Raw genomic sequence first — 72,089 nt, 5'->3', positions numbered from 1 at the left:
AAATAAAATCCTTTTCAGACAAGCAAATGCCGAGGGAATTCATCACCACCAGGCCCGCCTTGCAAAAGCTCCTGAAGGAAGTACTAAATATGAAAAGGAAAAAATGTTACCAGCCACTACAAAAACACACTGAAGTTCACAGACCAATAACACTATGAAGCAACTACATAAACAAGTCTGCAAAATAACCAGCTAGAATCATGATGACAGGATCAAATTCACACATTACAATATTAGCCTTAAATGGAAATGGGCTAAATGCCCCAATTAAAAGACACATAATGGCAGGCTGGATAAAGAGTCAAGACCCATCAGCGTGCTGTATTCAAGAGACCCATCTCACATGCAAGGACACACATAGTCTCAAAATAAAGGGATTAAGGAAAATTTACCAAGAAAATGGAAAACAGAAAAAAGCAGGGGTTGCAATCCTAGTTTCTTACAAAACAGACTTTAAACCAACAAAGATCAAAAAAGACAAAGAAGGACATTACATAATGGTAAAGGGTTCAATTCAACAAGAGCTAACTATCCTGAATATACATGCACCCAATACAGGAGCACCCAGATTCATAAAACAAGTTATTAGAAACTGACAAAGAGGCTTAGACTCCCACACAATAGTAGCTGGAGACTTCAACACCCCACTGTCAATATTAGATCATCAAGACAGAAAATTGACAAAAATACTCAGGACCTGAACTCAGCTCTGGATCAAGTGGACTGATAGATACTTACAGAACTCTCCACCCCGAAACAACAGAGTATACATTCTCCTCAGTGCCACGTGGCACTTACTCTAAAATTGATCACATAATGAGAAGTAAAACACTCCTCAGCAAATGCAAAAAAAAAAAAACACTGAAATTATAACAAACAGTCTCTCAGACCACAGAGCAAACTAAGTAGAACTCAAGATCCCAGCACTTTGGGAGGCCAAGGCAGGCGGATCACAAGGTCACGAGTTTGAGACCATCCTGGCTAACATGGTGAAACCCCGTCTCTACTAAAAATACAAAAAATTAGCCGGGTGTGGTGGCGTGCACCTGTAGTCCCAGCTACTCGGGAGGCTGAGGCAGGAGAATGGCGTGAGCCCAGAAGGCAGAGCTTGAGTGAGTTGAGATTGCGCCACTGCACTCCAGCCTGGGCGACAGAGCAAGACTCCATCTCAAAAATAAAAGATTAAGAAACTCACTCAAAACTATACAACTGGATGGAAATTGAACAACCTGCTCCTGGGTAAATAATGAAATTAAGGCAGACATCAAGAAGTTCTTTGAAACTAATGAGAACAAAGAGACAATGCACCAGAATCTCTGGGATGTAGCTAAAGCAGTGTTAAAAGGCAAACTTACAGCATTAAATGCCCACATCAAAAAGCTAGAAAGATCTCAAATTAACATCTAACATCAGAACTAAAACAACTAGAGAACTAAGAGCAAACAAATCCCAAAGCTAGCAGATGATGGGAAATAACGAAGATCAGGGTGGAACTGAAGGAGATAGAGACATGAAAAACCCTTCAAAAAATACATAAATTTAGGATCTGGCCTTTTGAAAAAAAATAGTAAAATAGACTGTGCATTAGGGTTTTCTCTAGGGAGAAAACTAATAGGATTTGTGTATATATGAAAGGGAGTTTATTAAGGAGAACTGACTCACACAATCACAAGGTAAAGTCCCACAATAGGTCGTCTGCAAGTTGAGGAGCAAGGAAGCCAGTGGTGGATTAGTCAAAGTCCCAAAACCTCAAAAGTAGGGAAGCCAACAGTGCAGCCCTCAGTCTGTGGCCCAAGACCTGAGAGCCCCTAGCAAACCACTGGTATAAGTCTAAGTGTCCAAAAGCTGAAGAACTTGGAGTCTAATGTTCAAGGGCAGGAAGCATCCAGCATGGAAGAAAGATGAAGGCCTGAAGACTCAGCAAGTCTGCCCTTCCATCTTCTCTTGCCTGCTTTATTCTAGCCACACTGGCAGCTAATTAGATGGTGCCCACCCAGATTGAGGGTGGGTCTACCTCTCTCAGTCCACTGACTCAAATGTTAATCTCTTTGGCAGCACCCACACAGACACACCCAGGAACAATACTTTGCATTCTTTAATCTAATCAAGTTGACACTCAATACTAACCCACAGACCACTAGCTAGACTAACAAAAAAGGAAATGGAGAAGAATCAAATAGACACAATCAGAAATGATAAAGGGGATGTCATCACTGACCCCACAGAAATACAAACAACCATCAGAGAATACTGTAAACACCTCTATGCACATAAACTAGAAAATATGGAAGAAATGGATACATTTCTGGACGCGAACACTCTCCCAAGACTGAACCAGGAAGAAGTTGAATCCCTTAATAGAGCAATAATGAGTTCTGAAATTGAGGCAGTAATAAATAGCCTACCAACCAAAAAAAGCACAGAACCAGACAGATTTACAGCTGAATTCTACCAGAGGTAGAAAGAGAAGCTGGAACCATTTCTTCTGAAACTATTCCAAACAATTGAAAAGGAGGGATTCCTCAATTCATTTTATGAGGCCAGTGTCATCCTGATACCAAAACCTGGCAGAGATACAACAACAAAAGAAAACTTCAGGCCACTCTCCCTGATGTCAGTGCAAAAATCCTCAATAAAATACTGGCAAACAAAATCCAGAAGCACATCAAAAAGCTTATCCACCACTATCAAGCTGACTTCATCCCCAGGATGCAAGGTTGGTTCAACATCCACAGATCAATAAATGTGATTTATCACATAAACATAACTAAAGACAAAAATCACATGATTATCTCAATAGACATAGAAAAGGCCTTCGATAAAATTCAACATCCCTTCATGTTAAAAACTCTCAATAAACTAGGTGTTGAAGGAACGTACCTCAAAATAATAAGAGCCATTTATGACAAACTCACAGCCAATATCATACTGAATGGGCAAAGATGGAAGCATTTCCCTTGAAAAGTGGTCCAAGACAAGGATGCCCTCTCACATCACTCTTCTTCAACATAGTATTGGAAGTGCTGGCCAGGGCAATCAGCAAGAGAAAGAAATAAAGGATACTTAAATAGGAAGAGAGGAAGTCAAATTATCTTTGTTTGCAGATGACATGATTCTACATCTAGAAAACCCATTGTCTCAGCCCAGAAGCTTCTTAAGCTAATAAGCAACTTCAGCAAAGTCTCAGGATACAAAATCAATGTGCAGATATCACAAGCATTCCTATTCACCAACAATAGACAAGCAGAGAGCCAAATCATGAATGAACTCCCATTCACAATTGTTACAAAGAGAATAAAACACATAGGAATACAGCTAATAAGGGAAGTGAAGGACCTCTTCAAGGAGAACTGCAAACCACTGCTCAAGGAAATCAGAGAAGACACAAACAAATGGAAAAACATTCCATGCTCCAAGATAGGAAGAATCAATATTGGGAAAATGGCCATACTGCACAAAGTAATTTACAGAGTCAATGCTATTCCCATTAAACTACCATTGACATACTTCACAGAATTAGAAGAAACTATTTAAAAATTCATATGGAACCAAAAAAAGAGCCCTAATAGCCAAGACAATCCTAAGCAAAAAGAAAAAAGCTGGAGGCATCACACTGCCTGACTTCAAACTATACTACAAGGCTCCAGTAACCAAAACAGTATGGTACTTGTACAAAACAGATACATAGACCAATGGAACAGAATAGAGAATGCAGAAATAAGACTGCACATCTACAACCATCTGATCTTCGACAAACCTGACAAAAACAAGCAATGGAGAAAGGATTCCCTATTTAATAAATGGTGCTAGGAGAACTGGCTTGCCATATGCAGAAAATTGAAACTGGACCCCTTCCTTACACCTTACACAAAAATTAACTGAAGTTGAATTCAAGACTTAAATGCAAAACTATAAAAACCCTAGAAGAAAATCTAGGCAATACCATTCAGAACATAGGCATAGGCAAAAATTTCATAACAAAAATGCCAAAAGCAATTGCAACACAAGCAAAAATTGACAAATGGGATCTAATTAAACTAAAGAACTTCTGCACAGCAAAGGAAACTATTATCAGAGCAAACAAACAACCTATAGAATGGGAGAAAAAGTTTGCAATCTATCCATCTGAAAAAGATCTGATATCCAGTCTACAAATAACTTAAACAAATGTACAAGAAAGAAACAAAACATTAAAAAGTGGGCAAAGGACATGAACAGACACTTCTCAAAAGAAAACATACATGCGGCCAAAAAACATATGGAAAAAAAGCTCAATATCACTGATCATCAGAGAAATGCAAATCAAAACCACAATGAGATACCACCTCACACCAGTCAGAATGGCAATTATTAAAAAATCAAGAAACAACAGTTGCTGGTGAGGCTGTGGAGAGACAGAAACACTTTTACACTGTTATTGGGAATGTAAATTAGTTCAACCGTTGTGGAAGACAGTGTGGTGATTCCTTAAAGATCTAGAACCAGAAATACCATCTGACCCAGCAATTCTATTACTGGATATATACCCAAAAGAATATAAATCATACTATTATAAAGATACATGCATGCCTATGTTCATTACAGCACTATTCACAATAGCAAAGACGTAGAATCAACCCAAATGCCCATCAATGATAGACTGGATAAAGAAAATGTGGTCCATATACACCATGGAAAACTATGCAGCAATAAAAAGGAATGAGATCATGTCTTCTGTGGGGACAAGGATGGAGCTGGAAGCCATTATCCTCAGCAAACTAACTCAGGAACAGAAAACCAAACACCGCATGTTCTCACTTATAAGTGGGAGCTGAACGATGAGAACACATGGACACAGGAGGGGAAGAACACACACTGGAGCATGGCAGGGAGGGGTGGGGGGAGGGAGAGCCTCAGGAAAGATAGCTAATGCATGCTGGGCTTAATACCTACGTGGTGAGTTGACAGGTGTAGCAAAGCACCATGGCACATGTTTACCTACATAACAAACCTGCACATCCTGCACATGTGCCCCTGAACTTAAAATTTTTAAAAAAAGAAAAAAAATCAGAATTTCAAATAAAATATCTAGTCTCTTAATTGTCAACCAACAAGCCTTGCAGTAATAAATTGGGACTCTGAGAGGCCCCTGTCCAGCCCTGGATTGCTTCTTTCTTTAGTGCAAGTAATACCACTGGGCTTGGCGTAAGGCTTTACAAGTCTACATTATCAAATCTCATTCTCCCACAACCACATTTTACTGATAATGAAATCAGTGCTAAGCTGTTAAGAGATTTGCCTAACATCCCATGACCAATCACTGTTAGATCGAAAGCTGGAATCCAGATCCTTTGATGGTAGATGTGGAGTAGAAAGAAATGGACTTTGGAGTCCACCTGACCTGGGTTCAAATCCCAGTTTTGCCCTTAAACTGTGTAATTTTCTAAAGTTAATCTCGCCAAGCTTTGGTTTTCCCCTTTGTAGAAAGAAGACAAGGGTCTTCCATACAATTATGGAAAAAGGATTGAGAGCCTGTGTGCCAAGTGCCTGGCGCTCAGTGAGTTCTGCTGAAAAGACAGATACCCTCCCCACCTTGCAGTTCTTTTCAAGGTCACCTGCAGCCCATCACAGAAGGATCACGTAGACGGATCACTTGGAGAAACCTTCAGACTGGGAAGAGACGTTCATTTCATCTGGCAGTTGTAAGTGGTCAAAAAGCAAGACCATATGCCTCTCCACCTGTCCCTACTGGCCTTTCTCCTAAGGGACGAAATCGAAGAGAACTCTGGGTTTTGGCTTCCTGGATGGTTTATTAGGGCCGTAGAAGGACTTCAAGATGATTCTCATAAAAGCTGTTTTCCTTGTGATTAAGTTGTATTTGCCTGTTAACTATGTGGTAAACAAACCTTCCACTCCCCCTTTATGGTTATAGCGTAGCCGCCTGTTAATTGGGACTTGGAGGGTAGCGGCCTGGCAAGGCTGCCCGGGACAGGAAGCCAAGAAGCCCAATTTGGTTATCAGTTCTGTTGACATGAGCTGAGCCGTATGTGGTTGTGTGGTGTGTCCAGCAGGTCTAGCTTGGGGTTTTCCCAGCTATGAAAGACCTGCTGTTTGAAAAACTTGGCCTGGAGTCAAACAAGGGCTTCGGATCAGGGCTCTCGCTGCCGTCAGCCCCATCAGCTCTGTGAGCATGGTTTCCCTTTTGGGCAGGGGGAAAGGCAAGCCAAACATGTCTGATCCTATACTTGGTTCAGGGCTGAGGGGAGAAGGAAAGGCAAGGAATGAAACAGGCTGCACCTGGAGCTAATCTGCCCTTCTTAACACCCCCCCACAACCTCATCAGAGACAGAAAAAATCAAAAATCCCTTTCCCTGCAAAAGGCATGAGAAGTACTGAAACCCTCTCCCTCTGTGTCACTTATCAGAACTGAACTCAGACAGACTTAATCCCTGAAATAAGACTGCCAGAGGATCAAATGGGTGGGAGAGGCTTGCTGGGAAATTCCTCCCAGCCCGTGGATACATGAGTTGGGAAGAAATTGGGGCAGTTCCCAGTGTAACTTGCTACCCCTCCCCCAGGAGCAATCACTGTCAAAAATGATTTATCTTAAACATTTTTTAATTATTTTAGCCAATGGGGTGTGTATGTGTGTGTATGTTACAGAGAGAGAGAGAAGAGTATGTGTGTGTTTTTAATCATTTGCGGTTAAGTCTGAGTTCACAAGAGCCTGAGTTCAGTAGCGTCCAACCGCCAAACCCACACCCAAATATTTTGTAGATAACAGAAGAGCCATTGCCGGGTTATGCTCATGTGTACACAGACAAGCTTTGTGGCAGTGTGGCGAGGACCCTGAAGTGGGAGTCGGGATGTGAAGTTTCTGCAACAAGGACTGCCACACGCCATTCAGCTGCATCTCAAGAAACAAGGTTCTGAGGAAATTCCATGAAAACCATTCCCTCTTCTTCCTAGTAATTGAGTATAATGAAGCAACTAATGGGTACTGTTATGGAGTTAAGTGCTGATGAACAGGGGTAGCATTTATTATTAGGGTTGTTGGGGTTTTTTGTTTTTGCTTTTTGAGACAGGGTGTCAGTCTGTCAACCAGGCGGGATGCAGTGGTGTGATCATGGCTCACAGCAGTCTCTACTCCCTGGCTCAAGTGATCCTTTCATCTCAGCCTCCCAAATAACTGGGACTGCAGGCACACACCACTATGCCCAGTTAATTTTTGTATTTTTTTTTTTTTTTTTTTTTTTTTTTTTTTGGAGAGACAGGGTTTCACCATGTTGCTCAGGCTGGTCTCAAACTTCTGGGCTCAAGCGATCCACCCGCCTTGGCCTCCCAAAGTGCTGGGATTACAGGCGTGAGCCACCGAGCTTCGCCTACGGTTATTCTTACACCTCCACATGAAGTTCTCACAAGACTGGAAGCAATTATGCCAAGATGTTAGCTGTGGTTAATTCCAGATGGTGGGAACAAGAGTGCATGTTATTTTCTCCTTGAACTTTTCTACAGTTTAGACCTTTCTACAAATACGTAATTTTAAATGCTTGCTAAATGAATGAATAAATGAACCCAGGTAGGGATGGAAATAGGTCTAGCTCCTGACTTCAGAATTGCTCTTATTCCTGAAGAGAATAAGAGAATAATTACAAGCATCCGTTTATGTGGGATTTGTGTGTGTGTGTGTGTGTGTGTGTATTTACTTTCTACTTTTTTCTTTAAGGATAGTTGAAGAATGAAAAACAAAAGGCAGTGTACGCATTGGGAACAGCAGAGAGTGAGGAAAAGAGATGGAAAATTTGTGGAGAGAGGAGGTGAAAGCCAGATAAGAACCACTTGTCCTTAGTGACTTCTTTTGAGAAACATGGAAGGTTCCAGATGGGCAACAGAAGAGGCTGGCTGGTCACGTTCACATGTAAAAAGGTTTCCACATGTAAGATAACACTTGCCAGAATGTAAACAACACAAATAGGGTAGGGACCCTATTGGTTCACTGCTCAATCATCTGTGTCTAGAGTAGTGTCTGGTACATGATACATGTTTCAATAAATAATTTTTAGATGATGAGTGAATCCATTGTCTTTGCATCTAAAGAGAAGAGGAGGCCAGGCTCATGCCTGTAATCCCAGCACTTTGGGAAGCCAAGACAGGTGGATCACCTGAGGTCACAAGTTCCAGACCAGTCTGGCCAACACAAGAAACCCCATCTCTACTAAAAATACAAAAATTAGTCAGGCGTGGTGGTGCATGCCTGTAGTCCCAGCTACTCAGAAGAGGCTGAGGCAGGAAAATCGCTTGAACCTGAGAGGTGGAGGTTGCAGTGAGCCAAGATCGCACCACTGCACTCCAGCCTGGGTGACGGAGCAAGAGTCTGTCTCAAAATAAAATAAAATAGATAGAAGAGGAAACGACTTTCAAGTAACAAATTGTAAGATTTAGATAACAGATGGATAGAAGATATTTCTGACTGTGAAGAATTTGAAACATTTTTAAGGGTATCAATGCCAGTGGTGGGATTTCTAACCCCTGGAACTTTGTAAGAAAAGAGATCATCAAAAATATGCGTTATGGTAGTAGTAATAATGTTAAAAAGTCCTATACACAAGCCCAAGAGGTTCCTATATTCCCTTATGTGCTCTTATTTTGGTTTAAAAGATGTGCTAAGGCTGTCTTGACCATTTTCCAAAAACTAACGCAACTAACGAGTGGTTCATTGCAAACTGTTTCTCCCCTCAACCCACAGTTGGCAAATGACTCCAGGTTAAACCTTTATTTTAATGAACGTGACATAATTATTTAAGCTCTACACAAACTAGATAGGACCACATAAGGCTTCATGATCTCTTTAGTCAGTAGAATGTGGTCAGTTATGAGCAAAGGTAAAACCATACAAAAGCTAAGCTGTCAAAAATATGATTGAGAGATTGAAAATAAATGCACCTGGTCACATGGCTTCCTAGACCATGGGATATACAAGGACACTCTGTAGTGACCCTCTAGTGTATTTATTCTTACTTGAAAGGTCTTGCCTGAGCAGTTCAAGTTCAAGGGGCTGTCTACGACACGCAGGATGCCTGCTGTTATGTCTTTAGTTAAAGTCCCCAGGCCCTCACTTTGAAGTGATGACTCACAAAGAATATTTTGTCAGGCTGACTGGGTCATAAAAATATTAAGTGTGGTTTTAAGCAGTAAAGGTTTTTATTATCATGCTCACTTCCTGTCATGAAGCCTTGCATTAAATTGTACTTTAAAAGGGATTAATGACCTGCCTATGTTTCACAAGAAATTTATTATTATAAACATTCTAGAAGCATTGATAGTAACACTAGGGTTAGTTTTTTTAAAAATGGAGGTGCTCAAAAGATGTTCACTGAACTGAATTTGCAGCATATTAAACAAAAAAGCATGATAGTGTATCGGGGTGAAAATTCAAGAATTTGTTTTAATCCAGAAGTTGTCGGACTTTATCCATCATCATGGAATTGTTGACGCTGTCATCAGAATGGGACACATTCCTTGCTTAGACCTCTCATACCTCAGCAAGGCAAGGTACCTTGTTTCAGCTGGTTGTAGCCCAAGATGATTATCCCCCTTCTTCTAGGACACTCATCTGACAAGACTGACTAAATCCCCTTTCAGTGTCATTGTCTTTTAAAAATCTAACCAGAAAAAACATCGCTTCCTATCTTGGTTGTAATTCTGTAAGACTTAAAATTTGCCAACTGTATAATCTCCCCAGCCATCAATCCGCTTTTGTTCTTTGCTGAATTTGGTTTACCACTTTCAGGCCACGTTATCTTAAGCAATTTCTGGCTTCTTAGAAGCAGGGCTTAGGGCCCCACTTTCAGATCCAATGGTAATAAACTGAAGTCATTTTAGCGCCTGCCTCATTCAATCTTTCTTTAGTTTCAATACTTGTCTCTCATATTCTCTAGCTTGTTCAGCTTCCTCTTCTGCAAAATGAGGATGATACTATAGATTGCTTAAGCTAACGAAGATAAATACCGCTTCACATAAGTTGCTAAATGCCAGGTCTTTTGAAAATAGCTAAAATAGTCTGCATGTATTATAATTCTCAGGCCCTAATTTTGGCAGCATTTCAAAGGTGACATTTCCATTTCTACTGCAACTAGAAAGGACTAAACATGTACATTTGATTGGCAGGGTTTAGAAAAAGACCTGGTACAGATATGTTCCTCATTAAATTCATATTGCATTATTATACCTCTGCAGAAAAGTTATGTAAAAGGCCTTCCAGAAGAGGGCAATGTTTCTGAGGTTAATTTGGCTAATAAATTTTCCAAACACCAAATATTCACACTAACTCCACATTATTTATTCAAAAGCCCTCTCATGCTGAAGTCTGAGAACTGATGACTTTAGGAAAACATTGGATTTGTACCGATTCCCCTTATAAATATTACTGTAATTTTCCTTTTCTTGAGAAATCTGAAACTATTCTATCTGATGTTTGACATAAGTCTTCTTTGGGGCCTAAAGTTTCTGGGAAATGTCTTTGTGCCATGCCAGAGTCTTGGTTTAATTGTGCTGACAGTTCACAAACTTTTAAGACTGGCTTGCCTCTTGAGACTGAAATATTGATGTTATTTTAGATGGGTGCTTGGCTACAAAGATTACCATTTGATCTGCAAAGAGAAGGACTTAGAAAACACACTTGAGGCAGGGTGCGGTGGCTCACGCCTGTAATCCTAGCACTTTGGGAGGCTGAGGTGGGTGGATTATTAGAGCTCAGGAGTTCAAGACCAGCCTGGGCAACATGAAGCAACCCTTTCTCTACTAAAAATACAAAAATTAGCTGGGCATGGTGGCAGGTGCCTGTAGTCCCAGCTGCTCAGGAGGCTGAGGCAAGAGAATCTCTTGAACCCCAGAGGCGGAGATTGCAGTGAGCCGAGACTATGCCACTGCACCACAGCCTGGGCAACAGAGCAAGACTCTGTCTCAAAAAAAGAAAGAAAGAAAGAAAGAAAGAAAGAAAGAAAGAAAGAAAGAAAGAAAGAAAGAAAGAAAGAAAGAAAGAAAGAAAACAAAACAAAACATACTTGTTCATTCTTCCCTTTCTCAAATGCCAAGTCAAGCTGATCCTGAAGCTATGGTTCATAAATCACTATGGTGACTACCCTGCAGTGTGAGAGAGAGGACCCTGAGTCCTCACAGGAACCTGCAGTGAAGAACTAAACTTTTTCCCTACTGAAAACAGCACAGTTATCTCAGGGCTCTTCCTAGAAAGATGCTGTTCTAACTTGAGTTTTAAAAAGTAAAAGCACTTTCTTCCTAGAAAGATTTCGTAATTCTGCTCCAAAGAATCCTAGCCCAAAATATCCTATGGAAACCATTTCAAGAGAGTCCTGCTTAAGAGAATTCAGATGAGTTTATGGTGGCAAGTGCACCGTGCTTCTCCAAGTGTGTACAGCCTGTACCAGCCAGGCACATTATAATAAAAAGTGACTTGCCAATAGCACTGGCACGTCCCAAGGAGAATTTTGCCTGAAAGATCTCAAAAAAGCAAACTTAGCTTCCATTAACCTCTCCAACCCTATAAAATTATCACCTGCGTGGACATCTATTTATTTGTTTGTTTTGTTTTGCCTGCCAACATCACTTCCCCTTTATTTTGGCTAAGAATGCTTGAGCAATGGACATGTGATCCTAGTCTGGACAATCAGATTTTCTCTTCTTGCAATTCGACTCTTCAGTGAAGTGACAAAAGAACAGGAATTGTTGGGTGCAATCCTTTTAAAACAGCCCAGTGAAGAAACAGCTGGTTAGTTCCTGCTACTGAGATCCTTGTAGTTGTGGTTCTCCTGGCCTCTGCCCCTTTTGAGACCTGGACACTCAGCTAGTCCTTGGATTTTGTGAGCTTAAGTTAATCAGCGTTGGTTTCCTTCATTTGCTACCAAAGAGCCCTAACCAAAGCATCTCCTGAATATAAAGGAATTCTGAAAACCCCTATGGGCCAAAGACCACGTGGACTGTCACACCATTTACTGTTAGCCAGAAAACAAAAACAAAGCCTTTTTAAAAAGTCTATAAAAGGCATCCTGTTCCAAGTTGGAAGAGCAAAGACATTTCCAATCCCTTCTGAAAAGTCATCTGAAAACAAGGAAAATAGGAAACAGAAACAGGACTCTATGTTTCTGATGAAACTAAAATCACCTACAATCCTGAATCAGAATGCTAAAAGTAAATAGGAGAACTGTGGATTGCTTAACTGATGGAGGAAAGTCAAAACCAGTGCCGAAATGGTGGGATGCAGGGAGTAGGGGCAAGCTATGGTTTGAGAAGCAAATCCAGGAACACTCAGAATCCAAGGTACCTGTTAGGAATGAGGCCAAGGCGCTGAAAAGAAAAGGCCTGTCTCAAAGTCTACATAAGGAAAGTCTATCTGAGACCCTAGGCCCACCCCCATGCTACACCGTCAGGAGCTCTCTGTCTCCAGTCCCACCACAAGATACAAGGGCTTTGCTCCCTAGCAACGTTTCCCCAGAGAAACTGCAGTCATGAAGCACAGGGAAGGGTGGGAGTGAGATTCTGCGGAGCAAACAGATAACGCCTTCAGATCTTTCCCTTCCCTGAAGGGGAGGTGAGGGGAAGGGAAGTAAGAAAATGTCCAGGACTTAAATTGTGCAGGCAAATGTATTCATAAGCTTTGTAACAAGCCGTTGAAAGGTATAGGAAGACGTCATCACATAATCCTAGAAAAACAGATGAAGAATTGAAGTCACTATAATAATATTACCTCCAGGAAGAAGAAAAAGTTTTATAACAGGAAAAGTAATCCCTCCTTGGCTTAGTGGGGAAACATTAACACAGTCATAACGATGGAAAGACTGAATACTGTAGTTGAGCAGAAACCGAGGACTGGATAGGAAGAAGTCAATATGTAATGTATAAAACTGATAAACCAAAAGATTGAAATGCAGGGTTAATGTGGCCAGAGGCAATGGCTCATGCCTATAATCCCAGCACTTTGGGAGGCCGAGGCAGGCGGGTCACCTGACGTGAGGAGTTCGAGACCAGCCTGGCCAACATGGTGAAACCCCGTCTCTACCAAAAATACAAAAATTAGCTGAGTGTGGTGGCACACCCCTGTAATCCCAGCTACTCGAGAGGCTGAGACTGGAGAATTGCTTGAACCTGGAAGGCAGAGGTTGCAGTGAGCCGAGATTGCACCATTGCACTCCAGCCTGGGCAACAACAATGAAACTCTGTCTCAAGAAAAAGAAAACAAAAAAGAAATACAGGGCTAATGCCAAAAGATACATATTGAAGAGTTCAAAATTGTTGTTTCTGGGGATGGGGACAGGAGTAAAAATGGAAGACAAGCAAACACTGTTTTCTATCATAAGCCATGTAACACTGTCTAACTTTTTAAGCTACTTGTAAATAATACTTTGATAAAAATGTAGGCCAGCACAGTGGTTCATGCCTGTAATCCCAGCACTTTGGAAGGCCAAGGTGGGTGGATTGCTTAAGGCCAGAAGTTTTAGACCAACCTAGGTAAAAAAGCAAGACTCTATCTACAAAGAAATGAAAAACATTACAGGCATGATGGCACATGCCTCTAGTCCCAACTAATCAGGAGGCTGAGGTGGGAGGATTGCTTGAGCCCAGGAGTTGGAGGCTACAGTGAGCATTAATTGAACCATTGCTCTCCAGCCTGGGTGACAGAATGACAACCTGTCCCTGTCTCTAAGAAAAAAAACTTTTTAATCTAAATTAACTTTTTCAATTCACCAGAATGACCTTGATGATTTTTTATGCAACAGCAACTGTAGATTGTTAGAATCACAGCTGTGTCCCAGAGCTCTCGGTTTCCTTATCTGTAATATTGTGATGATAAAGATTATTTGAACAAATTATATTGAAAGATTGATTCCTTTTTAAACATTTTGAATTTGCAGCATTTGTGAAATGGGTTATACACGAAATAATTTTCAAATTCAAGCCCTTTTAAACATTAAAATTAGCATATTTCTAAGATAAGTAGAAACCTGATTGATTGTATTTTGAGGACAAAATGGCTATACAATATTTGTATTTATTTTATGTAATACTAGGGTTTGTTTTTTGGTTTTTGTTTGTCTTTGTTTTTTGAGACAGAGTCTCACTCTGTTGCCCAGGTTGGAGTACAGTAGCATAACCACGGCTCATGGCAGCCTTGGCTTCATGGGCCAAAGCAATCATCCAACCTCAGCCTCCCGAGTAGCTGGGACCACAGGCATGTGCCACCACAGCCAGCTGATTTTTGTATTTTTTATAGAGACAGGGTTTTGCCATGTTGCCCAGGCTGGTCTTGAACTTCTAGGCTCAAGCAATCCTCCTGCCTCAGCATCCCAAAGTGCTAGGATTACAGGTGTGGCCACCATGCCTAGCCAACACTAGAGTTTTAAATTTAAATTATTTCATTAAAAGTGTCAGTGAAACTATGAATGTCTACATTAAAATACAACATTGATAAACTAAAATAATTTCCAGTAAAATTTATATAAATGTAACCATTAAATACACATTGTCATTCCAAAAATTAAACACTAGAAAATCATATTCATAAAAATAAATTTATGCTTAAAAACAAAGTCACTAACATGAAAATGAAAGCATATAATGAATAGTAAAATGTTAATAAGGAATTAACATTAATTTTTTCAAGTGTTGTGTTTTTTTAAAAAAAAAAAAAGCAAAGTGTGTCATCTTTAAATAATACATAAATTTTCATACAAATAATCCAGCCACTGGAAAAAAATGTATGACTATGATAGTCTGGGGACTAGTGGAGAGATAATTATGATCCAACTGCAAACATTTTCCTTTGGTTCTTACATCTTCAAATAATACCATTTCTTATTTAATAATTTTCAGATCTTTTTAAACATCTTTTTTTCTTGCAAAAGCTGTCTTTTACTGAGAGCAACCTGTAACTTTTGTTCCAAAGCATGCATCTATAGTTTATTTCATCTTTGTTTTATCATGCTTAAAGTTCAATATTCTCGTGTCCATATTCCACTAGATTTAAAACACTTTGACTGTCTAGACTTGTAGACTGTTCATCAGATTGTCTTTTTATTTTGATATATTAAATGAGTCATTGTTCTTCATCTTAAGGCATACAGGCATACCTCAACAGTATTGCAGGTTTTTCCAGACCATCACAATAAAGCGAATCATACAAATTTTTTGGTTTTCCAGTGTGTATAAAAGTTATGTTTACACCATACTGTAGTGGGTTATACATGAAATAATTTTCAAATTCAAGTGCGATAAGTGTGCATAGCATTATGTCTAAAAAAAAGTATGTCTCTTAACTTAAAAATAACTTATTACTAAAAAATGCTATCATCTGAGCCTTCAGCAAGTTGTAATCAAGTTTTCCTCATAAGATTGCAGCAATTGAGTCACATCTTCAGGTTCCATTGCTAATTCTAGTTCTCTTGCTCTTTCCACCACATCTCTAATTACTTCCTTCTCTGAAGTCTTGAACTCCTCAAAGTTATCCATGAGGGGTGGAATCGACTTCTTCAAAACTCCTGTTAATGTTGATATTTTGACCTCCCCCCAAGAATCATAAATGTTCTTAATAGCATCTAATATGGTGAGTCCTTTCCAGAAGGTTTTCCATTTACTTTTCCAGATTCTTCAGAGGAATCACTATCTATAGCAGCTATAACCTTACAAAACGTATTTCTTAAATAATAAGACTGTAAAGTCAAAGTTCCTCCTTGATTCATGAATTACAGAATGGATCTTGTGTTAGCAGGCACAAAGACAACATTAACTCATTGTATTTCTCCTTGTACATCATCAAAACTCTTGGATGATCAGATGCATGGTCAATGAGCTGCAATATTTTGAAAGAAATCTTTTTTGCTGAGCAGTAGGTCTCAACAGTGGGCTTAAAATATTCAGTAAACAATGCTGTAAATGGATGTGCTGTCATTCAGGCTTTGTTTGTCTATTTGTAGAGTAGAGGCAGAGTAGATTTAGCAACATTCTTAAGGCCCCTAAGATTTCTGAAATGGTGAATGAGCATTGCCTTCTATTTAAAGTCACCCAGCTGCATTTGCCCCTAACAAGAAAGTCAGCCTGTCCTTTGAGGCTCTGAAACCAAGTATTGATGTCTGCTCTGTGGCTGTGCAAGTCTTAAATGGAATCATCTTCCAATACAAGGATGTTTCATGTACATTGAAAATCTATTTTGTTTGGTGTAGTCACCTTTATCAAGGATCTCAGCTAGATCTTCTGGATCACTTGCTGAAGCTTCTACATCAGCACTTGCTGCTTCACTTTGCACTTTTATGTTGTGGAGAGAGCTTCTTTCCTTAAAACTAATGAACTAACCTCCGCTAGCTCTGAAGTTTTCATCTGCATCTTTCTCACCTCTCTCAGCCTTCACAGAATTGAAGAAAGTTGGGGTCTTGTTCTAGATTAGGCTTTGACTTAAGGGAATGTTGTGACCAGTTTGATCTTCTATCCAGACCACTAAAACTTTTCTCCATACCAGCAATAAGGTTGTTTTGATTTCTTATCATTCATGTGTTCATATGTAGCACTTTTAATTTCCTTCAAGAGCTTTTCCTTTGCAGTCACAACTTGGCTAACCATTTGGCACAAAAGGCCTAGCTTTTGGCCTGTCTTGGCTTTAGCATGTCTTCCTCACTAAGCTTCATCACTTCTAGCTTTTGATTTAAAATGAGACACAGGTGACTCTTTCCTTCACTTGAACACTCAGAGGCCCTGTAGTGTTATTTATCGTCCTAATTTCAATATCGTATCTCAAGGAATAGGGAGGTCAAGGAGAGGGAGAGAGAGGAAGGAACACCTGGTCCAGTGGAGCAGTCAGAGAATACAACATTTGTGAATTAAGTTTGCCATCTTTATGGACATGGTTGACAACTCCCCAAAACATTTATAATAGTAACATCAAAGATCACTGATCACAGATCACCGTAACAGATAAAATAATAATGAAAAATCTGAAATATTGCAGGAGTTACCAGTATGTGACACAGAGACACAAAGTGAACACATGCTGTTGGAAAAATGGTACCAACAAACTTGCTCAACTCAGGGTTGCCACAAATGTTCAATTTGCAAAAAAAAAAAAAAACAATATCTGTGAAACAAAGCAAAGCAGAATAAAATGAGGTATGCCTGTAGCTGATTGGGACTTCATCTTTTTATTTTTATTTTTTTTTATTTTTTTTTTATTTTTTTTTTGAGACAGAGTCTTGCTTTGCCACCCAGGCTGGAGTGCAATGGCACAATCTTGGCTCACTGCAAACTCCACCTCCCAGGTTCAAGTGATTCTCCGGCCACAACCTCCTGAGTAGCTGGGATTACAGGTGCCCGCCACTATGCCTGGCTAAATTTTTATTTTTAGTAGAGATGGGGTTTCACTATGTTGGTCAGGCTGGTCTCGAATTCCTGACCTCAGGAGATCCGCCCACCTCGGCCTCCCAAAGTGCTGGGATTACAGGCATGAACCACTGTGCCCGCCCAGGACTTCATCTTTTAACAATAAAAAATAACAGTATCATATCATCAAGTAATATGTGATTATTTGATACTTAAAAATAGTACAGTATACCAGATTACTGGAATACTGAAAGTTAATAATGCAATCCCTAGTAGAAAGCAAGTTAAAAAGAGTTCTGTATACTGGCTTTCAGTAGATTTAAACATATACATATTTAAACAATTCACCTTTATCCCTAATACAATAACTTTTCAAAAGCTAATTTATAAATGTCAGTTTGTAGAGATACAAACTGTATAATATCCAATATAATCAGATATTCTCAGAATATACAGATTAAATATACAGAAGTAAATGTATGGTTATTGGCTGATTATAATTACTTAGGGAAGGGAAAAATTCACAATTTATGTAACCATACTGGCAGTGTAGAGAAGTGGTTTTGCCAGTGATTACTTAATACTAAGTTGCCAACACATTACTAAAAACCTTCATTTATGACAGTCTAAGAGATCTCCTTCCTGGAAATTATCAAGTATTCGTTGAGGCTACACAACAGAAAGAAATTAGCTTTTCAAAGCAATGATGCAGGCTGGTTGCAGTGGCTCACGCCTGTAATCCCAGCACTTTGGGAGGCCCAAGCAGGTGGATCACCTGAGGTCAGGAGTTTGAGACCAGCCTGACTAACATGGTGAAACCCCATCTCCACTAAAAATACAAAAATTAGCAGGGCATAGTGGCAGGTGCCTGTAATCCCAGCTACTTGGGAGGCTGAGGCAGGAGAATCGCATGAACCCGGGAGGCAGAGATTGCAGTGACACAAGATCACACCATTGCACTCAGGCCTTGGCAACAAGAGCAAAACTTTTTCTCAAAAAAAAAAAAAAAAGGCAATGATGCAAAGAAGACAACAGACACTGGGGTCTATTGAGGGTGAAGGGCAGGAGGAGGGAGAGGAGCAGAAAAGATAACTATGGGCTTGGGTGATATGAGCTGGGTGATAAAATCATCTGTACGACAAGCCCCTGTAACACATGTTTACCCATGTAACAAACGTTCACATGTACTCCTGAGCCTAAAATAAAAGTTTAAAAGAAAAAGCAGTGATGGTTTCTAGTCTCTTAACCTCTCTGCTTTTCAATTTCTAATGGGTTAAATAGTGGGAAAACTGTCAACCTGTCGTCTACCTTTATGTCACACTGAAAAACAGAATATGTGACACTATCTGGGGGGGGGGAAATTCCCCAGTTGACTGTAGGGGTCACTATAAAGTCTGCCCCCTTCAAAGCACCTGTGTCAATTAAATGTTACAGGAATCCAGGTTCATTATTAGACATTTGCTTTTGGAGTTAAGCATCATCCTCCATCCTCAATACTCTTTACACCTATGGACTCCCTGGGAAGGAAGGCATATTCCAGTCACTGTTATCTTATCATGGACTTCATTACAGAGGACAGCAGGACTGGCAGCATGAGAATACTGGGCAGAAGCCCAGCCCTGCACGCAGTGGGAGAGAAAGAGTGTGAAAAGGTGGGGTGAAGAGTTCAGAGAGCATCCCTCCCAGCTTTCAGATCTTTCCCTGAGCCCAGCTTTATCTCCTCCTTAGTTCAATGCTTCTGCCTACATTAAACCTCAACCCCATTTATACCAGGTTAATCTCCACTCTAACTCTATTTCGAAGGCCAACTGCCCACTCCTTACTTTGAACCAACACAGCCGTGAAGTTAACGAAGCTGCTTCACTAATCACAACAGGAAAGAAAAGCCAAATTAGAACACTGTGAATGAATGTGCAGAGCAGTGAATTAATGGTTTGGCACTACACATTTCAAGTCTGGGAAGTTAAAAATGCTTCTCATGGATGTGCCCAAAGCTTCCAGGCTGTGTCAGTGCTTTCTGTTTTATACATTTGGGCTTTGGCATCCAACGGCAGTGGACTTCTTGAGGAGGTGAGGAAAGTGGGAAATATTCCCTTTTAGCTTTCTCCAGATTAAATATCCAGGACGGCCTAATGACTGATACCATAACACAGAGAACACTTCTGTATGCCAGCCTTAAAGATAAAAAGGAGCCTCAAGAACTGGTCCTGATTTCCATAAGGTCAAGAAGGGTGGCCCCAAAATTATAAATATAATTAATTTTTGAAAAGGTAATTCTTGCACAACAGACAAATCCATGAGGTACAACATTTCCAACTATGGTGTATTCTATGCAGCACTATGCATAGATCTCCCTAAGGATCCTCGTTCTGTTATTCATGATACACACATACAGTCATAGAACTTGAGTTTGAAATGCTCAAACAGAACTCAGCAAGGTAAGTATGGTCTTGACATATTTCATTCCCTTTCATTGTGTGATTCCAATTCTAGCAATAATCAGCAGAGCGTTTTACTAGGAGTTTCCTAAGGAACTCGAGGAAGGGGGATGGGAGGGAGACCATGACAAGCTGAAGTATCAGGGAAGGCTTTGACCCAAGAGGTTGGTCAGAAAGTACTGAGAGCTACTACAGACCCCTCTCGCCACCCCAGTGAGATGGTGTAATCTTACCTAAAGCCAGATCAAATTCAGAGACAAAAAATTATTTTTATGTCAATTCTCTGGGAGAAAAAAATGAACAAATCCAAACAGAAATGCTAGGTAAGTGTTTAGCTATTCAGTGGGTAGTCCAGCCCCTTCACCCTATGCCACGAGAGACTCTATAGACACCAGAAGGGCTGCCAGGGGGAAGGACACTGAACAGACCCAGACCACCTTTCAGAGTGAAGAAATCAAAGCGACAGGAAGGTGGCCCAACCTTCCATATATCATATGTGGGGCATATACCCTAAGCTAAATTAGGACAGGAGCTCCTTGTCACCAGACCTAGCAACATGTATGACTCACACAGTTAAGCCATACTTCATGATGGCAAACCAGTTTGCACCCTGCTGCCATTCTGATTATCTCTCATCCTTTTTTTCCGAAATCTTTAAAAAAAAATTTATTTTACTTTAAGAATAATCAAAGCAAAATGAAAACTGGGTGGTCGTGAGACATTTAAACTCCCTGCTCCCAGGTCTCCACTGGTGCCTTTTTGACAGCTTTCAAGGCTGCGCCCCAAATGTTGCATTTCATCAACATCACTCCTTCCAGACCCAAGCTCTGAATTTACACACCAGGCAGAAGTGTTTCTTCGCCTGGGGATTCTCAGGATGCCAGGCTCGGCCAAATGGGAACAACTTTCCTTCTAGACCACAGTCTTGTGGCCCACCTTGGAGGCTGAAATAAAGCTACTGTACTCAGCCTCCCAACCTCACCCAATGCCCACTAATAACATCTGCTTTATAGCCATCATTCCTGCAACCTGCTCGCTCCTTGGCTCTCTCGCCCTCTCCAAGAGGATGTGCTCTACTATGCGGCAGGTCTGGTGGAAAGTTGACAGTCTCCAAGCCAAGAGCGAAAGCAGCCAGCGCTGGATAAACGACTTGAAGTGCTTTCTCCAGGGACCCCTTCCAGGCACAGGAGCCCTTCTTAACCAGATTTGGCCTGTGCTGGCAGGCAGCCTTGTTCAGGAGCACATTAAAAATCAAAATACAGACACCGTTTGGAAAGCATAGAAAGCTTGACTCTAACATCTTATGTATTAAAACATTGTTACATAAAAATGACCACAAAGCTCCAAATTCATACTTTCCTACCTTGTGAGACCCGTTGCCACCAAGAATAAACCTGTGAAAGTGTGAGGCCAACTGTGGAACCTCAAGAGGCCTGGGGATAAGGCTGGAGCCACATTCCAAGCCTTGGGGGCAAGATCAATGCCCTGGCCCTTGAGAGTAGCCCAGCCTGAAGCGAAGTGGGTGAGCGGATGCTCTCATCTCACCACATGAGTCTGGGGGCAAACAGCAGCCTGAGCCAGGGTGGAGCCGATAGTCTCTTCTGAGGCCCCCTTTCATGTACCCTATAAAGCCCCAGACAGATTGGCACAGCTCACAGTTTTTAATGAAGCGTGGGCTCCTGACTGGAGCCAAAGGGGCATTACAGACTCAGAATGAGGCTCTTTCATACCCTCCGAGATGGTGATATAGAAGCTCCAGGCTTCTGGAACAACTTTCTGCTGAGGAACTCAATGCTTGTCATGGAACTCGTTTCATTTTTTCTCATCAGATCTTGGTGACATCCAGGATGGATAATTTTCATCTTTGTTTTGATGCAGGTCTGAAGCAGGGCCTTGAATAATTCAGGTAACTAGCCAGGGCTAGAGCTAGAATACAAATCTCCTACACACTGACTATGTGAGGACATTTATAGGAAGCTTATCAGAGGCCAGGCACTGCTAAACTTTACATGCATTGCCTCATTCAATCGTGACAACAGCCCTATGAGAAACCTGCCTTATCTCTTTTATACACATGAGGAACGCTGAGTACAGAGAATTTACGGCCATAAGTTTGCCCCATTCTCTCCCTCCTCAGTAAACATAATGCCTTTTACATCCATGCAAATGTCAATGAATAAGATGTGCTGTGTGTGCCTGAACACTTGGAAGATGAAAGTATTTTGGAGTCAGTTGAACTTGTTTAAATCCTGACTTTAACACTTGCTAGCTGTGTGATCCTGAGAAATCTCAATTTCTTTATTTATAAAATGGGGGCATCTAAAGACTCAGGACCTCTGCACCAGACAATACAAAACAATAGAATACAACGTAAATGGTGTCATCTGGAATTGCATTGATTGAATGTTGTTGCTGAGACTTCAGCAATTCCAAACTGTGAATAGATTCCATTTGCCTTTACCCCTCCAGAGACAGCATGGTAGGTATCTTGAAAAGAAGAGGCCCTTTGAGTCCAGCATTCTTAGATTTGAGTCATCATTCTTCCATATAGTGACTGCGTGACCCTGAGTCACAAGCCTTCTGCACCTCCATTATCCTATCTGGAACTGGGAATAAATTGGTAATAAACATGTTCATCTGGAGGAATTGTAAAGATTTTGGTTCTTGTAAGTGGCATACGATAACAAAAACCTAAAATGTGGGAATAGCTTTAGAACTGAGCTCTGAGCAGAAACTAGACAAGCTGTAAGGATTTTAAGAGTATTAGTGAAATATTAAATGCATTTGAACACACTTCTTACACAATTCTGGACTTCGGCTGTTGGAGGGGATTTAAAGGAAATTGAGGAAAATCTTATTGGAAATTGGAAGAAAGGGGATCCTGATTATGAAGTGGAAGAAAGTTTAGCAACACTGTCACCTGCAGTTATGTGGAGAGCAGAAAGCCTACCCAGCAAACTGGGTGATCTGGCTGAGGACAATTCCAGCCAGAGTGGTAAAGCCCCCTGGTTTCTTCTTACTGTTTGTAAGAGATAAGATTGATATATAAGGCCTGGTGCAGTGGCTCATGCCTGTAATCCCAGCATTTTGGAAGACTGAGGAAGGCAGATCACTTAAGGTCAGGAGTTCGAGACCAGCTTGGCCAACATGATGAAACCCCATCTCCACTAAAAATACAAAAATTAGCCAGGCATGGTGGCGGGTGCTTGTAATCTCAGCTACTCAGGAGATTGAGGCAGGAGAATCACTTGAACCCAGGAGGCGGAGGTTGCAGTGAGCCGAGATTGTGCCACTACACTCCAGCCTGGGCAAGCGAGACTGTCTCAAAACAAACAAACAAATATAAAAGACTGTTAAACTGAACAAGCCTTAAAACCATTAAAACCACTAAACACAATGGCTTTGAAAATTCTCAGCTCTTTCAGATGACAAATGCTGATAAATTTTAGAAAGAGCTTGTAAGCAAAAATCAAACCGGGACACTGAAAGGAAGACATGCTTCACACCAAAGACCCACTAAAGATTTAAAGGGTTTGAGTCACAGATTGATTCATTTAAACAATAGAACTTTTAAGAAGTGGAGGACATTGTCCCTCCAAAGAAATTTATAGTTTTTAAATTAAAAAAAAAAAGTGGGGGGGGGCTTCTCTTGAAGAGATCTATGCCTTTTTATCTACTGGAGTAAACTCCAGTAGGATTCACAGAAGACTTATGAAATTTTTAAAAGAATGATATCAGGCCAGGTGTGGTGGCTCACGCCTACAATTCCAACACTTTGGGAGGCCAAGGCAGATGGATCACTTGAGCCCAGGAGTTCAAGACCAGCCTGGGCAACATGGCAAAACCCCATCTCTACCAAAAATACAAAAAAAAAAAAAAACTAGCCGGGCATGGTGGCATGTGTCTGTAGTCCCAACTACTCGAGAGGCTGAGGTGTGAGGATCACTTAAATCCAGAAGTCCAGGCTGCAGTGAGCCATGATCACACCACTGCACTCCAGCCTGGATGACAGAGCAAGACCCTGTCTCAAAAAAAAAAAAAAAGGCCGGGCACGGTGGCTCACACCTGTAATCCCAGCACTTTGGGAAGCCAAGGCAGGTGGATCACGAGGTCAAGAGATTGAGACCATCCTGGCCAACATGATGAAACCCCATCTCTACCAAAAATAGAAAAATAGTTGGGCATGGTGGCGTGCACCTGTAGTCCCAGCTACTGAGGAGGCTGAGGCAGGAGAATCACTTGAACCTGGGACGCAGAGGCTGTAGTGAGCTGAGACTGCACCATTGCACTCCAGCCTGGTGACAGAGTGAGACTCGGTTTCAAAAAAAAAAAAAAAGAATGATATTGATATCAGCAGAACCACCCTCAACTTTGAGAGGCACAGAGAAAAGGACAAAATGAAAAGAGGCTGTTGAACCCCAAAATGTATATAGATAAGAAACAGGTTGAGAAAACTACTCGGTCACAAACACATGATGTTTTCATGAAAAAAGGATGACTCAGAGAGAATCAAGAGTCCAGAAGGCAGAGCCAGGAGTGAATAGAATAACTGCTACTCAGGAGTGTGACTGAGACCCAATCAAGGAGTTTCTGTGTTTGCCCAACTGGATTTCAGACCTGCTAGCGATCGTTGTGTGCCTCCCACTCTGCCCATTTTTGGGCAGGAGCATCAGTAGTGGTTATCCAATGTCTAGCTAAGCCTGTATGTTGAGTGTGGGGGACAAATAACTTGTCTTTGCAGCCCACAGGTGTATGGATAGAAAGAAATGGTACTCAAGGAACTGTCCATATGGAATTACACCTGACAAGCCTCATCTGCACCCAGGCCTGAATATATGACAATTGTCTAGACTTCAAGTTTATGCTCTAATGGGATGAGACTTTTGGGGAACTTATGAGGAGTTAAGAGTATTTTGCCTATGGAAGGGATGTAAATCATAAGAACCCAAAAGATGGACTGTGAACGCCAACCTCCAAGGTGGCACCTAAGATTTACACCCTCAGACAGTCGTCTTCTACTTTGTACCAGAATTGGTCTATGTGACCAATAGAATGCGGTGGAAGTTGTGTTCTGTCACTGTGGCTTCTGTCTTGTCCTCACTCTTGGGTCACTCATTCTGGAGGGAGCCAACTGCCATGTCGTGAGCAGCCCTGTAAAAAGGCCCACAGGGAGGAAAACTGAAGCCCCCAGCCAACAGCCATGTGAATGAGCTCAGAGGCGGACTCTCCAGCCCAGCCAAGTTTTCAGACAACTGCAGCCCCAGCCAAAATCTTGACTGAACCCACACAAGCGACAGAGCCAAAATCACCCAGTGAAGTTGCTCCTGGATTCCTGACCCTCAGAAAGTATATTAATAATAAATATGTTTATTAAACTGATAAGTTTTGGGGTGATTTGTTACATAAAAATAGATAACAAATACAGATAACTAATACGGAAAAATTTTAAAGTGTGGCATTAATATGATTAAAAACAACAAATATGTGGTCAAAAGTACATATATTTATTATCTTAAGGCAAATTTTAGTAACAGACCTGGAGTATGATAATGAAGACTTGTTTGCCACATGTCACCCTATATATGTAAAGGACATCAACGTACAGCAAATGTTTTCAAGAGTCAAGGTGTCATCCCTAGAGAAAGGAACACAAATCTATAACCTATTAGTGATCAGGGAGGTAAATCTTTTGCTTTTCACAGCATGCCAAGAATGTCTTTTGTGTGATCTCCTATTGATATATGTCTGGTGCCAGAACAGCTCTGTAACTGGGGGAAAAGCTAGAGTTTATTGTTTTGCATGCTCCCACCTGGGAGTAAGGCTGGGAGTGGATTTTAACCCACTTCAAAGAGCCTAAAAAGGCATAGGATTCAGTGAAAACTGAGATGGGCCTTCGAGTGACCATAGCTCAACTACTGGATCCCCAACTTAGGAAAGAGTTTTCAAGCCCAGTACGGCAGTCAGGGTGGAGACCGGGATAGCAGGGACAGAGGGCTGGAAGAACCTAAAAAGAGTGAATTCTGTGAACCAAAGTTTCCACGATATTGAGGATAACTGAGGCATCTCCCTCTGACTGTGACAAAACAAGCTGGAACTGACTGGAACTAAATAAAGCGACAGGAAAGGGAGGACGTTCTTGTCAGCAACCCTCCGTTTCAGCGGGTTGTTTTGACTACGGAGTGAGTAGCACTCATCATACCGAGAATTGACAAGAACTAATCTCCATGGTCAAAATACATCTCCTCGGCTTCTTGTATTTCAGAAGTCATCGTCTCCTGCCTCATTCTGACCACATTAGAACCTGGGGTTGTTGGACCACATATTTTTTTTTTTTTTTTGACCCTACCCAAGGAGCAGTTTAGATGTCTCTCTTTTTCATTACTCTCTTTTTCTTTTCAATGTGACTTTAGTGCCAGTGCAGGGAGCCAGATGGAAACTAAAGCCCTCTGTTTATGACTGAACAGGTACACCACAAACAGCAGTGCAAATGTTCCACCCCACTGCCTCCCACACACCCAGACTGCCCCAAGCCCCACCTGGAAGGACCAGTTTCTAGCAGGGGGGATGATGGTTCCATTTCTATGCTTATTGAACCTGGTAATATTTGCTTAAGAACATTTGAATAGAGGCCCCTCAGAAAATTCACATTTCCATATTTACTGGGGGATTTTTGTTTATTACAAATGAGGTTAAGAAACCATTCTGTATACTTGCTAAGCGAAAAGAAGCAGGCTGCTAAAGAACATGCCAGTAATCTTAATTTAATAAGCATTTTTTTAAGCATTGACTATACCTCAGGACCTGTGCCGGGCATATAAGGTCAGTATAGATGAGGCTATGCGAGGAGTATTATAATCCCCCATCTTTCAGTTGAGAGAAGGAGGAGCAAAGAGGTAAAATAACCAACCTAATAGGAGATAATTACTTCTGGGGAGTAGAGGATGGGTGCAGTGGGCAGCAGCTTGGACCTTTTTACACTGTTAGAATTTTTACCATAAGCATATATTATTTGGATGCATTTGACAAGATGTGACAAGGAAATAGTTGTATCTTTTTAAGAAAATCATTTGCTTAGTCACAGAGCTAGTAAGTGACCCAACCAAACTCTAGAACCTGGTTTATGGGGCTCCCCATTGCAGGAGCTTCCTATGATCTTATTGTTGGAAAATGGATTCTATAACCATTGGCCAACACGTGCATGGCAGTTACCTCTGTGAGGCGGTCTAGGGACACTATGGTAGCAGAGTGACTACATAAGCTATCGCTCAAACTGGGACACTCTTGAGAGTGAAAGGGGGCACTACTTGGACTGAGACTCTCCTAGGGACATTAGGACGTATAGCCTGATTGTGAGTGACTGTTTTCATTATGCCATGAACAGACAGTCCCCGACTTAGGATGGTTCGACTTACGATTTTTCTTCTTTACAATGGTTTGAAAGCCATACACATTCAATAGAAACTGTTATTTCAAGTACTGTATTTTGATCTTTTCCGGGCTTAGTGATATGTGGCACCACACTCTTTCAGGAGGCAGGGCAGGCGCGGTGAGCTGCAGCTCCCAGTCAGCCACGCCACCATGAGGGTCAAAAGCTGAGTCTCTGTAGGGCACTGTATTGCCAGCATTTTCTGGACACCATGTTTTGTGTTTTGTGTTTTCGTATTCCGTCTTGTCCACAAAATGGCCATCTATGTCTCCTGCTTCTGGTACGGAATTTAATAAATTACATGAGATATATTCAACACTTCATTATAAAATAGGCTTTGTGTTAGGTGATTTTGCCCAACTGTAGGCTGGTGTAAGTGTTCTGAGCATATTTAAGGCAGGTCAGGCTAAGCTATGAAGCTCAGTAGGTGAGGTGTGTTAAATGTGTTTTTGATTTACAATATTTTCAACTTATGATGAGTTTATTGGGACATAACCTTGTTGTAACTTGAAGAGCATCTGTATATTAAATGTTCTGCCTTAAGCATGTATCATTTAATGAGTAGAGGGACAGTATTGTGTACCTTTGAAAAAAAGAAGAAACCAGTCATTCTAACTCTTATGCTTTTCATTCAAATCATAAAACTAAATTCACATAATTCAAATTATTTACCACCATAGTCATATAGTGCTAACAGTCATAAATGTGGCAATCACTGTGACTGAAATGCTAATGTTTCGTAAGAGTGCATGGAAACCACTCTGTCAGTTACCCCTCACCAGGAGCAGGGCAGCAACCCTCAATTCATGGGTTTCGCAGTACAGGTGGCAAACCCAGAGGTTATGTAACCCTCCCCAGAGGTTACCCTGCAAGTTAGTCAGCTTCCACTCCACCTATTGCCGACTTCCGCTGTTCCACCAAGCTGAAAGACAGTTTCCAGTTCTCTGCGGCTATTCATAACTTTCTCCAAAAAAATGAAAGCCAGCTTCGGGAGAACATATGTGTTACCTTGGCCACATCGTGTACCAATACACAAACACCATTTACGTCCAGGCAAGACTATCAGTAAATACTGTAACCTGACTCAAAACAGAACATGCACATTTCTCAGTAGGGGCAGCCTCGTCTGGACCAGTTCAGATGACTAAGGAACCTCAGGAAGTGGAACCATGAATCAGAAAGAGACCTCCTTTCCTCTGACTCAATGCTGAGCTCATGAGCCCAGGTGGTGTTGGAGGATACTGTGTTCCTGGAGGTGCCGGACGCCTCACAAATACACAGAAACTAAGGAAAAACTTATGACTTTTGCGCCTACTCTGTAAACCAGGCTCTGTGATCACGTGGTATTAATTACTTTTCATATATTATTTAATCTCATGATAGTATGTGTTCCAAGTTATTGCCCCGTTTTAAAGGTAAAGAAACCGAGGCTCAGAGGGCTTCCCAAAGCCCCACCACAAAGTCTGTGCATTGCCGGTGCTTTCCCATTACATTACACTGCCTCCCAAGGGGAAGCAATAGGTAAGAAATTAAACAGTGTAAAACATTCTCGGAGCCTCCTCCTAGTCACCATTTTCACTAGGGTCTTTGTCACTTCAATTTAGGTAAGCTCTATCAGTAGTGACAGGCCTTTTAAATACTTATTTCATTTCTTCCATTCTAGTCACAAACTTGAGAACATATCTACTACACAATTTTGAATATAGTCATAATAATTGGAGTATTAGCTAGTTTTCTCCCACATACAGACAGGTCTAACATGTATTCATGAATTAAGAAGAGAGTGAAGAGTGTGCTTTTTCAGGAATGCATTAACTCCAGCCTCAAAAGCAGTGCATGAGCAGCCCATGTGTCTCTGGGTCCACTGAACCCCCCAAAGGAATGAGAGCCGCAGATGACCACACGTGGCCCCTGTGGTTAGGTAGGCTGGAATCTGGCGAACTCCTCAAACGCGGTTTGGAGCCTCTCAACTTAGACTCAATGCTTGCAATTTGGATTTTTACCACTAGGTGGACGGTAGTGCTTTGTATAGTAATGGTTTTGCTGAATCCTAGTAAGCTTTCCCCAGGAACTGATAAACATTTACATTTACAAAGTAAGTTCTACCAGCTTTAATTAAAGACTATAAACTCCACTGAAAAACAAGACTTTACAACTCAAACGGGATGAGAGAACAATAAAATCGTGGTACAAAAATTTAGTTTGTAATACACAATCTCAATTATGCTGTTTTGTAAAAATAACCTCTTTCTTTATTAAAAAAAAAAATAGAATTAACAAATCTGATTTTGGACGAAGAGTGCTTTTTCATATTGCTATAATTCACTGCCTTTCTCCCTAAAATTCAGTTACTGCTGATTATTGCTAAACCTAATGCCGGTCTTACTTTTTCTATTTTTAAGAGGGAAATTTAACTTTTTTTTCCTGTGTTCCTTTTGTTTTGTTTTTGTTTTTCCAGTGGTCAGGAGAGTCTCAGGCTGCAAATGTGACTGAGGTGAGAAGCACTGGCAACCTCTGATGCTGCCGCTATTCCATAACCTGCACACTTCTGGAAAGGTGATCCTTACAGTCCCTCCTCCAGCTGGTATGGCTATTGTGTGGTAAAAGACATGGGTAGTTCTTGATTTGTTCCACTTCCTGGTGACTATCTCTGCGACTGTCCTTTTCCAATCATGAACAATTTCTTTCTCCAAGGAACACCTTCCTATTCTAATTCCTCGAACTTTGAATCCTAGAAGCAGCATAAAACTATAATAATAATAAACATAAGTAACACATTGTACTTAAACCCATCACAGCACTAGGCATTTTATATATATTAACTCATTTTAAGCAACAGCACACCAAATATTTAAGATTATCTATAAAACATTCAAATAGCTTCATACCTCTGTTTTCTTTTTGTTGTTTTTTTGTTTGTTTTTTGTTTTTTTTTTTTTTTGAGACAAAGTCTTGCTCTGTCACCCAGGCTGGAGTGTAGAGGTACGATCTCAGCTCACTACAACCTCTGTCTCCCAGGTTCAAGCAATTCTCCTGCCTCAGCCTCCCGAGTAGCTGGGATTACAGGCACATACCATCACACCCAGCTAATTTTTGTATTTTTAGTAGAGATGGGGTTTCACCATGTTGGCCAGGCTGGTCTCAAACTCCTGACCTCAAGTGATTTGCCCTATGACAGCAGCAGCACTGTCATCTCAGAAAAACACTGACACTTCAAGTTCCAGCTCCCTTTCTAGCCTCATGCATTTCAAGGAAATCACTTCTCTTCTAACTATAAGCAGCCAGAGAGAGCAGACAGTAAAACACAGATAAGACAGCTCAGGCACAAAGGGAGGTGGGGGGAAAGTTCCTTGGGTAACTGCCAATCTTCACCCTTATACAATGGGCCCCAGTAAAACAGTGGGCCTTAATAAGCACATTCCTTTCCCTTCAGGTGCACTGAAATAGGGAATCTAAAAGCAGACTCGGGGGTATGCCTGCAGCTGCAAAAAGATTTCTGGGAACGAATATACAACTCTCTCTCTCAGATAAGCACAACAAAGAGTTACAGAAGCAGTCCAAGCCTCTGATAAACTCTCCCACCCTAAATCCTTAACAACTCAGTCTATAAGAGAGTGTGGCTCTGACCTAACTGGGCCAGAAGTCCCTCTCAGGTTTGTTTCCTAAAATAAACCTTTCCTTGTGAACCGGCAAGCCACCCTTCATATATCTCTCCTCTTTTTTTTAATTCTTACACCCGCCTCGGCCTCCCAAAGTGCTGGGATTACAGGTGTGAGCCACAGTGCCTAGCAATACTGCCTTTTAAAATGTTTTTTGTAAAACATCTATTGAAGAATGCCATTTTTAAGCAGAGATAGTTCATATGTTCACACATATACATTATATGAATAAATACATCATCATGTATACACACTTCTTCTCACCTCTTCGTGGTATATTATTTTCCCAGGTGGTTTGTGGCTCTCTGAACAGTAATCTTCCCTCTTACTGCTGCCTGTCATTCCTCCACTATACCTTGCTACTCAAGAGCATGGTTCTGTGACCAGCAGTAACTGCATTAACTAGGAGCTTGTTAGAAAAGAGGAACCATGGGCTCTATCCCGACCGACTGAATCAAAATCTGCAGGTGACAAGATGCCATTAATGTGAACTGCATGCACATTACCATCTGAGATGTGCTGCCCTTCCCAATATGTCTGATTGGGAAGATGATCACATCATTAAGGAGTTAGGCATTAGCAGCAACTGCAGTGGCAAGGCCAGAAAAAGTTGATAAGTAACACAGCAGTGCCAACTGAGCATTCCAAAAGAGGCCACTAATTAAATGTTCATAGTACACAAAAGAACTATACTTCTCCATGATGAGTAGTAAGTAATTAAGGTAGGGCCATTCTCTTTTGATCTTGGGGGTAAATATCCTTGCTCTGATGCAAAGGAAAACCTGGCACTAATATCAGAAAACAAGAAGTATTTTCCTTAAATATTTGATCCTATGGACAAAATACGGCACCTTAACAATCCACCTTTTTTTGAACATGCCTACTCAAGGTTAGTCAATTGTCTCCCCTTTTCAGGTTAATTGATAATTGTAAGAAACATGGCTGTGCTTTGGTCAAGGATAGGCCGCAGTAAACATCCTGAGTGACTCAGCGAGTTTACAGCACAGGCGTATAACTCCACTTGTTATCACAGCCATGTAGCCATAACATGGGAAGGCCATTCCTTGGTCCTAAGCCACTGTTGTCTGTAAAATGTATAATTGCCCTGTTGACACTGTGCAGGCATGCTGGCACCAGAGAAAGAGAGAGTGTCAAAGCTGTTCATCTTTGGAGATGGACAGAGGAGAACCAGGACACAGCTTGGCTCACTTGTGCCCAGAGAGAGTTAAGCTGCTGACCCTGAAGGCAAAGGAGAGCCAGCTGCACAGCTGTATGCGGGAGCTGGGCTAAGCAGCCCAGCGAGGGCAGACAGTGTGAGAATGCTATTGATGAGAGCTGCTGCTGAATAAAACCATCTTTCACCTGCCTACAGCTCCCGAGTGTTCTTTCTGTTCATCCACCCCTCCCCTCCAGACTGCAGCATGGGCTGGTACCTGACCCTGAACATAACAATTGGCGTAGTCGGGAACCTGACAATAACAAAATTAAGCAGGACAGATTCAGAAATGGTCACGTATCCAGAATAGCATGCGTTTCTGTGAAGGTCTTACCCTTGTACCCAATGCATTCTTCTACAACTGTAAAAATGCTTCAGCAAACTCAGCAACGTGCTTTAATATTTGAGATAGTTAATTAAAATTGAGGAGTCCTGAAATGCCTTCTTTAGATGCCAAGAAGCAATGAGTGTTTTTAGCAACTGTTGAACTATGTGTTTGTGAAATTTACACTCAGAGAAGGAGGTGATTTGTAAGAAGTTACAGCTGCTGCACCCTGGCTGCTGTTGCCCTGTCTCCCGAGTTGCTGCCAAGTTGGGGCTGGCAGTTTTGAACTTTAGGAGAGGGAGAGAATTCACTGGCAATAAGAGGGTGAGAGAGGAGTGAAGTGCATGGGAATTGCGTGGCCTCTCCTCTACACTATGGATAGTAATTTGGGGTTCTCGAATACCTATTCCAGATCGTGCCTTCCTGGAATCCCTGTTTGATGCTCCATCTTAACATTTAAAAGCAAATGTAAGAAAGTTCATCATGGCCAAGCATGGTGGCTCATACCTATAATCCCAGCACTTTGGAAGGCTGAGGTGGATCACTTAAGTCCAGGAGTTCGAAACCAGCCTGAGGAACGTAGCAAGACACACCCGCCAACCCCCATCTCTACAAAAAATTTTAAAATTAGCCAAGCATAGTAGTACACACCTATAGTCCCATCTACTCAAGAGGATGAGGTGGGAGGATCGCTTGAGCCTGGAAGTTTGAGGCTGCAGTGAGCTATGATTGTACCACTACCTTCCAGCCTGGGTGACAGAGCAAGACAAAATGAAGGGAGGGAAGAATAAGGAGGGGAGGGGAGGGGAGAGGAGGGGAGGGGAGGGGAGGGGGAGGGAAGAATAAGGAGGGGAGGTGAGGGGAGAGGAGGGGAGGGGAGGGGAGGGGAGAGGAGGGGAGGGGAGGGGAGGGGAGAGGAGGGGAGGGGAGAGGAGGAGGAGGGGAGGAGAGGAAAGGTAGCTGATTTCAAGTCTATACTCCAGGTCTGACTGGTCTGAGCATCAAACACAGGCTTCAATTTCTTTTTTTGGACAAGCCACATGCATATCATGTTATACCCCCAAATTCATGTAGCAAATCACATATATCATCTTTTCCCCAAAACCTAGTCTCCTGGTGTTTCCACTGAGTGACATCTTCATCCTGCAAGTTACTCAGAGTTAAAATCTCAGATAAGAAACTTCAGAACCATCTTTAAGAGCTTTTTAATCGCAGACCCACCCCATCCAATCATCAAGGCCTATCGGTTTTGTCCAAATGTCTCTTTCTGAAATCTTTCTCAGTGGTGTACCGGTCAAACAGTTTCCCATAAAATGAATTTCTTTAAAGCTTTCATTTGCAGTGTTTGCCAATTTCTGTGGTGTAAATATTCCCACTGTGGCCAATTTCAAGCTACCAAAGGTTTAACATCCCGCTCACAATATACTTAAAAATTTAACAATATGTTCGTGAGAGCCAGGGCTCCTTTCTAATTCTACTGCTGCCTCCTTACTGTAGTCACTTGTTTTTTATTTCCTGAACTGTTTAGAAGCCGCCCACTTCTGGCACCATTACATCTGTGAATAAAATACTTTGATTTATGTGTTGTTTATAAAACAAATGTCAAGAACCCTCACCCAGTGTGCAAAGCCTCGCACAGTAGGGTCTCGTTTGCCTTTTTCATCTCATCTCCACTACACTCCCCACCCACCGCCCCTGCTCCACACTCACATGCATACACACAGACTCCTATGCCCCAGCCCCAGAGAGACACTTGGCATTCTCTCAGCAATGCACGGTTCAGTTCAAAAGACTTTTAACAAATACCTACTAATACAGTTTGGATATTTGCCCCACCCAAATCTCAAGTTGAAATCTAATCCCCAGTATTGGAGGTGGGGCCTGGTGGGAGCTGATTGGCTCATGGAGGTGGATTTCTCATAGATAATTTAGCACTGCTCCTCTGATGCTGTCCTTGCAATAGTAAGTTCTCTCTAGATCTGGTTAAAAGTGTGTGGCACCTCCCCCACCTTTATGTTCCTGCTTTTGCCATGTGATGTGCCAGCTCCCACTTCACCTTGCACCACGATCGGAAACTTCCAGAGGCCTCCCCAGAAGCAGATGCCGCTATGCTTCCTGTACAGCCTGCAGGAACATGAGCCAATAAAACCTCTTTTCTTGGCCAGGTATGGTGGCTCACACCTGTAATCCCAGCAATTTGGGGGGCCAAGGGAAGCAGATTGCTTGAGCTCAGGAGTTCAAGACCAGCCTGGGAAACATGGCAAAACCTCATTCTACCTAAAATATTTAAAAAATAATTAGCTGGCCATGGTGGCTCACACCTGTGGTCCCAGCTACTCAGGAGGCTGAGGTAGGAGGATCACTTGAGCATGGGCAGAGGTTACAGTGAGCCAAGATCATGCCACTGCACTCCAGCCTGGGCGAAAACTCTGTCTCCAAAAAGAAGAGAAAAAAGACAACCTCTTTTTTTTTTTTATAAATTACCTGGCCTCAGGTATTTCTTTATAGCAATGCAAGAACAGCTTAATATACCTACCATGTGTCAAATATTGCGCTAGGCTAATAAGACATGGTCCCTGCCCTTCAGAAACATAGAATCCCATGTACTTTCATTCTCTGTGGTTATGTTTATACTATTACTTCAGTCAGAAACTCCCACCTCTGTCTTTATTCATTCAAAAAGCATTTGTTGAGTGCCTACGAGGTGCCAGACTTTGTGCTGGGTTCTGGAAAGACAAAAATGAAAAAGACACAGTGTCTACCTGTGCCTATTAAATGAGACAGTAGTAGGGGGAGATGTGCAGGTGTAGGGAGGGAACTCCAGCTCTCTTGTCCTGTTGGGATCAAGGAAGACTTTGCTGAGAAAATAGGGCTGTAACTGAAGATGAGTACAGAATTTGTTGCTGAAGGAAGACAAAGGTCAGATCATAAAGGGCTCTGCAAATGCCATGTTTCCTAGTTGATACTCCTTACAACAAAATCTACCTTGATTAAACAAGCAAAAAACTGACTATGAAGATATAGATGCCTCTGATGCAATCTAGTGAAAAACTGAACAGCCAGGCCCCGGGAAGGGCTGAAACTTAGCTCCAGAACCAGAAGTAAAAGTACAAGCTTTTACTTCAAAGCTCTGGAATTAATGTGACTGAGCCCCCAACAGCCTGTTCTTGTGTCTCTCAGTTTAAATGCAAAAGAGAATCTGATTGGCCCAACTTTGGTAAAGATCTCTGAGTTTGAATGCCAAAGAGAACCTGATTGGAACGCATCCTGCTTCAACCAGCTGTGAAAAGGGCAAGGTCACATGCAAAAAAATGATCACTCAGAGAACAGAGATCCCTGGCTCAGCAGACCTCCTCAAAATTGCCTACTCTTGTCAGAAATATAATTCCCCAAGGATGGAGGCTGAAAAATCACAGCCAATTTTATTCATTAGGAATGCTTTTGACTGCAAATAATACAGACCTTGTTATAATGGCTTAAGCACAGAAAAATTATTCTTATACACCAGAAAATCCAGCTGTAGGGATTACAAGTGTTCATTCAGTAGATCACCGGTCCTAATGCTGATATCTCTGTAATTCTTTTGATCATGTGCTGTTGTAGTTTCAGTTATGACTCACACATTCAAAGCTTTAAAAAGAAGAAAGAAGAAAGAATGGTACGAACTGTGTTTCTTCCCTTTGATCAGGAGAGCCCAAAAGATTTCCTAGAAACCTCCCAGGGTACTTCTGCTTAGTTATCATTGCCACACCTAGGTCACATGACCACTCCTCACAAGGGGGATTGGGGAAACAGGAAATGAAGTCTCATAGTTGGCTGAGATTAATCATGAACATGAGAAAAATAATTGAGGTTTGTGAGTGTCCAGCAGCAGACAACTGGATAAAATAAGCACAGTATATATACACAATGGAATACTATTTAGTCATAAAAAAGGAGATCCTGTCTTCCTTCTCTGTGGGTGAGCCTGGAAGACATCATGTCAAGTGAAACAAGCCAGGCACAGAAAGATACCACACATTCTCACTCCCATATGGAAGCTAAAAAAGTTGACCCTCTAGAAATTGAGTAGAATTGTGGTTACCAGAGGCTGGAATGGGTAAGAGGGAAAGGTAAATAAGGAGAAGTTTGTTAAAGGATAGAAAATTATAGCTAGATAGGAGGAGTAAGTTCTGGTATTTTATTGCACTAAAGGACGACAACAGTTAACAATAACGTGTTTGTTTTCAAATAACTAGAAGAAAGGGTTTTGAATGTCTCCAACACAAAGAAATGATAAATGTTTAAGGGGATGAATATGCTAATTACCCTGATTTGATCATTACACATTGTATACATGCATTGAAATATCACTCTGTATCCCATAAATATGTATTAATATAATTATTATGTGTCAACTAAAAACAATTATATATATATATATATAAAAATTACAGTCTGTGTGGCAGACAGACTCTAGGTGACTCCCAATGATGGCATTTATACCCTTGTATAATTTCTTTCCATTGAGTGTGAGTGGGACCTATGATTTTCTTCTGACCAATAGAAATGACAGAAGTGATGGGACGTCACTTCTGATTATGTTACATTATATAAGGTTCTGTCTGGCTAACATTCCTGCTAGAGACTCTCCATAGCTGACTATGTTGGGAGCCCCATGTGGCAAGGGGCCAAGGATGGCTTCTCACAGCTAAAGCAACAGGAAGCCAGGATTTTCAGTCCTACAACCATAAGGAAATAAATTCTGCCAACAACCTGCCTAACCTTAGAAGTAGGTTCTTCCCCAGTCAGGCCTCTAGATAAGAATGTAGCCCAGGGGCCAGGCACAGTGGCTCATGCCTGTAATCCCAGCACTTTGGGAGGCCAAGGCGGGTGGATCACTTGAGGTTAGGAGTTCAAGACCAGCCTGGCCAACATGGTGAGACCCCGTCTTTAATAAAAATATAAAAATTAGCCAGGCATGGTGGTGCATGCCTGTAATCCCAGCTACTCAGGAGGCTGAGGCAGGAGAATCGCCTGAATCCGGGAGGCAGAGGTTGCAGTCAGCCGAGATTATGCCACTGCACTTCAGCTTGGGTGACAGAGCAAGACTCCATCTCAAAAAAAAAAAAAAAAAAAAAAAGTTCCAAGAACTTGAGTATGGGCACAGATGTCTGCATGGAGGTCAGGCTCACCAAACTCTGTTTCCTTCCAATTTAACATGTTTGGGGGTTTTACTGCATTGATGAGTCAAAGACTGCAAGGTGTATACTCCAATATCCTTTTAGCCCTTTTTTCTTAATAATAGATCCTGTATCTGTTTTCATTTGCAGTATAACAATGTACCACAAACTTAGCACTTTAATACAATACCCATTAGTTAATTCATAATTCTGTAGGTCAGAAGTCTGGCATGGCACGACTGAGTTCTCTGCTCGGAGCATCTCAAGGCTAAAATCAAGATGTTGGCCAGCCTGAGTTCTTGTCTGCAGACTTTAGAGAAAAATCCACTTTTACATCTAGCATTTTTGTCATTGTCAAGATTGGGTTCCCTGTGATTGTGCAACTGAGACCCTCATTTCCTTGCTGGCTGTCGGTGGGGTCATTCTCAGCTCCTAGAGGTACCCACACTCCTTGCCACATGGCCCTTCCACCTTCAATGGAATGGCACGTCCAACCATTCTCATGCTCCTAATTCCTGACTTCCTCCATCTCTGACTCTAGGTCTAGATTTAAGGGACTTTTTTTAAGGTCAAGCCTCCCTAGATAATCTCCGTATCTTAAGATCAACTGATTTGATATATAACAATCGCAGGAGTGCTATTTTGTCATATTCACAAGTTCTGCCTCCTAGTTAAGAGAAGGAGATTATACAAAGTAAAGATCACTGGGAATATTGTAGAGCTCTGTCTACCACTGACCCCTAGCTTTTAGCTTGACATGTGGATCCCCTAATAAAGACAGCATTTCCCAGCCTCCCTTATAGCTAAGCAAAGCCATGTAGCTAAGTATTTGCCACAGAAATGCTGTATACCAGCTTCCAAGAGATCTGAAAATACCGCTGGTGTTCAATATTTGTCTCCTTATATTTCTATTCCTTCTTGCCATCTGGAATGTGTCATTTAATGGCTGGAACTCTTGCATCAACTCTAAACTGTGAAATGACAGTAAGAATGACAGCCACATATTAGCGTGGTGGGGCAGTAGAATAGAAAGAGCTTGGGGTTCCTAAACCCCATTAGAGAGCTAGACCCCGTGGTGTGCTGATAAGTGGTAAACAACCAGCTCCCTAGAGGGCAAAGCCCGGATTTACAGCCTTTGCCAATGTCTGTGATGTAAAATCCTCCACCATGGACAATTTCTTTTCTCTTTTCTTTTCTTTCTTTCTCTCTCTCTTTCTTTCTTTCTCTCTCTCCTTCCTTCCTTCCTTCCTTCCTTCCTTCCTTCCTTCTTTCTTTCTTTCTTTCTTTCTTTCTTTCTTTCTTTCTTTCTTTCCTTCTTTCTTTCTTTCTTTCTTTCTTGTTTTGTTTTTAGAAATGAAGTCTCACTATATTTCCCAGGCTACTCTCAAACTCCTGGGCTCAAACGATCCTCCTGCTTTGGCCTCCCAAAGTGCTGGGATTACAAGCATGAGCCACTGCACCCAGCCACACCAATTTCAAGTTACCAGTGTGACATCACTGAACATAGAACTGAGAGGAGTTGCAAGTAATCCATTCTCTCAAGTTGGAATGAGTCAGCTGCAGCCACCACTAGCTGTTCTAGCTCTGCACTGCTTATCCTCCAAACTGCTTTGTCCTCAGAGAAAAATTAACTGCTATCTTACAGAAGTTACTGTTATTTTAGGGTATCTGGCACATGCAGACACACCTGATTCTATGGTAATTTTCTCCAGTCTTCTCTTTCAGCGTTGAAATTTTCTTTACTGGAGGTTTTCTGTGTGCTGAATGCATTTGGATCCAGCAGGACCGTGAGTGTGTGGTGCCAGGTTTTACTCTACACAGCATTTGCAGCAGCTGCCGTTTCATTTCAGCCTCCTGCTAGTAAGACTGACCCTGCTCCTTATACGGTAGAGCCCGAATAACTTTACACACTGCAGAAGGAAACAGAAGGGCAATTGTGTCAGAGAGACAATAACCACCATGCTTTACAGAGACCTTTGAGCAAGCACCATGGTGGAAAATATTTTGAAGCGATGCAACAAATCCAGGAGTATGAGACATTAAAACCTCACTTCATTTTACAAAGCTGCCTCTGAAGATCGGTGACGTTTGAGACCCACAACAGAGCAGAAAAGACTTCAGCACAAATAAACATCACCACTGCTAGAAAACACCTACTCACCTCTCTGAAAACTGAGCTGGGAAAACAAACAAGAATCTTTTTCTTTACATTTTAGCGGCTCCGAATCACCCCGCATGGATCTGCTGCAGTGGAGGGTCTGGCCGTTTTCCCACCAGCCCAGAGGCACAGACAGCCAGCATACAGCCTTCCCTCTCCATCACAGGCACTCACACCAGCAGTGCTGGCTACGCTGTGACAGGACAGCTTGGTGTCCACACCCAAATCCAGAACCCAACAATGGCACCATCAATCCCAGGAAATACACAACCTTCCACTGAACTGCTTCAGCTCTCTTCCTTCCAAGCATCTCTTCCAAATAAAATGCAGATCGGAAGTCCTCCCCTACTTCTTTGTGTATGAGTTTGTTTTGTTGTTGTTATTTGTTTGTTTGTTTGAGACGGAGTTTTGCTCTTGTCGCCCAGGCTGGAGTACAGTGGCGCGATCTCAGCTCACTGCAACCTCTGCCTCCCAGGTTCAAGTGATTCTCCTGCTTCAGTCTTCTGAGTAGCTGGGGTTATAGGCGCCCGCCACCACACCTGGCTAGTTTTTGTATTTTTAGTAGAGATGGGGTTTCACCACGTTGGCCAGTCTGGTCTCAAACTCGTAACCTCAAGTGATGCGCCTACCTCGGCCTCCCAAAATGCTGGGATTACAGGCATGTGCCACCGCACCCGGCCGAGATATTTTTTTTTAATAATGGCAATGAGTACACACAACCCGCCTGCACTCCCTCACCAAAGCCACTTCTGCAGATGTGCCAGATAATGGGGAAGCGGAGTAAGTCACTAAATAACTGGATTTCTTTCAGGGGCACCTTCTGTGAGGTTATGACCTTCAGGACCTAGGAGTAGTGATCCCAAGAAATTCGTGCAGCTATCACGTGTGGAGCATCTAGTGCATGTGAGATCCGGTGGGAAGTGTTGACAGACATTTTCTCTGGTAATCCTCACAAAAAACCAATAAGGAAGCTGGCATTATTACCAGCACGCCACAAATGAAGAAACTGAGGTCTGTAGGGTTAAATGCAGGTCACTAGCTACTAAGAATGAAACTGGTATTTGCATCCAGCCCGTTTGACTCCAGACTTCTCAGAAAGGGATCTCTGGGGGTAGCATTCTGGATCATTCCAGAACAGCGCTAGGCATAGGACAAGGGCATGCACGTCTAGGATGGACTGAGTGCAGGGCCATATCCTCAAGGCACACAGGTGAAACATCGTCATACTTTTGGAGGTCCATAAAAATGCTTTCATTGTAATTTATTTTAAAACCAGAAGAAAGGGCTGGGTATGGGGCTCATGCCTGTAATCCCAGCACCATTTTGGGAGGCCAAGGTGGGAGAATTGCTTGAGTCTAGGAGTTTGAGACCAGCCTGGGCGACATAGTGAAAGCACCCCCATCTCTACAAAAAATAAAAAGTTAGCCAGGTGTGGTGGCACAGGCCTGAAGTCCCAGCTACTTGGGAGGCTGAGATGGGAGGATACCTTGAGTTGAAGAGGTCCAGGTTGCAGGGAGCCATGATCGTGTCATTACACTCCAGCCTGGGCAACAGAGCAAGCCCCTGTCTCTAAAAATATAAAAAAGAAAAAAAACATGAGTATAACAATAATGAATGGCTAATAATGAGTCCAGCCTGGATTATACTGGTCATTATACAGAGTTGTAAAATATGATTTTTTATCTTGTTTTACCAAGGAAGGGGCCCAGGAAGGCAAAAATGCCAAGGCCCACAAAAGTCATGAGATGGCTGGAATCCAGGGTAACGTAGATGGCATTGCTGTGGACAACAACTAGATGGGAGAAAACGCAGAATGTTCTCTCACAATTAGGCTGCCTTGGTTAAAATAAAGTGTGTTCCAAATCAATGCCTCAGAAGGATTGTGGAGTTGCCACAGTTTGGGCTGTGAAATCGCCCATGGAGTTAATAATAAACAGTGCTAATGAATGCTCCCCATCTGTTCCTTATCCCCTTAATGGCGATCTGATAAGAGAACAGAATAAATCAGCAGCCTTTGTATGCTGTCTAATATGCCATAATGTGAGCCCTGGCCTTGGGTCAGTTTGTGTTATTTTCTTAAAATAGTCACAGAGCAGGCCCCTGGGGACTTCCCTTTTCCCATGAGAACCTGCCCAAACCAGAAGGCTTAGGATGACTCTGGTGCTCAGAAACAAAAGCCAAAGCTGACCAGGCACGGTGGCTCATACCTGTAATACCAACATTTTGGGAAGCCGAGTTGGGGGAGTCACTTGAGGCCAGGCATCCCGGCCAACATGGTGAAACACCACCTCTACTAAAAATACAAAAATTAGCAGGGTGTGGTGGCATGCACCTGTAGATCCAGCTACCCAGGAGGCTGAAGCAGGAGAATCGCTTGAACCTGGGAAGCAGAGGCTGCAGTGAGCCAAGATTGTGCCACTGCATGGGCAACAGAGTCTCTCTGTGTCTCAAAAAAGAAAAAAGAAACATAAGACAAAGGAATCAGGTGATTCCTGAGATTAGAACCACACTGCCTTGACTCTCCCACTGTCCAACCCCAGCGGGACAATCAGGGTGCTCGCTCCTTCCATTTCCATTCAGGGCTCATGGCATGAGACCTAAAGTGGGTTGGAGTTTCTGTCCCATTGGTGGAGCCCGGAAGAGATTGTCCTTGAGTTCCCAACTGCCAGAGCTGCCATCGTTTCTGTTTCTTTCATTTCCTATTAAAGATTGAGTTAAATCCTATCTTTTTAGTAACCTCCCCTCCTTCCCTCCCTCCCTCCCTCCCTTCCTTCCTTCCTTCCTCCCTCCCTCCCTCCCTCCCTCCCTCCCTCCCTTCCTCCCTCCCTCCCTCCCTCCCTCCCTCCCTTCCTCCCTCCCTCCCTCCCTTCCTCCCTCCCTCCCTCCCTCCCTTCCTTTCTTCCTCCCTCCCTCCCTCCCTTCCTCCCTCCCTCCCTCCCTGTCTCTCTCTCTCTCTCTCTCTCTCTTTCTTTCTTTTCTTTCTCAGCTAGAGTCAGTGTCTGTTGATTTAAAAAACAATCCTGACAGGTGGGTGCCTTCCAGGTACTGGAAGGTGACAGAAATTAGCCTCCATGGGACACTGAACACTGACAGCACTGAATTCATAGACATCATTTAACATCTGTACGTGCTAACACGTGCACTCAGCTAGGAAAGGAGCTGGGTTTTTTCATTAAAAGTTGAAATCAAGGTATGGCTAACAGTCTACAGGCATACCACCCTGAATGCTCCCGATCTCGTCAAAGTGTGGCTAACGGTATAGGATTTACCTGTCCTGTTCGTTGAGACTTGTAATTATTAAAATGACATTAGTAGCCATTAAAATGACACGCATCATGGGCACGTGGGGAGGTGGGGAAGGTAGGCAACTCAAAGCAAACTTCATTTCAGGCAATGCGCCCCCTAACGAATGGCATGTGAAGCAAACAGCACATTTTAAAAAGTTTTTGAGATAAGATTTAGTACCTGTTTTGAGCTGAATGATGCCCCCCACCTCCTTAAAAAAAAAAAAAAAAGATATGCTGAAGTCCTAAACCCAAGTACCTCAGATTGTGGAAATAGGGTTGTTGCCAATGTAACTAGTTTAGTTAAAATGAGATCATAACTGAGCAAGGTGGGCCTTTATTCCAATACAACAGGTGTCCGTAAGAAGACTGATTTCCTGCCAGGTGCAGTGGCTCACGCCTGTAATCCCAGCACTTTGAGAGGCCGAGGCAGGCGGATCACCTGAGGTCAGGAGTTTGAGACCAGCCTGACCAACATGGAGAAATCCCATCTCTACTAAAAATACAAAATTAGCCAGGCGTGGTGGCAGGTGCCTGTAATCCCAGCTACTCAGGAGGCTGAGGCAGGAGAATCGCTTGAACCCGGGAGGCAGAGGTTGCGGTGACCCGAGATCACGCCATTGCACTCTGGCCTGGGCAACAAGAGCAAACCTCCATCTCAAAATAATTTAAAAATCATAATAATAAGACTGATTTCCATGTGAGGACAGAGACACGCAGGGAGAACACCATGTGATGAGGAAAGCAGAGACAAGCCAAGGAATGCCAGACGCCAGCAAAACAGAAGCCAGGGCGAGGTAAGGAAGCATTTCCCTCAGGCCTCTGAGGAAGCATGGCCCTGCAGACACCTTGATCCTGGACTTCTGACCTCCAGAACTGTGAGACCGTACATGTCTGTGGTTTTCAGCCACCCAGTTTGTGGTACTTTGTTATAGCAGCCCTAGGAAACTAATGCAGTACCCTCTTGACTTTCAAAAAGACATTGCTTCAATTGCAGAAGCATTGGAAAAATAAAACTAGCAGGCAGCCAGGCGTGGTGGCTCACACCTGTAATCTCAGCATTTGGGGAGGCTGAGACGGGCAGATTGCTTGAGGCCAGGAGTTCAAGACCAGCCTGGTCAACATGGTGAAACCCCATCTCTACTAAAAATACAAAACTTAGCTGGCCTTGGTGGTGCACACCTGTAATCCCAACTACTCAGGAGGCTGAGGGATGAGAATCGCTTGAACCGGGAGGCAGAGGTTGCAGTGAGTTGAGATCACGCTACTGCACTTCTGCCTGGGCGACAAAGCAAAGCAAGACTCTGTCTCAAATAAATAAAACCAGCAGACAAACTATATGTACACACCAGATTGCATAAGAAAAGTCACCACCAGCCACAGACCACTTGTTATCGCAGTGCCTCTTTCTAGATCTCTTGCCTCTGACTTCTTGTCTTCCTACCCAGCACCACCTCGAAATCCACCAGGGCTGAAAGTAGCCTGAGCAGAGGAATCTCTGGCCCCTAGACTTCCTCAGGAAACCCTTCACAGGTCCACACGGGGGTCAGACCACAGTGGGAAACTGGCCCTCGACCACAGACCGCCACACTTTCTGACAACATCCCCTACCTTTTCTACGTCTCTTTCCTGCTGGTGTTCAAATTCTGATAACTGTATATTTGTGGCATTCAATTCAGATTTTAGGAAAAAAACAGTTCTCCGAGTGACAATAATATCACTCAAGCCTTAATATTGATTCCAGTGATGAGAAAATAATGAAGCAATGGGGCTCCCTTCCCATTTGCCTGCGGGGCCCCTGAACTCCTAGGCATTTGCCTTGCTGTCTGTGAGCAAACTTCCTTTCCAGCCACAGCCAGAAGCTGAGACTTCTCCCATCTGCGTGATGCATCATGTACATTGCTAGAAGAGAAAAGGACACTGGTTTCCTAATAACAGTTGTTCATCAAGAAAACACTATTTTTTCCTATAAGGAAATTTTAGGGCTACATAAACCAAAAACCTATATATTTTCAGAAAACCCAAGGAGGCTTCGAAACCTTTCCAGTTTAACAAATACTTCCAGAATTTGCTGTGTTACTGGCTCTGGTGTATGTCCTGACATAGAGTGATAAAAAGATTAATGAAATACTCTGTTATCAAGGAAACTACAGTCTAGAAGAGGAATAAGACAAGCACATAAGAACTGTTCTATGAGACAAGTATGTGTGCCCTGAGAGAGAGACAGCTGAAGCTGTATCCAGGAACATGTATTTTCAGAAGACTTATCTTCCATAACACTATAAACCGACCAGCTAGCTTACTTACCAAGACTGACAGCTTCCTCATCAAGGCTAGCTTCGGGGATGTGAGGGTGATGTGCCTGCGACAACTCTCACCCCATTGATCGCCAGGGTTGATGCGGCTGATCTGGCTGGCTAGGTGGGTAACCCCTTCCTCCCTCACTGCTCCATGTGCATCCCTCCCAAAGCTGCGCACTCGGTCGAAAGGGACCACCATCCCCGATAGAGGAGGACCGGTCTTCAGTCAAGGGTGTATGAGTAGCTTCACTCCCCTGCTGGAACCTCGAAACAAGCTCTCAAGATTAGCTTTGGGACTCTCACTGCACTGTGCACACAGTCCTGTGCCCAAAGTTCTTGTATCAGGAACTCTGCCCAGTCTTAAGACCTACTTCAAAATCACCCAGCCCAGGCCCCAAAACCTGACATTCCCCTTCTGAGGCACTGCTAAGTCTTTTTCAAGGTGGTGTCCTCCCTGACCAGAGTAAGCATAACAACCTTGGCTTTGCTTGACCAACAAGTTACCTAGCTGTTCCTTTTGTAAGTCAACAGTCAACACCCCTTTCTTCTAGTAAGCAGACCCCTATTATCTGAGATGATTTTCATTCCACGTGGTTGAACTGGAGCTTCTCCTCTATGCCCCTGGCCACAGTGGTTACCTCAGAAATGGACATATTACCTGGGCTGGTTCAAACAAGTCTTAATAAAGGGTTTGGTGCTTGGGATGGGGTGTTGCAAATATCTAAAGCTGAAATGTGGAACCAGCTAAATCAAGGGAAGGGATGGGGTAGATAGAATTTTCTCATCCCTGACCTTATGGGGAAAGCAAAGCAACTGATTATGGTGCTATATCTGGGGCCTCAGACCATTCAAGTCGGCTGTTTGGGAGAAGTGAAAGACGCGTGCCAGGGTCTGAATTTGTTAGCTACCTCTTAATGGCTTTGCTAAGATATTTTAGGAAAGGTGTAAGCTTCCAGCCGAGCTGGTCCATTTGAAGGTATAAAGGAAACAGCTTCCGTAATAATAATAGCTCGCTTTCATTGTGTGTTATGTGCCAGATGCCATTCTTAACACATCACATGAATTTCCTCAATTTTTTGCAACAATTTCACAGAGTGGATACTATTGTTATCACTATTTTACAGATAAAGGAAAAGGCCTGGGGAGATGAAGTAGCCTAACCAAAGCTACAGCTAGAAAGTAGCAGAATTGCCAGGCGCGGTGGCTCACGCCTGTAATCCCAGCACTTAGCACTTCGGGAGGCAGAGGTGGGCGGATCACAAGGTCAAGAGTTTGAGACCAGCCAGTTCGAGATCAGCCTGGACAACATGGTAAAACCCCATCTCTACTAAAAGTACAAAAATTAGATGAGCGTGGTGGTGCACGCCTGTAATCCTAGCTACTTGGAAGGCCGAGGCAGGAGAATCACTTGAACCTGGGAGGCGGAGGTTGCAGTGAACTGAGATCCCACCACTGCACCCCAGCCTGGGCGACAGAGCAAGACTCCGTCCTGGGGAAAAAAAAAAGAAAGAAAGAAAGTAGCAGAATTGGGAAGCGAAGTCTTGCTCTAGAGTCCATGCCTTTCACCCTTTTGCCTACAGCCAGCAGACTGCAGAGGATCAGACAACATGTGCCTGGCAGAACTATAGGAGCCAGGTTCTCTGCCTTAAAACGGGGTGAACAGCCAGAACTATAGTAAGATCGGGCTCCTGGAGGAGGCAAAGTAACAGAGTGGGGGCCCTGGCGTGGTGGTTCACACTTGTAAATCCCAGCACTTTGGGAGGCCGAGGTGGGAGAATCGTTTTTTGAGACCAGCCTAAACAATGTAGTGAGCGCCCATCTCTACAAAAAAAAAAAAAAAAAAAAATCAATTACCTGGGTGTGGTGGCAAGTGCCTGTGGTCCCAGCTACTCAGGAGGCTAAGGTGGGAGGATCACTTGAGCCCAGGTGACCGAGGATGCAGTGAGCTGAGATTGTGCTATTGCACTCCAGCCTGAGTGACAGAGCACGACCCTGTCTCTAAAAACAAGAAGGAGGAGGAGGAGGAAGAGAAGAAGAAGGTGAAAAAAAGGAAGAAGAAGAGGAAATAGGGTGGGTATTTTATTCCCCAAACACCTCCTGCCACACAGAAGTAATCATTTCTACTAATGCAGCATTCCCTGGGATGTAGTCTGGGAACGGCAGGCCCCTATGGTTTCAGACTATCCCAAAGCTAGAGAGAGACTGACACCATCAAACTGAAAGTGGAGGCACGGACAGGAAGCCTGTGGCTAACAGACAGACATAATAAAGATGGGCTCTAAGTTAAAGAAACTGGGATCCTCTAAATCTGGGCCTTTATCCTATGGAGTTGCTGGAGATAGGATTTACCAGCATCTGAGTTTTCATTTATTTATTTTTTAATAGAGACAGGGTCTCATTGTATTGCCCAGGCTGGCCTTGAACTTCTGGGCTCAAGCAATCCTTCCACCTCGGCCTCCCAAACTGCTGGGATTACAGGTGTGAGCCACCGTACCCAGCCCTAAATGGGTTTTTAAAGTTTTCTTGCCAAGGAACTGTTGATGGCCTACAGACGGGAGCCTGGGATCCCTGGCCTCCGCGGAAGCGTTAGGGCTCCCCTCCACACACCTCCTGTAACCACGCCCACAGCAAGAAGGGGCCACGTCACCCCCACGCAGGTCAGCCATGGAACGCGCTGCTGCAAAGCAGGACCAGACGCTCCCAGACTGGCTCACTCGGAAACCAACTCCTCCACCAGCAAGAGAAAGGATACCCTTTAGACCAGTGACCACTGTATGTAGTTTTCCCTTCTCCTTTCTCAAATGACAGTTTGTAACCTACAGTGCCTCAGTTTCCTCAACTGTAAAGTGGGGGATAATATTTGTACTTACCACATGGGATTCATGTGAGGATTAAATAATTTAAATTTAAAAATGTTTAGAATAATTCCTGGCAAAAAAAAAAAAAGTGCTCAGTTAGATTTGGGTGTCGCTCTGCTGGGTTAGCCATCCTCCTTCTCCTCCATCAGCGTGTCCTGAGTGTGTAGGAAATGGTTGTCCATTTATTTGTAGATTTTTCTTGAGTTGGGGTCTTGCACTCTTTGCCCAGGCTGGAGTGTGGTGGTGCAATCAGAGCTCACTGCAGCCTCAAACTCCTGGGCCCAAGCAATCCTCCTGCCTCAGCCTCCCAAGTAGCTGGGACTACAGGCATGCACCACCATATTGGCTAATTTATTTTATTTTTATTTTTTGTAGAGACAGGATTTCACTGTTGCCCAGCAGGTCTCAAATTCCTGGCCCCAAGCAATCCTCCCACCTCAGGCTCCCAAGTCGCTTCACCCATTTCCTCCCAGTCCTGGCACAGCCCTGCATACATAACTGATACACAGAACTTAGATAACAAAAAGTGACTGAGAACTACTTTATTTGAAGATATTTTCTTCTATAGTTCTAAACACAAAAGGAATGCTGTTATAGTGAGTACTTCATAGGCATTCTTGTATTCAAATGAATCACATAATGTTTACACTTTTAAGCTACACTTGAAATTGAAGACTTAATACAACCTTTTAACAAAGAAAGTATCAGTCATATCAAAACATAACTATTCATTTTACAGATTATCACTTTCCCTAAAATGACTACTAGGTATGAAAACATTGCAGGGACAGCTGAAGCGCCCCATTCTTAAGGTTTTAATAGAAAAAATGACAATAATGTAAATCACATTTTCCTTTCCTTTACTAAACTATGGCAATCCATTTAAGAAAGCACCAGCCAGCCGTACAAGTCATTTCAGCACCCTTTGCTCTTCAAAATTAACCATCTTTTATATTTAATGCTTCCGGTAGGAATAAAAATGGTTATGTCAAGTACAGACGTCAGCAACGCGTCAGCTGGTTGAATTTATGATGTGTTCCTAAGTTAACGAGAAAATAAAAAGAAAAAAACTCTTATGTGAATAAAACCTAAGGATGAAAAACTATCCTTTGATAATTATCACAAAGCAAAATCAACCGCCTTTTCATCAGTCCTAGTGTGGAATGGAAATTTCTTTATTAATACTTTTTATGGGAATGTTTTAAAGGCATAGGTATAAATGCACATGCAATCAGCTTGCCCCTCTTGGATAGTAACTTCCCTGGCTTCACTTCTCCTTTTCACTGGACCAAGCTGCTGAGCCCCTAACTGCAAAGTCTGCAGTGCTTAGTGAGCATTTTTAAATAAAGCAGATTCCATGTGATTTTCATTTTTTCACACACAAAAAAAGACATACAGAGAAGACTATGAAAAGGAATGAGACAAAGGCATTGAGCAAAAACCTAAAACACAGGATGTGATGTTCAAATTTAAGAGAAAAACAAAACTGGTTCGTGATGATTGTTAGCAAATCACAAAAACAAAGGATAGGGCCAAGACCGAAGGGACCACCAGACCACCGAGCCCCAATGTGCCAGACAAAAGTGGGCATTTTTGAGACGATGCCCTGGTGAAGACAATTACAGTGAACCTCTCTATAAGGCCATAAACTCTTCAAGGTCATGGACCATGACTTATTTATGTCTGTATTCTCAGTTCTTAGCATTGTCTTGCAAATGACAGACACTCAGTATTTCTGGTAATCAGAACTGGAGCTCAATCAGCTCACTGCTTTCAAAGCCATTTTGGTTGGTATCTACCAACTTGATTCCTTCAACTCCTCTAAGGCAGGGATGGCGAATAGCCTTCATTTCACTCTGATGGACTGGGAATAGATGTCTGGAAGCACCAATCTGACATGGATTCTAAGAGCAAATCCTGGCACAGAGGACAGGAATGCTGCACTCATTCATAATGCCTCCTTAAAAGAGCGGTGGCACAGGTGTTACGTATTTCCCACTCCTGGTCTAGGAAAAAGGCAGCCAACCCCTACTCATATTCCTTTTACATTCCTAGACTGCCTCTAGAGTGATCTGCATTAAGCCACTGTTCGTTAAGTGCTGGTTGATCAGGAAGACCAAGGCCTTTCCTCTCAATTTACGTCTTTGGCCAAACAGGTAGGGTCAGAACTTCACCTAGAAATCTGAAAACACATCACCCACAATGCTCAATAAGCAACAGTTCATTGAAAGAGAACAGGCATTTACTTGATTACTACCTTTGTAGAGAGAGAATTTTGCCCATCTCAATGGTGTGTAGCTTTTGTTGATATCTAAGGCATTTGGAATTACTTAGGATCTTGGTGTTAAGAAAAAAGGGCAGGGTTAAATTATCTTTGGTCCTCATTCTAATCTTAAGACTTCTGTTTGTTTCTTCCTGGTACCCATAACCTTCTCAGCACTTCGTCATTGTGACTTAACCAGTACTGTTGAAATGATCAACTCTTTTACACGTTCATCAGAAAACCTTTTAAAGGATGGTAAGGGGAGAGGCCTCTGAAACTACCAGGGTTGAAAGGAAAGCCAGAGAGAATGACAGGAAGAACCAACCTTCTAATAACCCACACACAGGACTCTCTCTCTACCATTCAGACTGCTATCTATAAAATAGGGTGCTTCTGGTTGGGGAATGCCACCCCAGGTCCTCCAAGCAACCCCTTTCCCCATAGTGGGAGGTCAGCATCCCTCAGAAGAATCTCAGAAAAAAAATGATAAAGCATGTAGAGAACTGGGAAGAAAATAGAGAGATACTGTCAAAGAGTAAAGGACAGTCCTGGGGGATAAAGGGGGATTTTCTTTTTTCTTTTTTCTTTTTTTTTTTTTTTTTTTGGAGACAGAGTCTTGCACTGTCATCCAGGCTGGAGTGCAATGGTGCGATCTCAGCTTACTGCAAGCTCCACCTGAAGGGAGATTTTCAAAGCAACATTGCCTCTATCATAGGTGAGAGTCTTCAATGTAATACTGGCACCAACAAGAGAACAGAGTTAAATTAAAACTGCCCTTCGAAATGTCAACAGAGCTGATGTGCGCAGCAGGAAGGACGATGTCACAAAATGCACAGATTGGTTCCTATTGCACATTCTACCTTTCCCAAGTACTCTTGGCAGCCCAGAATAACAAAATCTTGTTAGATGTCTGTCTTAAAGAGAGCTATAATATGCAAACACACACACACACACACAAAATCTAGTTTATAAAAGAGCTTTGTGGATCACAGCATACCTCCACTTGATCCAAGAATTTAATTGTCAACATTAGGCAAACAGATGAATGTAATCAGGAAGAGAATTAACTGGTTGGCTGGAATATTGTATTTGATATGATGTGCTTATGCGCAAACTAATCTCCGTTTGTCCAGTACTAATTCAACTGACTCATCTTCTAAATGTATAGGACTAAGTCTTTAAAAAGTTAAGCTTTTCAGCAACAAAAAGTTAACATCATCTAAAATAAATTAAATTTTAAAATATAGGTAATGAAATTATAGGTCACTGGAAATTCATTTCTACAATGAATATAAATTAACATTAAAATCTATTAAGTACTATTCCTGGGAAGATTTTGGTTCAGAGGTTATCTTTTAAGGGCATAATATTTGGGAATAAATGGGCACAGCTTAGAAACCCTTACAAAGTTATAAGCAGACTAGAGATAAGATTATTTGGTGATAAGATACAAAGATCTCTTTCTATGTCCAAAATAATGGCTTACCTCATTTTAGTTAATAGAAGTATTCCCAAAAAGTTGTGCAAATAGGCTTTTTATAACTGGACCCTTATTTTAAGTATACTAGAGGCCATGGTTGTAAAGAAACCCTGTAATGACTCCGCTAATAAACTGAAGAACTCTAAGTGATTTGCCCCTGTCCTACATCTGCACAGTGGACGGCATACTCCAGGCACTCAGTAAGTGTTTGTTGAATGCATGAATTTGTTCTGACAGTTTTTTTTCCCCCTACGGGACTTTATCTTAAAGTGAGGCACATGCTAACTGAAATGGTTCTGCCCGCTGTTACTGCAGAAAAATGGAATCCAGCTCACAGTTTAACTGATTCCATCACAAAATATCAGATAATTTCAGAGTGTTTTCAATCAAAATAAAATTTCCATAAGTATGAGTATATATATTTTTGAGGAATGTTGAGCTATGATTGGCAGAAGCTTTTACTGTTAACTCAGTGAAAACAACTGCTTGAGCTGAATTCTATTTCAATTAACCAAGGCAAGTAAAGCACTTTACCTAACTTCAGAAATACCACCAGAAACCATTCCACTTTTGTAAGAGAGTCTTCCCCTCACTCCAGCACAAATATTTAAATGCTGTCCTTACCTTAGTCTACAAAAGCAAAAACATGAATTACAAAGCTAAGATTAAATTAGAAAGTTGCCTGACTTAAATATGACAAAGTGTTTTTAGCCTTAAAATAAGAACTAAGTCAAATACATTCAATAAAGGTAACTCTTAAAGGCAAATTTTTTTCTTATTTGGTGTTTTCTTCCCTTCCCATTTAAATTTAAGACTCAATTTTTAAAAATATTCATATATCCATTTTTCTAAATAATATATCCTCTTTAAAACCATACAGAATGCCTAGCAATGCAACCTATGTGTCCACATAAATATGCAGTCTGCCACATAAATAAAATAAAAGGTTACATCAGTCTATTTATTCAGCATTTGTAACTGCAAAAACGGCTGGAAAAATAGCTGAGAATATTTTTATCCAGGTTTTGGGGAGGACTGAACACTGGTAAGGGTTCACTGTAGGGCTCCATCATAAGTTTCCTAAAAAGTAGTGTGCAAACAAAATATCTGAACACAGAACCCTATTTTAAACATACTAGATGTATGTGTGGGTATGGGTGATGGAGAAGAGAGAATGAGTATGTTAATATGAATGCTTGTCAAGCACATTGATAAGAAAAAGAAAACCTCTCACTTAAGGTGCTAATGACATGTCAAGGGTCCTAAATACAACAGATTTTAAAATCATCTTAACCATTTGTTCCAATTATTGACTTTGGCCCTTTACCACACAGACACAATGAATCTACATTTTGATGATCCGTCATTGGCCCAAGTATCATGTTTGGAGATGGATTTGCTCCCATAATTTAAAAATCAATAATTTAAAAAATAACAAAGTTGGTCTCTTTTTTCCAACAGTTTTCAAGTAATTAATTCAAGTAAGCTTATTTACAGCTGCTACTGTATATATGTGACCTACTTTAACCCTTCTTTACCCTTTAGGAATCGGTCTCCCTTGGAATGGGACACCACATTTTTAAAAAAATCTTGAACCAGGTTTCTTTCATCTACTAATGCAATTCAGTCATGTTTCTGCTTTATTGGGCAGATAAAGAGAAGAAACCAGCAAGTTATGTCCAAAAGCTGGAAAACGCCGAAATGCTTCCCAACTATCTGAAAAGATGTTGTACTTGAGGAACACTCGGTGTTCCAAGCTGGTCGACAGGGTGACATCTCTGCTCATGATGTAGATGCCGTCGTTATGGAGCGCACAAGTCAAGTTAAGACCCGATTTGGACGTGTTCTCCTTGAGGTAGAGCCACTGGCGGGTGATGGTGTTGTAGGACTGCACGGTGAGCATGTCTTCGCTCTGGCTGCTCCTGCGGTTGGGCCCCAGCTCGTGGAGACACCCCCCGACGATGTAGATGGTCTCTTCCACAGACACCATCTGCTGCTTGCGAATGTGGACATCACATGTTTCAAACAGCGTCCAGATGTCGGAAGAGGGGCAGTACTGCAAAATGTTCATGTTCCGGTCTAAAAGAAAGAAAGGCAAGTGATGACTCCGCCCCCACTAACGCCACTAGGCAAGGCTGTACAGAAATGTCTAACTCTACATGCATAATTTGGTAACAGAGAAAAAAAACTGTTTCAGAAAAAGCACAACTTGGAAAAACCGTTTTCAAAATGGCTGGGAAGAGATACATTTAGATCCATCCACACTCACCTCTCACTCCCAAACGTCTCTGCCTTGGGAGACTCAGACTGGATAAAACCAGGAAGAAGAGCAGCTCTGACTTTCACACAGCCCCTCCTCCCTGGTACCCCCACACCTGTGAACCACCAGCTCAGTGTAAAAAAAGTAAGTGCCTCAGAACCCTCATCAATAGCTACAAAATTACCGACTACTTAATACAGAAGCCAGGCTGGGCAGGAAGCAGATTATTCTTGACAGCTGATCCTAAGAAACAGGACAAGTAGCAACACAGGATTTCCAGGGGCTGTCTAGTGAAAAGGACACAACATTACACTTCAGGAGAAATGCATCAAAGTCTCACCTGCGGCCTTCTAACAAGCCACAGAATCACTTGGCAATTCAGTTTTCCAGTTTTTTTAATTATTATTATTTGTAAAGGCAGGGTCTTTACCATGTCCAGCCTTGGTTTCCCAACTTTTATCACCAGAGAGACACTAACAAAGGTCTTCCCATGTCCCTCACAAGAGACAGTTGTAGTGTAGATAAGATCAAAGTCTAGATAAAAGGTTGCTCTGACATTTTAAATCAGTAATGATTTTCAGCCAGGCATGGTGTCTCATGCCAGTAATCCCACCTCTTTGGGTAGCTGAAGCAGGAAAATCACTTGAGCCCAGGAGTTCGAGACTATTATTAGCCAGGCATGGTGGTGTGCACCTATGGTACCAGCTGCTACTTGGAAGGCTGAGGTGGGAGGATCACTTTAGCCTGGGAGGGTGAGGCTGCAGTGAGCTGTGATCATGTCACTGCATTCCAGCTAGGGTGACAGAGTGAGATCCTGGTCTCTCAAAAAAAAAAAAAAAAAAAAAAAGTAATTTTCTTAAGGAAAAATGTTGCCTAGTCTCTTTGTGAAAAACACTTGTGAAATTTAGAATATCTAGTTTTGTTTTTCTTGTTTTTAATTGTTCTCTTTTTCTTTTCTCCTCTAGCAAAGAATAAATAAGTATTTTAGCCTCAGCAGAAAAAACAAATGCTCTGAGTTATAAACAGAATGAACTTCGTTTGTTGTTTTTTCTAAACAAACAAATCCTGTCCATGAAGGAGACAGCTCAGCTTGGGAACTGACAGACAACTAAAGCCTACAGCATTGCGCCGGCTGCAGACGCTTGGTAAGAGAAGACAGCTCATTTTCTCAGAAGTTCCATACCTCTTACAGTCCTTCCTTCTGAGAGGGACCCACCCATAGTTAGCAATGCTTAAAGAGCACCCTCCACAGCCACATCTGATACAAACTAAAGGATCTCCTAAGAGAGCAAAGTCCTGTGCGCGCACATGTCCTGATGTCTGGAGAAATCTCAGAATTGTAAGCCACGGCATTAGGAAACTGTCCTGACTTCCACCCATATTAATACCTCTCCTTCTTTCTTTTTACTGTAGCTATTATGATAAAGATCATTTTAGGAGATGGCCCAAGGGGATTTTAGTCACTAATTTATCCAAAAGTGCTCCTTAGTGACCTGGCTGTCCACCGAATGAATAAAGAACTCATTATAGTGAGGCTTCCACATATTTCTAAGCTCCAGGCCCAAAGGTCTTTCCAGGTGTTCTGTAAATGTTTTCTCTCCTCACTCAACAAGGGCTCAGACCATGAAGAGGTGGCTTGAGTTGGTGGAATGATCTTTTTGTTTTTACATTTAAAGTTGATTCTGAAGTTTGACAAATCACCCTTCTTCCCTTTACAGCTATTACTCTCTACTGAACTTCTTTGAATTTCTTCAGTGCCGCTAAAGAATTAAAATAATCAAATAGCTACCATAAAAATGAGCTATTATTTACTAAATTATAAAAGTCTCATTTGACTTAAAAAGTCAGGAGGCTAAAAACTAACTTTCTTTCTTTTTTTTTTTCCTAACAATCATGATGTCTTATCTGAAATACACGGAACTATTAGGAAGTGCTGGGAAAGCCCCAGCAGAGAAAGAGGAGGGCTTCAGAGTATAAGTAACTGCCCAGCTCTCCCATTTTAAAAAACTAGTTTTCAGCCCTTATACAAATAGCCATCCATCCACATCACTGAACCATCCCATCAAGGGTATTTGGCTCAGGGAATCCAGAACAGAAATCACGGTGGGTGGCCCAAGTGAAGAAGGTACATTAGCAGTGGCTTGTGAAGCTACAAAACACACAAGAAGGGTTTTCTAGGTCAAATCTAAAGAACATTTGCTCAGCCAGGGTCATGGAAAAACTAGGAAATCTACCAGTAAAGTACTCTTTGGGTTACAGTGCCGCCTGTCAGTGTTGAACAGCTCTTGGTTACAAGAGAAGTCAAAGCACATATGTGTGTTATGTCAGCCCACAAGATGCAGTCTGTGTTACTCAACCTAGAGAGGAATGAGAATTCTTAGAATTGCTCATAGGTAAATAACTGGGAGTATTGACTTTCCTAGAAGAAAAGACACACACACACACACACACACAAGAGAGGGGGATTACTACATAAACACAGGAGTTCTGGGGGACTGAGGGGCACATAGCTTAGTCTAAACCTATAAAGTTAATCACTGTAACCTGACAACCAATGTTGAAGATCAAAGAAATGACTACTAAGTCTCTTTTTTTTTGTTTTCCAATTATACGTAAAGAACAAGTTGAAAACTATCTTTAGTGGAGAGTCACCAGAGAGGGACATTGGGAACAGCTCGACAAATAATGAAAACTTGGAGTGGGAAAAAAAAAGGTCACTTCTCTTTGTCTTCCCTCTCCTTAAATACATAAATATACACATCACTTCAGTGGGTTGCATGGTTGTCCCTAACAAGATACATCAATTTCCTAATTCCCTAAACCTGTGAATCGTGATTTTATTAAAAAAATAAATTAATAAAGCGGGGGGAATCTTTGGGTCAGGCACAGTGGCTCACACCTATAATCCCAGCACTTTGGGAGGCTGAGGTGGGAGATCGCTTGAATCCAGGAGGTTGAGCCTGCAATGAACTATGACTGTGCCGCTACACTACAGCCTAGGCAATAGAGTGAGACTCCATCTCAATGGAAAAAAGAAAAAGAAAGGGGGTCTTTGCAGATGTAATTAAGTCAAAAACCTTAAGACAAGATCTTCCTGGATTACCCAGATGGGGCTTAAATCTAACAGTGGCAACTGTCCTTAGACAGAAGGGGAGAAGCCACAGACACACACAGAGGAGAAGTCCCTGTGAAGATGGAGGCAGGGGCATCATGGAGCCACCAGCCAAGGAGCCCCGAGCTACCAGAGACTAGAAGGAGCAAGGAGGAATCCACCCCTAGAGGCCTCAGAAGGAACACAGCCCTGCTGACAACTTGACTTCTGACTTCTGGTCGCCAGAACTATAAGAGAATATATTTCTGTTGTTTTAGGCCACCAAGTGTATACTAACTTGTTATGGCAGCCACAGGAAACTAACACACCTCCCACCATCTTCCCCACTGAATTAATGTTTAGACTTACTCTAAAAAGAAATAAATCAGATGTTCATCAAATACTTTACATTTTAACGTCTTCCTAACATAAATCCCCCAAAACGGGACACATTTGGATATGGTGGAAGGAATTTCTGTCACCTATCTGGATGCCGTGTTAGCCTGTGGATTTCTGTCCTTTGGGAAGTTCCCACGGCTGCTACGGCCTCACAGGGTCTTCTTCATGCTTGTTAGCCAGGGCTGAAGAGCTCTGTCCTGCCCATATGGCACCACAAAGGAGTGGTAGTTTATTTCACCATGTCAAATAAAACGGCAACTCTACTACTTTAATGTGGCTTCAAGTCCTAAGAGCCAGGTGACACCTTTTCTGTAAGTCCTGGGCTCCATAGAGTCAGACAGACCAAATGCAGAAATAGATTTCCTTGGATAAGAGGTAACTTGGAGACGCCTGTTAGGATAGTGGAGGGAAGGAAAGGCACCCCTCTGCTTGACTATCCCCCATTGTCTGTCTTCCCACAACCAGTTTTCTTTTTTCTTTTTCTTTTTTTTTTTTTTAATTTTAGAGACTGGGTCTCACTCTGTCACCCAGCCTCGGGTACAGTGGGGCAGTCATAGCTCACTGCAGCCTCAAACCCCTGGCTCAAGCAATTCTCCTGTCTCAGCCTCCCAAATAACTGGGACTACAGGTATATGCCACCACATCCAGCTAATTTTTTTTATTTTCATTTTTAGAGAAGGGGTCTTGCTATGTTGCCCAGGCCTGTCTTGAACTCCCGGGCTAAAGCGATCCTCCTGCCTCAGCCTCCCAAGTAACTGGAACTACAGGTACATGACACCACATCCAGCTAATTTTTTTCTTTTCATTTTTAAAGAAGGGGTCTTGCTGTGTTGCCCAGGCCTGTCCTGAACTCTCAGACTCAAGCAATCCTCCTGCCTCAGCCTCCCAAAGTGCTGGATTACAGGCATGAGCCACTGTGTCCCGCCAACAACTACAATGTTCTCTATCACTGTTACATGAGACAATTCCCTACCAAGAAGAGCAGTATAAAACTTGCTGGCAAGCAGGGCATGGTGGCTCATGCCTGTAATCCCAGCATTTTGAGAGGCCAAGGCAGAACAATCACTTAGCCCAGGAATTCAAGACCAGCCTAGGCAACATAGGGAGACCTTGTCTCCACAAAAAATAAATACACTTGTCGAGAAATTTTTTCATTTCCAAATTATTAACTATACAATGCCTGCCAAAAAAGTGAAAAACACATATGCACATTTTAATAAATAGTAGAACCAGGCCAGGAGCGGTGGCTCACACCTGTAATCCCAGCACTTTGGGAGGCTGAGGCAGGTGGATCACCTGAGGTCAGGAGTTACAGACCAGCCTGGCCAATGTGGTGAAACCCCATCTCTACTAAAAATACAAAAATTAGCTGGGCGTGGTGGTGTATGCCTGTAATCCCAGCTACTTGGGAGGCTGAGGCAGGAGGAGTGCTTGAACTCAGGAGGTGGAGACTGCAGTGAGCCGAGATCGTGCCACTGCACTCCAGCCTGGGTGACAGAGGGAGACTCCATCTCAAAAAATAAATACACAAATAAATAGATAGTACAACCACCTCCCACTGCTGGTCAGGAAAGAGCTCTCTTGTATTCACACTCTTGCTCCTCCTGTGATGTGTGACCACTGTCCTAAAGCTGGGTTTCTGGAACCTCTATCTGATGTGTGTGTGCTCACAAAGAGAGAAAATGAGAACTAATCTGCAAGGATGCTCTGGCACTAAATTCCATAAAGGTGGATGGGGGCAGGTTTGGTGTGTGTTTGTGGTAAGGATGGGAATTCCCAGGTAATCTTCTCCAAAGACCTACCCAACCTCAGAAAGTGATCCCCACAAACCAGGCCCAGCCAAATCACAAGACAGCTGACCAAAAAGCTGGGTTTCCAGAAGCAAAAAAAAGAGATAACGTTTTTTTTTCACAGCTCTCCCTTCCCCATTCGAGTTTCATGCTCACACGAAGTTATCAAAAGATCCCTCCTGTCCCAATCATCCCTGCCATATGGGACTCTCTTCCTTCCAGATGTGTAAGTGTACACTATTGAAGCACAACATGACATTCGGATATGATGGGGTTTCCTCTGACACCCTCTTGCCCTTCCCAGACTGCTGACGCCTACGCATGGGCAGAGCACCCACCTGGTCCCTTCACTTACCTCTGGTGGTGTATCCTCCAATGACATAAATTTTCCCCTTACACTCACAGGCAGAGAACTCAGCCAGAGGATTGGGTAAGGGCGCCACAAAATTCCACGCATCCTGCTCAGGGTTGTAACACTCAACATTAGAAACGGCCTGCCCTCCAATGGCATAGAGTTTTGAATTAACAGCCACAAGTTTGAAGTTAGACCTGAAAGAGAGACACACAGGCCCACAGAGTTAGTTCTTCTGATCAATGAGAAGTGTAACGATGGCATGAACTCTCCTGGACATCAGAAGAAAATTAGCTCTCCCCGTTGGGGGCCATTCCACCTGAGGACAGAGGAGGAAAGGATGGCTTCTCGAACCTCACTCCTGTCCCCGAGATTCCACGGGAATGGCACACTGTCCAAACACTAGCTATCGAAGATAAGCAGTTCAATACAACAAGTTATTAATCTTGTTCAGCCTTAGTCCAGCAACCAAAGACAACGTGTATACACTAAACTCCACACTTTCTTTCGGGGGCAGGCACAAAGGTAAGAGGGGAAGGCACCCACCTCACCCGGTTGTCTTTCACCTCTCACAATGGTTATTTCATTCTTCCTACTGAGTAGTATGGCTTCATCTTAGGGACACACTGGTGCTGCCGAGACAGATAGGCAGGTATGAGGGGTGACTGCTAAAGGGTGGGTCAGGAGATGCTTGCACCACCAGTACACCTGAGCAGGACACTAGTCCTGCCTCCCCGCTCCAAGGGCATCTGACATACTGCTTCACAACATATAAGATGGGGAGAGGTCAGCACTGAACAAATTCACAGTTTGTATTTACTTATTTATTTACCAATTTATTTATGAAATAAGGTCTTGCTCTGTCACCCAGGCTAGATTGCAGCGGCACAGTCATAGCTCACTGCAGCCTTGAACTCCTGGGCTCAAGAGAGTCTCCTGCCTCAGCCTCTCGAGTAGCTTGGACTACAGATGTGCACCACCATACTCAGCTATACTCAGCTAATTTTTTATAAAAATGTTTTGTGAAGATGGCATCTCACTATGTTGTCCAAGCTGATCTTGAACTCCTGGCCTCAAGTGATCCTCTTGCTTCAGCCTCCCAAAGTGCTAGTATTAGAGGTATAAGACACCACAACCAGCCTCAAAAATATTTTGATCCAGCATTCTTAGGGTCTTTACATATGTTAATTCAACAAATACTTCTATTGACAAATGCTCATCTTTCATAAAATTAAGGGACTTGAAAAGAGATGTACAATGATTTCCAGCTCTATATTCAGTAAATAACTAAATGCTGCTCATCAGCTTCAGACACTAAATAAGTCTTATGATTTTTGAACTGAAAAGTAACACAAAATTAATTTGTTTTGATATAGCACACAAGGATGAATCAGAACTTTGAAAGCCAGGAAGGATAAACACTTGGGAGTGCTGGGTCGGTCTGCTGTGAGATGTACAACAGTCACAAGTTTCCAAGAGTATGCGCAGCAGCATGATGCAACAGAAAAAGACCTGAGCACAAATCAGAAGACCTCGCTTCTAGTCCCAGCTCTGCTGATAACCAGCTATCGTCCAACCACCTCACTTCGTCATCTGTAAAATGGTGATAACAGCCATCACAAGGTGGTAGAGATGATTAAATCAAATAGTCTATCAGAAACTACTACACAGAGATAAAATACTATCGTTCAAATTTCTGTTTTCTAGTGTTTGAAATAAAGGTGCTAAACCAAGTGAATTTCAAGACCACATCTAATTCCAACACGATGATGTCTTCAAAAATAATAATATACTAAGAAAGAATGGAGGTAGAGACTATGCACACACACAAAATTATATAAGGGGGTAGATTAAGAAAAAGCAGTGAACAAGAAGCCCATGCTTGATCTCCTAAAAAGTGTTCAATAAAACTGATGTATTACACTATGGAAACAAGGTTAGTAACAAGCACCTACTAAACAGTTAAGATTTTTTAAAGGTTCCTATCATGTTTATATCTAAATGTATTTTAGTTTGTTTTTCCAATCAGAGCGTGAATAGAGTACTCTTCATCAAGAGCCTCGTCTTGTCCCTTAAGGCCAGCCAGCCAGTCAGCCCACTTTTTTGTGCCAACAGACGTCAGGGTGGCAGGTACTGGGGGGTCCCTGATTCCTGCTGCTTACCTTTCTTGCTGCCAATGGTCCTTAAAATCCAACCATGATGCCCTCTCTGTGTGTGCAAATTTGGGGAACCAAAGGAAATCAAGCTTGTAAACAAGCACTAAATTTTCCCAGCCGCAATTTGTTTTTGCTCCCCAAAAGTACACAGATAGTAAATTTTGTAAGATCAAAACAGTTTTTAGTATTTATCCAGCATAATCATTTGTCCTAAGCAAACATGTAAGGGGCTTCTTTTTGAGGCTCAATGAATAGGCAGTTAAAGTAAACGATTCCATCTCTCCAGACCCCGACACGCTCAAATTCACTTGAAGAGAAACACTTTTTAATGCTGAATTTGTTTTAAGATGAAATTGCCACCTAAAATCAGACCATTTAATAAAGAGGCATACTGCTAAAGGTTATGAGTCCAGGCTTACACAGGGAAATCTCAGACATCATCACACATCAATTGCTGTCTGACCTTAGACAAATTACTGAATCTGTGTATCTATTCCTCAGTTTTCCCATCTGTTAAGTGGGGATAAGAAGCGCACAATATCTGGCATGCAGTAAGAGCTGAAAATGACAGCAGTTGCAGAGATAAGTCATTCTACATTGGCATTCTACGGAATGCTTCTCTGGGTGTCCTAAGTCCAAGTTTTTCTTCACCTCAGGAGGGTTGGTTTCTCATTTGTCAACTGCAACAGTCACTGACTGCGACGTACTCTGGAACTCTCTACAAAGTGTGCTCTCATCCACAAATTCTCATCACTCACTGCTTCATTTCCAACTTTCTGAAAATAATTCTTCCAGGCCGGGCGTGGTGGCTCATGCCTGTAATCCCAGCACTTTGGGAGGCCGAGGCGGGTGGATCACGAGATCAGGAGATCGAGACCATCCTGGCTAACATGGTGAAACCCCGTCTCTACTAAAAATACAAAAAATTAGCCGGGCGTGGTGGCGGGAGCCTGTAGTCCCAGCTACTCGGGAGGCTGAGGCAGGAGAATGGCGTGAACCCAGGAGGCGGAGCTTGCAGTGAGCCGAGATCGTGCCACTGCACTCCAGTCTGGGAGACACAGCGAGACTCCGTCTCAAAAAAAAAAAAAATTCTTCCAGTCTTCACCTCCTGAATGGTAAAGGTATAAATTCAAGCTATCAACCACTTTTCAAAATTATCATCTCTACAGTATTTTCTTAATATTAACATACTATGTTCAGGAGTTAAAAAGAACTTCAAGACCAAGTAACAAGTCATCTATCATAGCTATATACTTGCTACTTGCAATAAAAATATTATCATTAAAATTTCTATTTTAAGTGAAAAAAATAGATAAAACCACAATTGCATTTCAAGGTCACTTATAAGAATTTTTTTTTTTAAAGGAGAACTTTTTAAGAGGCAGGGTCTCATTTCATTGCCCAGGCTGGAATGCAGTGGCCTGATCATGGCTCACTGCAGCCTTGAACTCCCGGCCTCAAGCGATCCTCCTGACTCAGCCTCCCAAGTAGCTAGGCCACCATGTGTGGCTTAAAAAGCTCTTTAAATCCCTAAAAGTTAAGTAACGTGAAACATGCTAAACACCAGCACACAGATCTCAAGGATTAACAGTAGCTACATACAACCACAGGAAGGCAAGATGACACAGAGGTCTGGGTGGCTTCGAGTCTAGCCCTGTGATTATGTGGAAGGTAATTAAACTCACTGAGCCTCAGCTTCCACTTTAAGGAAATGGGATTCATAACATCTACCTCATAGAGATGTTGTGAGCATTCATATGAAGTGACACCTCAAGTTGTGACTACAATACCTGACCCCGAGTAAGAGCTCAGGAAATGAAAACCATCATTATGACTCCCTATGTAGAGAAAGAAGTTTGCTTACCACCAGACTAAAAATTAGAACAAAATGCCAAGATCCTTTCAAAAGTCCTTTCTCAATCACTCAGAACACGATTGCTTAAGTCTGTGGGCAGGTCCTTTTGTCTCCTCTTTCCGCTTCATCTACTTGCCTTCTGCCACGTCCCTACACATTAATTTCCCCTAGGGACTAGGAAGGGGAGAAGGGAAAGGGCAGAAAATAGAGGTAGTCATTGTTGCTACTTATGCCCAGCTCTAAGAAACTCCAAAGGCAAAGATGTAAAAAGCAATTTAAACTGTTGGCCAAAATTAAATGGGGGGGGGCGGGGGGGGGGACTGTGAACAGACATACAGTTTTCTTTCTTGCACTATTCCCAGGCTCTACTACAACATCAACCACAGAAATGCTCCAAAAATGGTAAACATTGGCTGAGAGGAGAAGGGACAGCTCAGCAAACACTACGGCTGAGAACTGCAATTCCATCTCTGCCAGGAGACACTTGTTTATTAAAGTCTCTCTCCCAGCCTTGCTGTATTCACACATGGAACAGGAGGAATCACTCCATTTTCAGAGCTAAAGTGCAGGGCAATGGAAAAGACTAGAGAAAGCTTTGGAAATGGAGAACATTAACAAACAAACTGCTGCAACAGTGGTCAGTTCCTGCAAGTTATCACTGATTAAAGTGAGGAGGGAAAGCAAGCACTCTCAATCTCACAAGCTTTTTTTTTTTTTCTTTTTTTTTGAGACAAAGTCTCACTCTGCTGCCCAGGCTGGAGTGCAGTGGTGCGATCTCGGCTCACTGCAACCTCCCCGGCCCGGGTTCAAATGATTTTCCTGCCTCAGCCTCTTGAGTAGCTAGGGCTACAGGTGCCCACCACCACACTTGGCTAATTTTTATATTTTTAGTAGAGACAGGGTTTCACCATGTTGGCCAGGCTGGTCTCAAACCTCTGACCTCGGGTGATCCACCTGCCTCAGCCTCCCAAAGTGCTGGGATTACACGTGTGAGCCACCACGCCTGAAGGTCTCACAAGCTTTTACGTGTGAAGAGTTACATCCTGACAATGTGTGAGATCAAACCCACATTCAGATCATCAGGCAGTGTTGTACACTTGGCCTACAGAGCAAAACATTTCTTTTTCACCCCCTGATGATCATATAGCACCCACTATCTTCTCCAGAGTGCAAAAGGCTTTATAAAATCTCTCAATTGGCCGGGCACAGTGGCTCACGTCTGTAATCCCAGCACTTTGGGAGGCCGAGGCGGGCGGATCACGACGTCAGGAGATCGAGACCATCCTGGCTAACATGGTGAAATCCCATCTCTACTAAAAATACAAAAAATAAATTAGCCAGGCATGGTGGCGGGCACCTGTAGTCCCAGCTACTCGGGAGGCTGAGGCAGGAGAATGGCGTGAACCCGGGAGGCAGAGCTTGCAGTAAGGCGAGATCGCGCCACCGCACTCCAGCCTGGGAGACAGAGCGAGACTCCGTCTCAAAAAAAAAAAATCTCTCAATCCTAGAGTTCCTGCTATTTAAGATTCTGGATCACTGCACTATTCAGTCCCTGGGAAAAGTGAACTGCTCTACATTTGACCCCTTTTTCAGAGTAAAATACTGATACATCCCAAAGCAGTCTCCCACAAAGGTGAATCAAAGCAGATGTGAAATTCTACATAGCCAGAGGCCAGACTCTGGTTTTCTTTCTCAAGGTTCCAAATTACTTCCAGTGCATGCATAACTTGTATTGGATGCATCATCCAGGAACAACTCCATACTAGGTTTCATTTTTACTTGTCTCATCATCTAAACTCAATTTTAAACTTCTTGAGGGCAGCAACTATGTCATCAGTTTCTGTATATCCAATAATGACTAGAAAAATGCTGGGCTTAAAGGCTGTGGTGGAGCTGAGGCACACATGATGAAATTCTGAAAAGTAGCAGAGTACCACAAGAGATCTGTGCTCTATTTCTTAGAAGGAAATATTTTTTAAAAAAATAAGGGGGGTAATGTGCATGAAGATGGTCCCTGCAAGTCTAAAAGCCAAAACTTATCAACAGTTTAAGTGGTTATAACTACTCAATGGATATTTACATTTTGGTTGCTATACTTATTACACATCCTTGAGCAATTTACTTAACTTCTCTGTGCCTCACTTCCTGTCTCTTTAGAATGGGAACCTGCCTAACAGCCCTTGTGAAGAATAAGTGAGATAATACATGCAAAGCAACGGGAACAGCACCTACTGCAGAGTTAAGTGTTCAATAAAATGATGTCTCTCATTATTTCTCAGCTACTCTAAATAAATATGACTGTTACCAAGGTAAAAATGTTCACTATAGTGTTACAAATAAAGCGAAATATAAAATTATACATTAACTTTTATTACAATAATGTAAAAATATATTGCATAATTTTTTTTAAAGAAAACACATATTTTAAGCACCTATTATTATTGGACATCTTGTTAGGAGTAGGGCTATACATAAGCATTGAATAAGTCCTAGCTCCTGATGGGAAGGCAGAGAGGAGAGAATGTCAATTCAAGTAGGGGAGTGGACATGAGATGCTAGAGGAGCAGAGATGGAACATTCAGCCCAAGCGAGAGTTCAGGAAGGAACTCCTGGGAGATATGTCATACCTGAGTCAAAGCAGAGGGAGCTAAAGAAGGGTACAATTTCCAATACAGCATCAATAATCAATTAGAAGATATAATGGAGGGTCAGGCATGGTGGCATGTAATCTTAGCACTTTGGGAGGCCACAATGGGAGGACTACCTGAGGCCAGGAGTTCAAGACCAGCCTGGGTAACATAGCCCCCATTTCTACAAAAAAAAAAAAATTTAATTTTAAAAAGTTAACTGAGCATGGTGTTGCATGCCTGTAGTCCTAGCTACTGGGGAGGCTGAAACAGGAGGATTGCTTAAGCCCAAGAGTTGAAGGCTGCAGTAAGTTATGATCACACCACTGTACTCCAGTCTGGTGACAAAGCAAGACCCCATCTCTTTAAAAAAGAAAAAAAAAAGGGATATTTGGATGTCTGGCAACATTTTCTCTCTTCCACGTGGAAGTAACCAACTGTAGCTGAGAGGCAGAGCCCTCTTCTGGTGGGGCAATAGCTCTCGGCTTCATCGTAACTCCCACCCACCCCTCTCTGCAACAATTTCACCTACCCAGTCACTTTGGGATCTTATTTTTGAACACTGCAGAAAAAATAACTGCATGGGAAAACATGCACAACATTACATAACAGATGAGAGATTAATATCTGTATTCACACATGGAACTTCTCGAATGTGAAGAAAATAAGCCAATTTTTAGAAAACTGGCAAAGATCATTTACAAAGGAAATACAAATGGCCAACATATAAAAAGAATAATCTCTCTTCTAATTGGGAAAAATCACACTAGTGTTTTTGCCCATTAGGTTTGGGAAAAAAAAGATGATAATATTCTATCTTGGCAAGAGTATAGGGAACTGGCAAGTACAAACACTGTTGATGGAAGAGGAAATCAGAAGAATTTTTTTGATGGGCAATTTGGCAGGAGCAACCAAAATCTATTGATTTATTTATTTTTAACTGTTTATAGAGATGGAGCCTCACTATGTTGCTCAGGCTGGAGTGCAATAGCTATTCACAAGCCCAATCAGAGTGCACCGCAGCCTCCAGCTCCTGGGCTCAAGTGATCCTCCTGCCTAAGCCTCCAAATAGCTGGGACTACAAGTGTGAACCACTGCACCCAGCTTCAACAAAACTTAAAACATGTATACGCAGCCGGGCACGGTGGCTCACGCCTATAATCCCAGCACTTTGGGAGGCAGAGGTGGGCGGATCACGAGGTCAGGAGATCGAGACCATCCTGGCTAACACAGTGAAACCCCATCTCTACTAAAAATACAAAAAATAATTAGCCGGGCGTGGTGGCGGGCGCCTGTAGTCCCAGCTACTCAGGAGACTGAGGCAGGAGAATGGCGTAACCTGGGAGGTGGAGCTTGCAGTGAGCCGAGATCGCATCACTGCACTCCAGCCTGGGCAACAGAGTCTCAAAAAAAAAAAAAAAAAAAAAAATGCATACACTTTGCCCTACCTATCCAGAGATTCCACAAATTTTGACATAGGAAACTAACTCACATATGGCTACTAAGATACACGCATATCTACCAGGATGTTCAATATGGCAATGCTTATTGAAACATCCAGTGCAAATGGAAGTGACCAAAATGTTCATAAATAAGGGAAAGGCTAATTACATTATGGTACATCCTTAGGGTGGAATGACACACAGCCATTAAAAAGTGTGAGGTAGATCTACATTTGTTGACAGAGAAAAAGCTCTCAGCTATGGTTAAGTGGAAATATCAAGTGCCATAATAATCACTACAACCTAGTCAATTTTGGAATTTTTAAAATGTGTAAGGTGACACACCACCGTGCACATTAATATACATAAACACTTTTCCCCTATTGTTAACCACTATCAACATACTTATACAGCTGACCCTTTAATAACACGGGTTTGAACTGCAAGGGTCCACTTATATTCAGATTTTCTTCTGCCTCTGCCACCCGAGACAGCAAAACCAACACTTCCTCTACCTCCTCAGTCTACTCAGTGTCAAGACAATTAAGGATGATCCACTTCCGCTTAATTTTCTCTTCCTTAGTTTCTTAATAACATTTTCTTTTCTATAGCATACTTTATTGTTAGAATAAAGTATATAATACATATACAAAATGTTTTAATTGATTATATTATTGGTAAGGCGCCTGGTAAACAGTAAGCTATTTAGTAGTTAAGTTTTTGGGAGAGTCAAAAGTTATATGGGGATTTTTGACTGTGCAGGGGTTGGTGTCCCTAGCCCCCACATTACTTAAGGGTTAAGTGTATTTATATAAGTATACATGTAATTTACAAATATAAATGTTTATACATGTATAATATCTAAAGGTAACAAAAGTCTGTCGATACACTGACACTTTTTTTTCTGTACCCTGAGGGCAGACATTTCCTCTTCTTACTCTGTATTTTTGTGTAATTTTCAGTTTTTCTAAGAAGCATGCATTCATGCATTACTTGAATGCTTTTTTTTTTTTTCCAGGGGATGAAAAGGGCCTTCCTAGAAAAAAGACAAAGACTACCAAGGATGTATGAAGGGAAGAAAGAACTGTGAGGAACTGCGGTACTAAGGATGGCCTGGTGAGCGTCAAATGATGTGTAGCTGGAGGCATGCAAGAGGAGACAGAGAACTCAGGGCCGCCCACCCCTAATCAGACCACCACCCATAGCCACACAATGTTTCTTTGTTGTTTCAATTACAGCACATAGAATGTGTTAAAATAACACTTCCGATACCAAATTTTAAATATGGTATCATCTCAATGGTGCAAATAATGCATTAAAAATGGGCTGGCAGGAAATATGCCAACCTGCAGTTACTGACTCTAGGAAGAACGAGTAGTAATAATCATCTTTTTGCTTCTTCATTCTTTTCCATTTTCTAGTTTTCTGTAACCATGTATTATCAGGAAAAAAGCATACTTTTCAAAATGAATTCCATATTATAGGAGAAATAAAGCCAGTTATTTCCCCCAAATAATCCCTGGCCAAGGAGGACCCTCGAGTCAAATAGATAGACATATAAAGGATTCTCTGTTACTGTTAAGACTTCCTTTGCCTAGCTGTGAGTTCCCCAATTCCTTGCTCCACACTTCAGGACCAGGACCCTGTGAGGATTGTGATGGAAACACGTGGATGGGAAGAAAGGGTATTTTCATTCTTTCTTGAGTTACATTGATTCTCTTCCCTGCTTCTGAATGACTCTGAGGCCTCCTGGGCGCTACCGTCTTTATTTCCTACCATCTCTTCCCGTATATGCTCTTTGCTCTTGTTTTCATATTCCTTCCCTGGTTCCTTTCCCTCTCCCCTCTCATCCCACTCCTCAAGCTCCTCCTCTTCCTTTCTTCAAGTCACCCATATTGGAGGCAGGAGGGATTTGCAGGATGGGAGGGGGAGAAGGTTGGGTAAATGAAAATATTCCAGTTCTATAGTTGAACACTTCCAGGCTCAAGCTTTGGGTCATGACGATGGCTGTCCAGGGAAGGAAGCAAAAGACAAGATAAAAAATAAGAAAGGCAACCCCTATTGCAAATGTGAATACATTTCCAGTGATTATCTCTTGGTCATGATGGGTGTCACAGTGTGGAAGGCTCTCTGTTGTCACAGTCACTGACAACAGAAAAAAATCCCCCAAAGTCAGTGTCACAGGTTACTGTCCAGTGTGTCCTCATCAGGATCGAATCCTAAAAGCTAAGAAAATTTTTTTTAAAAATTAAGGAGCAATTTTCTTTTAAAGTATTCTTATAGGAAACCACGACGTCTTTTTTCACAAGAACAGAGACAAAGAAAGCAGATTCACCTAAAGGCACAATACCTGCCAAAAAACCACTCCACTACTTGACCTCACTGGGAAGTTCCTCTTCGCAATTTCTTAGTTCACTGGGAACTTTGCCAGCGCCAAGGCCAACAACATTCCTGAAGATGTCATTTCCACCTCAGCACACCCTCCCCTATTTACTGGCTCAGTAAACACCGGGCCCATGAACTAATGAACAAGTGAATGAATGAGAAGGCAGCAGCACTCTGCCGGGGTGCTTACCTCTTCTGGTTCATGGAGGCCACCTGGAGCCACTCGTTGGTGCTGGGGTTGTAGGAATGCGCAGCGGAGATCTCCTGGCTAGTGATCCTGTACCCGCCCACTATGAAGAGGTAGTTGTCCAGGATGGCAGACCCATAGCCCCTGACATTGACCAGGTCGGGAGGAAGGTTATTGGCCAGCGGGAACCAACGCTCAGTCATCTCCTCGTACCTGAGCATGGACGGGGGCTCCCCCTGGTAGGGGTGAGGGGCCAGGGGTCCCCCCAGGAAGTCCCCGAGGGCCACGAGGACAGGAGTCCCAGTCATTCGGGCCTCCCTCAGCCTCTGCTTCAGGCTGACATCCCCTGGAGCTTGGGGAGGAGACCCCAGGAGGTGGAACTGGGGCTTGCACAGCACCTCGTGGAAGTGGACGACCATGAAGCGCAGGCAGGCCTCCTGCAGGTCGGGCAGCCCGTACACCTGCGCCAGGCGGTACATCTCCAGGCAGTTGTTGAGCCGCACCTGGGACAGCAGCAGCTGCAGCAGAGACGTGACCTGCAGGAAGGAGGCCGCCTCCACCAGCTCGGACAGCAGGCTCACCTCATCCATCTCCTCATCCTCGTCCACCCCGCCGCCCTTCTCCCCACGCGGGCCCAGAAGCCAGCCTTCGCGGGCCCCGCCGGCGTTGATGAAGTCCAGCACCAGCCTCAGGCCCGGCGCGCTGAGGCCGCGCAGCTGCTGCACCTCCGGGCCGCCGGCCTCCTGGCTCAGGGCCTCCCGCATGCCGGAGCGGTAGAGGGCGCGGAAGTAGTCGCTTTGCTCGATGAGCTTCCTCTTGCTCACCGGGTAGCAGCGATCCTCCAGGCGGATCTGCACCATCTCCTCGGCCGACATGGCTGGGGGCCCTGGGGCGGCGGCGCTCACCGCCAGATCTGCGCGCCGGCCTCCCCGCCCCCACGCGCGCGCCGGTTCCGGGCGGGGCGCCGAGGGATGGCGGCCCGGGAGGAGCGGCGAGGTGAGGGCCGCCCGCGCTCGCCTGGCCTCTCCAGCGGCCCCTCCTCCCGGGGCCCGCTCCCGCGAGGCGGCGGCCCTGCCCTTCTCCTTTTCCTCAGCGCCAAAAAAGGGCCGGCGGAGCGCGCCGGGCGTCCTCGCGCGGGCTCTCCCAGGCAGCGCCAGGCGGGAAGGGAATCCTAGCCCCCAGCCCGCAGCCTCCTCCCCTGCCGTCCTTCTCACTTCCGCCCGCGGGACCCCGGCCGCCGGCCTGACCTGCAGGCTGTATCCGGCCCTCGGGAAGGCCCGGGAGGCTGCGGGCCTGGACGCCCCGGCTGCGGACGCGCAGCTGCGGGAGGCGGAGGGCGCGCGTCCCCGCAGCCTCTCTGCACGCCTGGGGCGCGCGGCTCCGCCGCCTGCCGGGGGCTGTAGCGATGCTCCGGGGTACCGCAGGGAGAAGAAATTAGTTTTCTCTCCCACGCTGCTTTACACGGGCTAAAGAAAAAGAAATGAACGTGGGAGGAAAGAGGAGGGAGTCTCTGGTCCAGGGAGACAAAAAGGCATCAAATCTAGGGTCGTCCTTCTGGCCCAGTCCGGCATCGAGTGTCAGTGGGCTGAGGCAAGCAGGCAATCTGTGGACATGTTGGTGG

At 43.0% G+C, this 72,089-nt stretch overlaps 1 protein-coding gene across 1 annotated transcript; it reads right to left on the bottom strand.

The window, feature by feature from the left end:
* Positions 1 to 48,708: 48,708 nt before the first annotated feature.
* On the bottom strand, positions 48,709 to 71,561 carry KLHL42 (kelch like family member 42). The gene is made up of 3 exons (XM_007968037.3): positions 70,472 to 71,561; positions 59,820 to 60,013; positions 48,709 to 54,003 (listed from the first exon to the last, which is right to left on the bottom strand). Exons 1-3 carry the CDS (start codon positions 71,341 to 71,343, stop codon positions 53,552 to 53,554), a joined length of 1,518 nt encoding a protein of 505 aa, XP_007966228.1. The 5' UTR covers positions 71,344 to 71,561; the 3' UTR covers positions 48,709 to 53,551.
* Positions 71,562 to 72,089: the final 528 nt, after the last annotated feature.

The sequence above is a fragment of the Chlorocebus sabaeus genome, chromosome 11 (assembly GCF_047675955.1).
Source record: "Chlorocebus sabaeus isolate Y175 chromosome 11, mChlSab1.0.hap1, whole genome shotgun sequence".
In the NCBI taxonomy this organism is placed as follows: Eukaryota; Metazoa; Chordata; class Mammalia; order Primates; family Cercopithecidae; genus Chlorocebus; species Chlorocebus sabaeus.
The sequence above is the reverse complement of the archived record's forward strand: the minus strand, read 5'-3'. Positions and strand labels throughout refer to the sequence as shown.

Coding starts and splice junctions, on each gene's coding strand:
- KLHL42 (XM_007968037.3), bottom strand. CDS start 71,343: ATGTCGGCCGAGGAGATGGTGCAGATCCGCCTGGAGGATCGCTGCTAC. Junction 60,014..70,471: donor GCCTCCATGAACCAGAAGAG/GTAAGCACCCCG, acceptor TCTCTCTTTCAG/GTCTAACTTCAAACTTGTGG. Junction 54,004..59,819: donor TGGAGGATACACCACCAGAG/GTAAGTGAAGGG, acceptor TCTTTCTTTTAG/ACCGGAACATGAACATTTTG.